The 59,010-nt window shown below is 44.7% G+C and overlaps 1 protein-coding gene across 1 annotated transcript; it reads left to right on the forward strand.

Annotated features, from left to right (window-relative positions):
- The first annotated feature begins 2,264 nt into the window (after window positions 1–2,264).
- LOC129813880 (GTP-binding protein REM 2-like) lies at window positions 2,265–47,372 on the forward strand. The gene is made up of 5 exons (XM_055866474.1): window positions 2,265–2,572; window positions 4,153–4,468; window positions 5,139–5,212; window positions 15,917–16,094; window positions 39,886–47,372. Exons 1-5 carry the CDS (start codon window positions 2,561–2,563, stop codon window positions 40,209–40,211), a joined length of 906 nt encoding a protein of 301 aa, XP_055722449.1. The 5' UTR covers window positions 2,265–2,560; the 3' UTR covers window positions 40,212–47,372.
- Window positions 47,373–59,010: the final 11,638 nt, after the last annotated feature.

Below are 59,010 nucleotides of genomic sequence, written 5' to 3' on the forward strand. Positions count from 1 at the left end.
GGTTTGACAAGCAGACTCTCTAAAGTAGGCTAATTGGATTTGAATGCGAGGTAATTCATATTTAGAGACAGCAAAAGTGGTATTTAAAATTCATTGGCATGGTGGGAATCACTTGAGCCCGAGATTGATTATATAATCAGTTGTTTAGCATCAGGCTGAGCGCGTATGTGTGTGCGTGTGTTTGTGTGTTTCAGTTGCACTCAAATTCAGTTTGAGAGAGCATGTTCAAAACCCAGTGTAATCTAACAACGCAATGACATGGAACACTTACTTCCAAATGTTCAATGACTAGTCTGAAAACGCACAAAAACAGAAATCTGTCCTATTTGCCACTTGACCCCTCTAACCTATTTCAGCCGGAAAGATCCTGCACACTATTGTTATTAAATTAATCAATCAACCTATTAACATGAGGAGCAGGAAGCAAGTTTTGTCAGGCTGAGCTTGCTGTTAATGAGTGCAGTTATCTCAGTGATCTGCCTGCACTGTGATTCACACGCACACACATACACAATGCTCGCTCTGATGTACTGATGAGACTTCAGCACTTCCTGCAGTCAAATGACCAAATCACCCTCTAGTGGCCTCATGGGTGGAATGTTATTTATATTTTTCATAATTTCGTAATTAATAAACATTTTTTTTAAAACTGCAGAAAATCCAATGTTTCTATTTCAAATGGTTTTGTTATATTTCAGTCCTCGTTCAGTCCCCATTCAGGCTGCATCAGTCTCACTCTGAACCATAACATGCTGCCCCGCTCTAGCTGCCACTGCTACTGAGGTTTGGGCCCAGACAGACAAAGCGATAGACAGACACAGGAGATTGCTTTATCAGACCCATAAGTGTGTAACAATGAACCACAGGGAGTAACTGGGGCTCTTGTTAATTGTCCCTGGGGTGTAGTGAGTGTGTTGGAGGTGGTTCAGTAAACAGTTGTTCATGTGATGAGTAAACTAACCTTGGCTGAGACCTGCAGACTCATGTTAGCTCCCAGAGGAAATGCCTGTCCAAAAAAGGTCCAGTCGCCAGGACCACAAATACAAATTCCATCTAGACACCGTAGCCCTAGAGCACACAAAACACTATACATACATCGGCCTAAACATCATCACCACAGGTAGCTTCCACAAAGTTGTCAACGATCTGAAAGACAAGGCAAGAAGGGCCTTCTATGCCATAAAAAGGAACATAAAATTTGACATACCAATTAGGATCTGGCTAAAAATACTTGAATCAGTTATAGAACCCATTGCTCTTTATGGTTGTGAGGTCTGGGGTCCGCTCACCAACCAAGAATTCACAAAATGGGGCAAACATCAAATTGAGACTCTGCATGCAGAATTCTGCAAAAATATCCTCTGTGTACAACGTAAAACACCGAATAATGCACGCAGATCAGAATTAGGCCGATACCCGCTAATTATCGAAATCCAGAAAAGAGACGTTAAATTCTACAACCAACTTAAAGGAAGCAATTCCCAAACCTTCCATAACAGAGCCATCACCTACAGAGAGATGAACCTGGAGAAGAGTCCCCTAAGCAAGGTGGTCCTGGGGCTCTGTTCACAAACACTGTGACTGACCGAAACTTAAGGAAAGCTTTTACTATGTAGACTCAGTGAGCATAGCCTTGCTATTGAGAAAGGCCACCGTAGGCAGATCTGGCTCTCAAGAGAAGACAGGCTATGTGCACACTGCCCACAAAATGAGGTGGAACCTGAGCTGCACTTTTTAACCTCCTGCCAAATGTATGACCATATTAGAAACACATATTTCCCTCAGATTATATAGATACACAAAGAATTCGAATTGATCAACTTTATCTACTGGGTGAAATACCACAGTGTGTGTAACCTGTTGCCACAAGAAAAGGGCAACCAGTGAAGAATGAACACCATTGTAAATACAACACATATTTCTGTTTATTTATTTTCCCTTTTTTACTTTTACTATTTGCACATCATTACAACACTGCATATAGACATATGACATTTAAAATGTCTTTATTATTTTTCAACTTCCGTGACCGTAATGTTTAACGTTCATTTTTATTGTTTAGTTCACTTTTGTTTATTATCTACTTCACTGTTTTGGCAATGTTAACATATGTTTCCCATGCCAATAAAGTCCTTGAATTTAATTGAATTGAAAGAGAGCGTGAGAGAAAGAGAGTGGGAGAGATGAGCTGTGTAGCTCAGGTATACACTAAGGGCAGTCTTGGGCGTTGGGACAAGAGGAGGGGATGAGAAGGGGGCGTGCTAACGTTTTTTTCTGTGCACAAGAAGGGCCGCTTATTCATAACACTCCCAGGCGCAGGTGTAGACCAGGCTACCTATTCATATGCTCTGCACTCATCTTCCATCAATACCTACACATCAAGACCAAGGGGCTTCGGGAGGAATTACCAGCCGGAGAATGGTTTCGCAATGTTAATTGATATTTGGTGCGGTTATTTTGTTCTCTCTCATCCATACTTCCCGAGCGCAAATGACTTGACATGGATTGTGGTCGCAGTTAGGGACTTTATTTGTGGAAAATAGAGGAAGAATTGAACACGATGACTGACCAGGTAAGGTGACACAAAAATGTCAGCACTGACCTCACTGTTTTTATGTGCCAAACGTTTTCTTTGAGTTCAGTAGACTATAACAAATTGCATCTTTAAGCTACATACCGGTGCGCTGTATGCTACACAACGTCTTTAGCAGAAAGACTACGGAGCTGGCTTGGGAGCTTCGCGATATGTGGAATTCTAGTAGCACGTGCACGCCGACAAAGCTGTCACTATGTTTACGCGCACAACTCACACTCTCGATCCGCGTTGTCTGTCATCTCCCGAAAGGTGCTGACACATCAATTAGTATTTGTTTCATAAGCAGGCTAATCTCTCTTCTATAATAAATTAGGATCATTATTATGATGTTTTTACAGTATAATTACTCGACATGTTAAATTCTAAACTAAAATGTGATCATCAGTGGGCGAAATAATAGCGGGTCTAATAATTCCACTATAGTGGCAACACCACCAACAGTAGCCTAGCAGCCAGAGCAATTTATGTTCTATAGTGGTAATAACATGAGCAAACAGAAGTATAGCAACAAAGCATTACCTGTAGGCCTACAGTATTGTACTGTAGTATTTTGTTATTGCCCAATGTTGTCTGTGTTACGGTTTGCCCTAGTTTCTCACCTGTCAGTCGATCCTTCTCTGTCTCTTTCTTTATTGCTCTCCTGCATCTCCTTGACAACAAAGACCATGATTAATTAATTACACCCTTTCAATTATTCTTATTGGTACTGTGCCTGAGTCCAGCAATACACTCTATCCCTGTGTGTCACTGAGTGGAGCTCAGCCACAGGCACACCTGCTCCTGGCTCTGTGCTGGCTGTTTGCTGGCTCCCAGGGTGAGTGCTCCAGCTAGATGAATTGCTGTACACACACAAAGGTTTAGGTAGGCCTATACGTAGGTGTATGTGTTTACGTTTTGCTTGCATAGAGCCTATAGATGGAGGTCATCTGACTGATCTGCTGCAGTACACACGCTGAATGCTCCCAGAAGCACAAACTGATGGCTTTGGTTGTTGTTTAAACCAGAGAACACTGAAGTCTCGATACTGTATGTATGTGTTGTGCGTGTTTGCATATGCACACACACACAAAGGTTTAGGGAGGCCTATACGTAGGTGTATGTGTTTACGTTTTGCTTGCATAGAGCCCATAGCTTACTGTAGACATGTCTATCTGCTTTTGTGTGTGACATGCAGGAGGAGGGCTCATGGACATTTATGTTCTGGACCTATTTTCTGCTAATGCATCCCAGAGTCCCATTGTAACAGTCTTGCTTCCATCAATGTTCTCGCCCCAACCTGGGCTTGAACCAGGGACCCTCTGAACACATCAACAACCGCTCCCCACGAAGCATCGTTACATTTCACTCCACGAAAGCCGTGGAGCTGATCTGATTGGTCAGAAGACCGATTAGTGTTTAAACGCAGCATTTGCTTCCATAGTAGTAGGCCTATTGTGTCAACTATTTGTGTCAAATGTAACTCTTCTTCTCCTGCATTAACATTCACTCAGCTCCATGCTCATAAGGGTCATGTCCTTTGGGGCGTGTACTCACGACCTACTTTTTGTCTCTCTCAGTACAGTATGTTTCTTACCACCGCTCCCCCTCTGAGAAGAGGAAGCACACCTCTACCAATCAAGCACCAGCTGAAGCGGGAGGAGGCCGTATCAGAGGACCGTGATTGGATACCAGGGATTGACAAACCATCCACACTGCCAATCAGTGACACTGTTTGCCAGGATGAATCATTTGGTCAGGCGGCGGAGGGGTATCATGGGAGTGCTATAAGGATCGTACTACTTGGGCAGAATGGGGTTGGAAAATCATCGCTGGCTCTGTCCCTGGCTGGACTGTCAGACAGATCTCTGTCGGTGGACTCTGAAACAGCCTGTGGTAAAGTTCTTCAATGTGTGTCTATATTTGTGTGTGGGGATTGTAGTGTGTGTGAAGTGTGCACGTGGTATCTACTTTATGTCAATCCCATTATGTCAGCCACCACAAAAGACCAACATCATTCTGATTCAGGAGGTTGAGAGTTACTTTTCCCATTTTCTGAGTGCACTCTAAAGGCAAAGAAATTACAAGATAAACCAAAAAAGCACTCTGTGTCACTAGGCTGTCTGAAAGGTCAGGGTGATAATAACAGCAGGCTTGGGCACTCAACCAATCAATGCTCCAGCAGAGTGATGGGCACACTGCTCTGTAAGAGGTGCTGCCAGAGACATGTCATGAAGAGTCAGACCACAAAGTATTCATTATGGTTCCTAGAATCCTGGAGAGTCAAGGTATTTGCAACATAGCTATTTCTGGAACCTTAATGCTCTATGTGGGCCACCGTACTGTAGGCTACCATAACCTTGTCCCATATCTGTATGTGCTTCCAACTCCTCAGCCTATCATTGTGTAATACCAGACATGGGCCTCAGTTAACTTTAATCAATAGGCTGAATGTTTTCTTGCATATCCACCTCAAACCATTTATGAGTGTGTGTTATCATGTGTTTGTGTATCACTTTATGTGGAAGCATTGTTGTGTATGTTCATGTGTCATGTTTGGTTACAGGAGAAGGCTACGAGCGCACAGTGTCCGTTGACGATGAGGAGAGTTCAGTGATCATTTATGACAACTGGAAACAGGTATTTAAGGCATTCTCTACACCACAGGTGTCAAAACTCATTCCACGGAGGGACAAGTGTCTGCGGGATTTCATTCCTCCCTTGTACTTGATTGATCAACTAAGGTCACTGATTAGTTACAAACTCCCCTCACCTGGTTGTCTAGGCCTTAATTGGACCCAAATTGAATGGAAATAACAAAAACCAACAAAAATCAGCCCTTCATGAAATGAGTTTGACACCACTGCTCTACACTGTCATTCTACTGCTGTCTATATGTTCATCTACTTCTCTCTGTACTCTCTGTCTTGTCTTGGTCTCTCTCTCTTTCTCTCTGAATCTATTTCACTTTGCCTTTATGACACTGATTGCATTCCTGTTCATGCCGCTACATTTTGAATAGATAAGCCACCCGGAGACAGTGGCAGTCACAGATTATTTGCCTTTTAGCCTTTTTTAGCTCTTACTTCGATAACTTGAAATTGCTTTCACATTCATGTGATTTGCTCCAGAGTACAGATATTTGGTGGGTGGTAATGCAGATGATTTGCTCCAGAGTACAGATATTTGGTGGGTGGTAATGCAGATGATTTACTCCAGAGTACAGATATTTGGTGGGTGGTAATGCAGATGATTTACTCCAGAGTACAGATATTTGGTGGGTGGTAATGCAGATGATTTACTCCAGAGTACAGATATTTGGTGGGTGGTAATGCAGATGATTTGCTTCATTACATGTTTTGATAAATAACCTGAATGCGTTCAGTCCTCTCTTTTCTGGCAGAATTTGAAAGGGGTGTTAAATGGTCTTAGAATGAGATTGTTTTGTTCTATTCAAATATTTGAGTTATAAAGAGGCTAGAGGAGCACAGCTGGTCTAAGGCGATGTTGTGTGTGTGTGTGTGTGTGTGTGTGTGTGTGTGTGTGTGTGTGTGTGTGTGTGTGTGTGTGTGTGTGTGTGTGTGTGTGTGTGTGTGTGTGTGTGTGTGTGTGTGTGTGTGTGTGTGTGTGTGTGTGTGTGTGTGTGTGTGTGTGTGTGTGTGTGTGTCGCCACCCTGAGGCAGTGGCAGCCAATCATTTACTAGCCCTTTTTATTTCCCTCACTTAGAAAACTTGAAATTGCTTTCAAAGCCCATTCAAAATCCCTTCCAAATTCTGACAGAAGAGAGAGGACTGTACGCATTCAGGATAATTATTTAAATATGTAATAAAGACATGAATCGGCATTACCACCCTCCAAATATCAGACAGAAAAATTGTTTTGTCGTATTCAAATATTTGAGTTCTAAAGAAGCTAGAGAAACACAGCTGTACTAAGGCTGATCTGTGTTAATACTGTGTGTGCGTGTGCGTGTGTGGGGCACTGAGGATTTCATTATGATAAAGTACACTTGGTAATAGTCTAATATTAACCAGGTAATAGCCTTCTATGATGATGGTACACTCAATGCTGTAGTGTGTACACATGGACTTTATACCAGATGTCCAGGAGTACTCCCTAGTTTACTAAGTGTGAATTATTTAAACCTACAGATGTGGATCTTAATTTTATCATCCTGTTGCAGGACAACTTTCCTAAAATACAGGACATTTAAAACGTGTAGTGTATTTGAGGTATAAAAAGGCTAGAAAAGTTTTTGTCATTTTCACTATGAAATGTCAGACTTGATTTTCCCTTACGAAAAATGTGTCAACCCATACAAAAATGTCCATGAATTATAATCCACATAATAATTCCCATTTCCTGTTGCAGAACGATTTTCCTGCTGTAACAAACTGGTTTAAATTAAGATCCTCCATCAAATAAAAGAAAAGTGTTTGTGACATGCTTCATGACAAAAACGGGTGTAGACGGACAGTCAAATGCTTACTTTCGGACCCTTCCCAACAATGCAGAGAGAGAAAAAAGAGAAATAATAGAAAAATAATAACGGGTGTAATAAATACATAATGAGTAACGGTAACATGGCTATGCACGGGGTACCAGTAACGAGCCAATGTTTAGGGGTATGAGGTAATTGAGGTAGATACAGCACAGTGCCTTCAGAAAGTATTCAGACCCCTTGACTTTTTCCACAATTTGTTACATTACAGCCTTATTCTAAAATTAATTAAATTACTGTTTTTCCTCATCCATCTACACACAATACCCCATAATGACAAATTTTAGCAAATGTACACTACTGTTCCAAAGTTTGGGGTCACTTAGATATTTCGTTGTTTTTGAAAGAAAATATAATTTTTTGTCCATTAAAATAACATCAAATTAATCAGAAATACAGAGTAGACATTGTTAATGTTGTAAATGACTATTGTAACTGGAAACGGCTGATTTTTTAAAACGGAATATCTACATAGGCGCACAGAGGCCCATTATCAGCAACCATCACTCCTGTGTTCCAATGGTACGTTGTGTTAGCTAATCTAAGTTTATTATTTTAAAAGGCTAATTGATCATAAGTGTCACGAATCCCGCCGAGGATGGTGCCTCTTCCTGTTCGGGCGGCGCTCGGCGGTCGTCGTCACCGGCCTACTAGCTGCCATCGATTCTTTTCTTTTTGTTTCTGTTAGTTTGGGCTGATTGGGTGCACCTGTTTTGAGTTTAGTTTGGTGGGTAGGCTATATAAGGTTAGGTAGCCCGCTGGCTGTTGTGCGGGCTTGTTTTCTGTTATGTTGGTGTTGGATTGTGAAGTGGATTTTGTTATTTTCTCGGAACAGTTTAGTCCGGTGTTTTTGGACTCATCTTTTCATGCGCCCGTGTGTTTTAGGGCATGATCGTTTTCCCTGTGCATTGGAAAATAAATCCACGTTCCTTAAACCTGCTCTCTGCGCTTGACTCCATCCACCCAGTACTCCTAGTAGCTCTGACAATAAGAAAACCCTTTTGCAATTATGTTAGCACAGCTGAAAACTGTTGTACTGATTAAAGAAGCAATAAAACTGGCCTTCTTTAGACTAGTTGAGTATCTGGAGTATCAGCATTTGTGGGTTCGATTACAGGCTCAAAATGTCCAGAAACAAATAACTTTCTTCTGAAACTCATCAGTCTATTCTTGTTCTGAGAAATGAAGGCTATTCCATGCAAGAAATTGCCAAGAAACTGAAGATCTCGTACACCGCTGTGTACTTCTCCCTTCACAGAACAGCACAAACTGTCTCTAACCAGAATAGAAAGAGGCGTGGGAGGCCCCGGTGCACAACTGAGCAAGAGGACAAGTACATGAGTGTCTAGTTTGAGAAACAGACGCCTCACAAGTCCTCAACTGGCAGCTTCATTAAATAGTACCCGCAAAACAGCAGTCTCAACATCAACAGTGAAGAGGCGACTCCGGGATACTGGCCTTCTAGGCAGAGTTGCAAAAAAAAAGCCATATCTCCGACTGGCCAATAAAATGAAAAGATTAAGATGGGAAAAATAACACACACTGGACAGAGGAACTCTGCCTAGAAGACCAGCATCCCGGAGTCTCCTCTTCAGTTTTCACAAAAACCGAGCCATGAGGTCGAAGGAATTGTCCGTAGAGCTCTGAGACAGGATTAAGTCGAGGCACAGATCTGGAGAAGGATACCAAAAAATGTCTGCAGCATTGAAAGTCTCAAAGAACACAGTGGCCTCCATCATTCTTAAATGGAAGAAGTTTGAAACCACCAAGACTCTTCCTAGAGCTGGCCGCCCGACCGAACTGAGCAATCGGGGGAAAAGGGCTTTGGTTAAGGGAGGTGATCAAGAACCTGATGGTCACTCTGACAGAGGTCCAGAGTTCCTCTGTGGAGATAGGATACACTTCCAGAAGGACAACCATCTCTGCAGCACTCCACCAATCAGGCCTTTATGGTAGAGTGGCCAGACGGAAGCCACTCCTCAGTAAAAGGCACATGACAGCCCACTTGGAGTTGCCAAAAGGCACCTAAAGGACTCTCAGACCATGAGAAACAAGATTCTCTGGTCTGATGAAATCAAGATGGAACTCTGGCCTGAATGCCAAGCATCACGCCTGGAGGAAACCTGGCACCATCCCTATGGTGAAGCATTGTGGTGGCAGCATCATACTGTGGGGATGTTTTTCAGTGGCAGGAACTGGGAGTCTATTCAGGATTGAGGGAAAGATGAACAGAGCAAAGTACAGAGAGATCTTTGATGAAAACTTGCTCCAGAGTGCTCAGGACCTAACCTTCCAACAGAACAACAACCCTAAGCACACAGCCAAGACAATGCAGGAGTGGCTTCGGGACAAGTCTCTGAATGTCCTTGAGTGGCCCAGCCAGAGCCCGGAATTGAACCCAATCGAACGTCTCTGGAGAGACTTGAAAATAGCTGTGCAGTGACACTCCCCATCCAACCTGACAGAGCTTGAGAGGATCTGCAGTGAAGAATGGGAGAAACTCCCCACAAACAGGTGTGCCAAGCAATTTGCAGAAATATCTAAAAACCTGTTTTTGCTTTGTCATTGTGGGGTATTGTGTGTAGATTGATGACGGGGGGAAACACAATTTAATCCATTTTAGAATAAGGCTGTAACGTTAAAAAAAATACACTGCTCAAAAAAATAAAGGGAACACTTAAACAACACAATGTAACTCCAAGTCAATCACACTTCTGTGAAATCAAACTGTCCACTTAGGAAGCAACACTGATTGACAATACATTTCACATGCTGTTGTGCAAATGGAATAGACAACAGGTGGAAATTATAGGCAATTAGCAAGACACCCCCAATAAAGGAGTGGTTCTGCAGGTGGTGACCACAGACCACTTCTCAGTTCCTATGCTTCCTGGTTGATGTTTTGGTCACTTTTGAATGCTGGCGGTGCTCTCACTCTAGTGGTAGCATGAGACGGAGTCTACAACCCACACAAGTGGCTCAGTTAGTGCAGCTCATCCAGGATGGCACATCAATGCGAGCTGTGGCAAGAAGGTTTGCTGTGTCTGTCAGCGTAGTGTCCAGAGCATGGAGGCGCTACCAGGAGACAGGCCAGTACATCAGGAGATGTGGAGGAGGCCGTAGGAGGGCACCAACCCAGAGCCCTCCTAATTTTGCATGACTCTGGAGCACTGCCAGAGCCCTGCAAAATGACCTCCAGCTGGCCACAAATGTGCATGTGTCTGCTCAAACGGTCAGAAACAGACTCCATGAGGGTGGTATGAGGGCCCGACGTCCACAGGTGGGAGTTGTGCTTACAGTCCAACACCGTGCAGGACGTTTGGCATTTGCCAGAGAACACCAAGATTGGCAAATTCGCCACTGGCGCCCTGTGCTCTTCACAGATGAAAGCAGGTTCACACAGAGCACATGTGACAGACGTAACAGAGTCTGGAGACGCCGTGGAGAACGTTCTGCTGCCTGCAACATCCTCCAGCATGACCGGTTTGGCGGTGGGTCAGTCATGGTGTGGGGTGGCATTTCTTTGGGGGGCCGCACAGCCCTCCATGTGCTCGCCAGAGGTAGCCTGACTGCCATTAAGTACCGAGATGAGATCCTCAGACCCCTTGTGAGACCATATGCTGGTGCGGTTGGCCCTGGGTTCCTCCTAATGCAAGACAATGCTAGACCTCATGTGGCTGGAGTGTGTCAGCAGTTCCTGCAAGAGGAAGGCATTGATGCTATGGACTGGCCCGCCCGTTCCCCAGACCTGAATCCAATTGAGCACATCTGGGACATCATGTCTCGCTCCATCCACCAACGCCACGTTGCACCACAGACTGTCCAGGAGTTGGCGGATGCTTTAGTCCAGGTCTGGGAGGAGATCCCTCAGGAGACCATCCGCCACCTCATCAGGAGCATGCCCAGGCGTTGTAGGGAGGTCATACAGGCACGTGGAGGCCACACACACTACTGAGCCTCATTTTGACTTTTAAGGACATTACATCAAAGTTGGATCAGCTTGTACTGTGGTTTTCCACTTTAATTTTGAGTGTGACTCCAAATCCAGACCTCCATGGGTTGATAAATTTGATTTCCATTGATAATTTTTGTGTGATTTTGTTGTCAGCACATTCAACTATGTAAAGAAAAAAGTATTTAATAAGAATATTTCATTCGTTCAAATCTTGGATGTGTTATTTAGTGTTCCCTTTATTTTCTTGAGCAGTGTATATATATTTTTTTTACATCGGTAGTGTCGTCGTGCTCAGGGGAACTCCATTTTAAGGCATTTCTCTAGAAGGGAATCAACTTTCAAGCTTTCTTTCACCTCTTTTTATCTCTGTGGTCCTGTTTTTTTCAGTAAAGCTGTCCATTTCTCCTCCCTCCATCTTTTCCCTGATTTACCTCCTTTCTACAAAAAATCTAATCAAATTGTATTTGTCACATGCGCCAAATACAACAGGTGTAGACGTTACAGTGAAATGCTTACCTACAAGCCCTTAACCAACAATGCCGTTTTCATCTTAAAATCCATCTCCTCTCTCTCTCCTTCTCTCTTGCCCCTCTCGTTCGTGTGCTTCCTTTCTTACTCAGAACTGACCCTTTCTTAGTGTAGTTAAATCTCTCTGAAAGTCAATTACATGTGTTATTCTCTGCATGTTTATACAAGTGCAGGTGTTACGCCATGACAACATGAGCAGGCCAGTGGGGTTTGGAGCGGCTAAAGCCCAGCAGCAGTAAGGAGAGAGAGTAGAGAGCAGAAGGAGAGAGAGCAGACTGGAACAGCTCCTGCTCGCCACAACACACACACACATACATACACACACACACACACACATACACACACACAGTCATTCAAACACACTCACCAACACCCTTCTTTCACTGCTGATGCCACGTTGACCCTGACAGCAGCAGCACTGCAACGAATTGTGGGTGTGTGTGCGTACTTGTATGCGTAGCATGCGTGCAGTGTGCACTGGCCCCAGAGGATTTTGCCTAACTCTAGCTAGGCCCCTATTCCATCTGTGTTCCACCCTCCCCAGGTTACCATGGTGACCAGTGGACTGAACAAATCCCCAACATGGATTACATCATGTAGTTGTAGAAGCAGTGGGCTACAAAGCTTCTGGCTTGCAGAGTCGGTGGGAACCACTGGTTTTACTGTAGCTGCATGTGCCTCATCATAACCCAACCAATTATTTGGAGTATTTTGTAGGATAAGAAAACATTTATAATAACTAGATTGTGATTTTAGAGTGGTTCCTTGGTTCCCAGCTGATTCACACCTGCTGCTAGTTGTACCTTCTTCTTCCATGTCAAAGCAACCGAGTCCTACACCATCAGCAGCCATACAGCCACATCATCACAGAGCATTTCACAGAGTACACACACACACACACACACACACACACACACACACACACACACACACACACACACACACACACACACACACACACACACACACACACACACACACACACACACACACACACATAGCGCTCAGAGAATCTACACCATCAGCGGCGCTCCGAGCTTCTCTTCAGCTAGCCCTGGGACTGGGAGTCTTGACGTCAGGCTTAAATAAGTCATACAGCTTCCTAAAATAGCCGGCACATGCTTGGCCGGGACCTGGATGTCCTCTACTGTACTATTTGCCATCTTCCGTGTAGATCACTCATGCAGACAATCAGACACCATCTTTCAGGGCCAATGGGATGTGTTTTGATGGTTGTGAGTTGGTTCTCTAGCACTTCCTCTCTCTATTAACAGGCTGACCACACCTGTCTGCACCACCAGGCTTTTTCGATGCTGGAGGTCTGAGCCAGCTGTGAGCAAATGGATCTCAGTGTAGAGCCATTCATTACTGCACCGGCAAGCCTATCGAAATACACTGTCTGCTGCAAGTGTCTATAATTATTTGACAACTGTAAAGTGCAACATTTATGGTAGAAAACCTTGGAAGCACTTCGGTGTAACGCTCATTCCTTCGACGATAAACGCGAATCTGACCATCACCCCTGGTGAGACAAAACCGCAACTCGTCAGTGAAGAGCACTTTTTGCCAGTCCTGTCTGGTCCAGCGACGGTGGGTTTGTGCCCATTGGCGACGTTGTTGCCGGTAATGTCTGTGAGGACCTGCCTTACAACAGGCCTACAAGCCCTCAGTCCAGCCTCTCTCAGCCTATTGCGGACAGTCTGAGCACTGATGGAGGGATTGTGCGTTCCTGGTGTAACTCGGGCAGTTGTTGTTGCCATCCTGTACCTGTCCTGCAGGTGTGATGTTCGGATGTACCGATCCTGTGCAGATGTTGTTACACGTGGTCTGCCACTGCGAGGGCGATCAGCTGTCCATCCATTCTCCCTGTATGGCTGTCTTAGGCGTCTCACAGTACGAACATTGCAATTTATTTCCCTGGCCACATCTGCAGTCCTCATGCCTCCTTGCAGCATGCCTAAGGCACGTTCACGCAGATGCGCAGGGACCCTGGGCATCTTTCATTTGGTGTTTTTCCAGAGTCAGTAGTAAGACCTCATTAGTGTCCTAAGTTTTCATAACTGTGACCTCAATTGCCTACCATCTGCAAGCTGTTAGTGTCTTAACGACCGTTCCACAGGTGCATGTTCATTAATTCTTGCGAAACAGTGTTTAAACCCTTTACAATGAAGATCTGTAAAGTTATTTGGATTTTTACTAATTATTTTTGAAAGACAGGGTCCTGAAAAAGGGACGTTTCTTTTTTTGATGAGTTTATATGTAGAGCAGTGTTGTGTGTGTCTGCATAGAGCGGTCAGTATCTAGAACAAATAGATTTGAGTGTTTTTTACAGAGTTCAGAGTTTAACATGGGACACAGTATTTGGTAGTTCATTCAGCTATTGCAGAAGAAGCAGCTACTCTTCCTGGGGTCCACATGAAACATGAACCATTACATCATACAGAACACTAATAGACAAGAACAGAACAACACACATTTAAAATAAGAACAATGGACCACAGGAGGAGAATGCAGACTGTCTTGGAGAGAATAATATACAGTAAGAGAATGAATTGTATTTTCTTTTGGAATCTTTCATCAGAGAGTCTAAGCATTCAAGTCAACTGTATGTCTAGAAATGCATTGGAAATCATTCAGCTTTCTTTGTAAAAAAAATAATATATATATATATATATATATATATATATACTTAACTTCAAAACATATTTGACAAAATGATGTCTAATGTCATGTATATTCACCGTTTTCCTGCATTGCATTTACACATTATCCTGAATGAGATTCATGGTGAAAACATCAGGTTTCAGTTGTTTCTGTTTATGGCTTTTACTCAGGAGGCCCTGGTGCATCAGTACTCTTTCTTTGGTGATTATATGGGGACATATGCTAAGTGACAAGTTACCGGACTCTCACAAGCTCACTTTGAGTGTGTGTGTATGTGCATTGCATGTGAGAGTGTAGTACACGTATGCAAGCTCTAAATAAATGTGTGTGTGTGTGTGTGGAGGGTAGTATACCATGACAGATGGTCTGAGTGGAACAGAACAGAGAGGAGCTTACTGACTAGAAGACAAACACAGTGCTGAGTTATCAAGCATCCCACTGATGGAAAGCCCTTTTATTTTGTCACAGTTACCCTGGAGAGCTCTCTGTCATGACACCGCCCATCCTTCTCCGATGTGGCCGTGTTTCTCTTGGCTGCTTACAAAGATTAGTGGCTGTCTCTCCCTGCTCCACAAAGCCTGCTAGTCCCACTCCACTACCCCATCTCCTCCCTCCTCTCATCCCCCTCCACTCCTCTCGTCTCTTATCCCTCCCCTCTCCTCCCCCTGCACCAAGCCCTGACGGTGACAGGTGGCCAGGCTCACTTCCGCGCCGCTAACTCCCCTCCCTCCTCCAGAGAGAGATGGAGTGGGTTCCGGAGACCATGGATTCCCTGCTGCGGGGTACAATCCTCTTTGGCTTGTAGGAGCTGGGAAATTTTCAGGTGGATGCTCTCCAGAGGGTTGAAATTTACGTTCAGATCCATGTGGATGTAGGGCACACAGACTGAAACAGACACAGTCAGACAGGGCTGGCAATGGTGGGTTAAGAAAGGGGGCTGGCAGCTCTTCTCCTTCTGTGTGCCTGAGTGAGTGAATCAGAGAGGCCTGTCCTCCAGAGCCACAGTTTACTACACAGGCCAGGACTAGATGGAGGGAGACATCATTTAAGCCCAGTGCTTCAGTGGGGAGTGGCCACCACTAAAAGGGTCAGAAGTCTCAAACTGAAGCAGGAAGTTCACAAGGGCACAATGTGTTGTGTTGGATTTAGGACAAAGCCCCTGCGAGTCCATTCAGCAGAGAACCTAAAGTAGGATTAAAATAAGCGTTATGCCAGGTGGTGAGGGATAAGAACTGGCACAATAGTACTGATGTACAATGATTCAAATTCAGAATTTCAGAGCTGGGTAATCATCTTAAATCCTCCCTCTGATATATGCGTTCATTATGTTACATGCATTACAACAAGGTAGGTTGTAGCCTGGGTGGTGTGGTGGTCAATATACATGTTTGTGTGGGTTTGAATCCAGCCCACTCTTTACCTTTCTTTCTCTCAGTCTCTACGCTATCCAACAAAACATAAAAAATGCTAAATATATTTATATAAACATAATGTAGGTTGTTGAGAAGAGAACAAGTGTGTATCAGTGTCATTAATGTGTGTGTGTGTGTGTGTGTGTGTGTGTGTGTGTGTGTGTGTGTGTGTGTGTGTGTGTGTGTGTGTGTGTGTGTGTGTGTGTGTGTGTGTGTGTGTGTGTGTGTGTGTGTGTGTGTGTGTGTGTGTGTGTGTGTGTGTGTGTGCGTGTGTGTGATGCAGGACCTGTCCACGCTGCAGTGTGAGGTGGTTGTCCTGGTGTTCTCGGTGACTGACAGGAGGAGTTTCCAGCGCACTGCACAGCTCCGCCTCATCCTCAGGGAGTCACTGCCCCACACTCCCATCATCCTCGTGGGCAACAAGAGTGACCTTGTCCGTTGTCGAGAGATCAGCACAGAGGGTAGGGAGGACATCCTCGCTATAATGTAACACACATACACACCGTTATCACATGAGTGCCCAAGGCATATATTTTTAACTTACCTCCTGTCAATCAATCTAAGGGTCTCTCCTTTCCACCTTGTGACACCATTCTCATGTAATCACCTACAGTGCAGTGTACAGATATAATACAGTATTGCATGCAAATGTATAAAATACTTACTTACAGTCGATACAATATAACCCCCACCCCTTTTCCCAACCATTCTCATCATAACACCTGCAATGTCTCAGTACAGTATGGTTGAGGTTGGCACAGGAGGGAAAATCCAATGTCTCAGTACAGTATGGTTGAGGTTGGCACAGGAGGGAAAATCCAATGTCTCAGTACAGTATGGTTGAGGTTGGCACAGGAGTGAAAATCCAATGTCTCAGTACAGTATGGTTGAGGTTGGCACAGGAAGGAAAATCCAATGTCTCAGTACAGTATGGTTGAGGTTGGCACAGGAGGGAAAATCCAATGTCTCAGTACAGTATGGTTGAGGTTGGCACAGGAGTGAAAATCCAATGTCTCAGTACAGTATGGTTGAGGTTGGCACAGGAGTGAAAATCCAATGTCTCAGTACAGTATGGTTGAGGTTGGCACAGGAGGGAAAATCCAATGTCTCAGTACAGTATGGTTGAGGTTGGCACAGGAGTGAAAATCCAATGTCTCAGTACAGTATGGTTGAGGTTGGCACAGGAGTGAAAATCCAATGTCTCAGTACAGTATGGTTGAGGTTGGCACAGGAGTGAAAATCCAATGTCTCAGTACAGTATGGTTGAGGTTGGCACAGGAGGGAAAATCCAATGTCTCAGTACAGTATGGTTGAGGTTGGCACAGGAGTGAAAATCCAATGTCTCAGTACAGTATGGTTGAGGTTGGCACAGGAGTGAAAATCCAATGTCTCAGTACAGTATGGAGGTTGGCACAGGAGTGAAAATCCAATGTCTCAGTACAGTATGGTTGAGGTTGGCACAGGAGTGAAAATCCAATGTCTCAGTACAGTATGGTTGAGGTTGGCACAGGAGTGAAAATCCAATGTCTCAGTACAGTATGGTTAAGGTTGGCACAGGAGTGAAAATCCAATGTCTCAGTACAGTATGGTTGAGGTTGGCACAGGAGGGAAAATCCAATGTCTCAGTACAGTATGGTTGAGGTTGGCACAGGAGGGAAAATCCAATGTCTCAGTACAGTATGGTTGAGGTTGGCACAGGAGTGAAAATCCAATGTCTCAGTACAGTATGGTTGAGGTTGGCACAGGAGTGAAAATCCAATGTCTCAGTACAGTATGGTTGAGGTTGGCACAGGAGGGAAAATCCAATGTCTCAGTACAGTATGGTTGAGGTTGGCACAGGAGGGAAAATCCAATGTCTCAGTACAGTATGGTTGAGGTTGGCACAGGAGTGAAAATCCAATGTCTCAGTACAGTATGGTTGAGGTTGGCACAGGAGTGAAAATCCAATGTCTCAGTACAGTATGGTTGAGGTTGGCACAGGAGGGAAAATCCAATGTCTCAGTACAGTATGGTTGAGGTTGGCACAGGAGGGAAAATCCATTCCTGTCCCTTCTTGTCCTGTCAATTTTTTTACCGTACCGTCTTGATCCTGCAACAGTTTTATAACTGCAAAACTTTCCTGTCCCGCCCAATAAAAAACACTCCTATTCCATCCCGTGCTAATTTTTACACTCAGAAATCAGCTCTGCAGATATCATCTCTGCATGTGAGTAGCCATAGCAACTGCTCCCTTTTGGCTGCCGCTTAGAGCTCACGAGACAGTTGCCTGCCATGCACACACAGCCGATAACAACCACATTATGAGATTTTTACGATGAAGGCAGCCTCACTACTTAGTCGGAATAACTCAATTTCTCTCTTAAAGGCTTCATCATTCACTGACATAGGTTGGCATCTGAGTTAAAGTAGTGAGTGCGCAGTAGCCATGGCTACAACTGAAGCGAAATGACAATACATTTTTTATCGGTTTTTATTAAGTAAACTACACTACCGTTCAAACGTTTGGGGTCACTTAGAAATGTCCTTGTTTTTGAAAAAGCACATTTTTTGTCCATTTAAAATAACATCACTTTGATCAGAAATAGAGTGTAGACATTGTTAATGTTGAAAATGACTATTGTAGCTGAAAACGGCAGATTTTTTATGGAATATCTACATAGGCGTACAGAGGCCCATTATCAGCAACCATCACTCCTGTGTTCCAATGGCACGTTGTGTTAGCTAATCCAAGTTTATAATTTTAAAAGCTAATTGATCATTAGAAAAATTATGTTAGCACAGCTGAAAACTGTTGTACTGATTAAAGAAGCAATAAAACTGGCCTTTAGACTAGTTGAGTATCTGTAGAATCAGCATTTGTGGGTTCAATTACAGGCTCAAAATGGCCAGAAACAAATAACTTTATTCTGAAACTCATCAGTCTATTCTTGTTCTGAGAAATGAAGGCTATTCCATGCGAGAAATTGTCAAGAAACTGACAATCTCGTACACCGCTGTGTACTTCTCCCTTCACAGAACAGCACAAACTGTCTCTAACCAGAATAGAAAGAGGAGTGGGAGGCCCCGGTGCACAACTGAGCAAGAGGACAAGTACATGAGTGTCTAGTTTGAGAAACAGACCCCTCACAAGTTCTCAACTGGCAGCTTCATTAAATAGTACCCGCAAAACAGCAGTCTCAACTTCAACAGTGAAGAGGTGACTCCGGGATGCTGGTCATCGTCATGGTTAATCTATTCTGGGCCTCTGTATTATGCCAATCATCTCTCATATCTGTATTTCACAGATAAACTGTTTCTGGCTGCTTTGAGGAGCAATATGGGAAGATGCATGTTTTCAATTGCAATCTCCTTATGGGAGAAAAAATGGAACTGTGTTATTGTTACCTCAAGAAAGCATAAGTATCATTTTGGCTTTGTGATGTTAGTTTCTATTCAATCCATATTATGGAAGTTCAGAGTGATTTAAATTTAAAGGCAATGTTCCTGCGTTAGTGGAGACTACATTTACGGTAAATCCTGAATATGTTGGCTCAATCTTAAATTACCTTTAAATGTATATTGCACAATCTGTAACATATACAGATTGAAAAGAGCCCTTACTGTGAAATGGCTTCCAGTGGGTTTAAGAGCAAACATTTATGGCCGGGAAATTATGTTGACTACCTTTGGATAATGGTGCCGGAGGGGATGGCTGCCGTTACGGGCTCCTAACCAACGGTGCTATTTTGTTCATTTTTTCTCATTGTTTGTAACTTATTTTGTACATAATGCTGCTGCTACCGTCTCTTATGACTGAAAAGAGTTTCTGGATATCAGAACAGCGACTACTCACCTCGAACTGGATAAAGATATTTTCTTTAATGAGTTCGATGCGAAGGATATACTGCTTCCCCGAGACCAGGCCCTACTCCCCGTCATTCGCGTGAAGGAAAGACGAAAATACAGGTGACGGAGATCGGGGTGCCTTGTGAGAATTCGTCGGAGAGTGGGTATCCCGCCTCTACCATGCGTTCTATTGGCCAAAATGCAATCACTCCGTTTGCGATTATCCTTCCAACGGGACATTCAAAACTGTAATATCTTATGTTTCACAAGTCGTGGCTGAACGACGACATGGATAATATAGAGCTGGCTGGGTTGTCCATGCATCGGAAGGACAGAACAGCTATGTCTGGTTAGAAGAGGGGTGGCGGTGTGTGTCTATTTGTAAATAACAGCTGGTGCGCAATGTCTAATATTAAAGAAGTCTAAAGGTATTGCTCGTCTGAGGAAGAGTACCTCATGGTAAGCTGTAGACCACACTATCTACCAAGAGAGTTTTCATGTATATTATTCGTAGCCGTCTATTTATCACCACAAACCGATGCTGGCACTAAGACGGCACTCAACGAGCTGTATAATGCCATAAACAAACAAGAGAATGCTCACCCAGAATCGCCGCTCCTTGTGGCCGGGGACTTTAATGCAGTAAAACTTACATACCTTTTACCTAATTTTTACCAGCATGTCACGTGCAACCAGAGGGAAAAAAACTCTAGACCAAATTTACTCCACACACAGAGACGCATACAAAGCTCTCCCTCGCCCTCCATTTGGCAAATCTGACCATAATTCTATTTTCCTGATTCCTGCTTACAAGCAAAAACTAAACTAAAGCAGGAAGTACCAGTGACTCGCTCAATGCCCTCAGACAAACCATCAGTACAGGACTAAGATTGAATCCTACTACACCGGCTCTGATGCTCGTCGGATGTGGCAGTGCTTGCAAACTATTCTGGACTTCAAAGGGAAACCCAGCCTCGAGCTGCCCAGTGACACGAGCCTATGAGACGAGCTAAATGCCTTTTATGTTCGCCTCAAGGCAAGCAACACTGAAGCATGCATGAGAGCACCAGCTGTTCTGGACAACTGTGTGATCACGCTCTCCGTAGCCGCTGTGAGCAAGACCTTTAAACAGGTCAACATTCACAAGAACGGGGGCCAGACGGAATACCAGGACGTGTACTCAGAATGCGCGCGAACCAACTGGCAAGTGTCTTCACTGACATTTTCAACCTCTCACTGACCGAGTCTGTTATACCTACATGTTTCAAGCAGACCACCATAGTCCCTGTTTCCAAGATAGTGAAGGTAACCTGCCTAAATGACTACCGCCCCATGGCACTCACATCAGTAGCAATGAAGTGCTTTGAAAGGCTGGTCATGACTCACATCAACACCATCATCCTGGAAACCCTACACCTATTCAATTCGCATACCGTCCCAAAAGACCACAGATGACACAATCTCATTCGCACTCCACACTGCCCTTTCCCATCTGGAAAAAGGAATACCTATGTGAGAATGCTGTTCGTTGACTACAGCTCAGCGTTCAACACCATAGTGCCCACAAAGCTCATCACTAAGGTAAGGACCCTGGGACTAAACACTTCCCTCTACTAGATCCTGGACTTCCTGACTGGCTGCCCCCAGGTGGTAAGGAGAAGCAACAACACATCTGCCGCGCTGATCCTTAACACTGGGGTCCCTCAGAGGTGCGTGCTTAGTCCCCTCCTGTACTCCCTGTTCACCCACGACTACATGGCCAAGAACGACTCCAACACCATCATTAAGTTTACTGACAACACAACAGTGGTAGGCCTATTCACAGACAATGAGACATTCTATAGGGAGGAGGTCAGAGACCTGGCAGTGTGGTGCCAGGACAACAACCTATCCCTCAATGTGAGCAAGACTAAGGAGCTGATCGTGGACTACAAGAAAAGGAGGGCCAAACAGGCCCCCATTAACATCGATGGGGCTGTAGTAGAGCGGGTCGAGAGTTTCAAGTTCCTTGGTGTCCACATCACAAACAAACTATCATGGTCCCAACACACCAAGACAGTTGTGAACAAGGCACGACACCATTTCCCCCACAGGAGACTGAAAAGATTTGTCATGGGTCCCCAGATCCTCAAAAAGATCTACAGCTGCACCATCGAGAGCATCCTGACCGGTTGCATCACCGCCTGGTATGGCAACTGCTATGGCAACTGTTTCTTGTTACGTTCCCCAATTTCTGTGTTCTGTTTTGTATTTGAGTGTGTGTTTCAGGAGATGACTTCCTGAAGTACTCCCCAACCAGCTGATTGGTCAACCCCAGGCTAATTGATGATTGGAGCTGACCCCGCCCCCTCGTCAAGAAGCAGCTGACTCTAATCACCATTGCCACCTGAAGATAAAAGCCAGTGTTCTGCCCAGGAGAGAGAGAGAGAGAGAGGAGATGAGATAAGGAGTAGAGATTTGGAGATTGAGAGAAAAATTAGATTGTGATATAGTGTTGGTTGTGTATCAGAAAGTGTGGTATGTACTGTTGTTGTTGGTAGCAGTTTTTCTATGTCCTGTGTTTGTGAAATCATTAATAATTACTCTGTTTCATTTGTTCCCAGGGGGGAAGGAGAAGGCACTTTGGGAGTGCTTAGGCAAGAGGCCCGCGGGCATACATATACCCGTAGTATATTTACTGTCTAGGCACACTAGGTAAGACCTGGGCGGACCACCCCCTGTATTTTGGTTAGGGCACCAGACGGTGCTAAGTTAGGTAAGTTAACCTGTTATGGCTGCACGCTGAATATTGAAAAAACTGGAAAATGTGTGCACATTTTCAAACGGCCTCCTAAGAAACTTTTTATTTTCCAATATGCATATATTTACTACTGTTGGATAGATAACAGTCTGTAGTTTCTAAAAAGGTTTGAATTGTTTCTCTAAGTCGAACAGAAATATTTTTACAGCCATTTTCCCAGCCGAATTGGGTTTTCCAAAATGCGATGTGTCTCTTTAAGACCTTCTCTATAAAAGGCCATTTGACTTGGGACAATAGAGACACGTCACAGGCGTTCTTCAGACTGTAATGCGGAAGTGAGAATTGAAAGGAGTCGAATATCTCGTCCCTGGACTGAATAACACAACTTCTTGTGAGACCTGCGCAGTTAAAAAAAAAATCCGGGCGCGAAGGATAATTTGGTCTCGGCTTCTGGAACAAGGTAGATAACGTTGAATATGATGCCTGACTACGATATTATTTGATACATGTCACAAAATCATCCTAAAGTATGTTTTTTCAATATACTTTAATTATATTATTGCAATTTATTCTGGACTTTAGATGTGAAACGACGGAAGAATTTTTTGAAGAAATGCTTTCTAGCGCAGCAATGCTATCGTGCTAGCTAACCAAAGAGGGAAATAATTCGTTCTGGAACCCAACTAAAGACTCTACTGGACATTGGACCCCGTTACAACATTCTGATGGAGTACCAAGAAAGATAAGACCCAATTTGGGATGCTTTTTCATATATATGTCGAACTGTTGAATGCTAACTCTGCTAACTGTGCTAGGCTAGCGCTTGACTAGAATCAATGCTGCCTTATGCTAGCTTATGATGTTAGCTAATATAACGATATATTGTGTTTTCGCTGTAAAACACTTCAAAAATCGGAAATGTTGGCTTTATTCACACGATATCTGTCTTTCATTAGTTATCCACCATATGTTTTTCTGAAATGTTTTATGAGGTGTAATTAGTAGCCGACGTTGGTGTATGTATTTTCTCTGGCTACTCCCGGCTGGATTCAGACTCAAGCTATGTATTAGCATTTTTGGGTAGCATCAATGTAAAACTGATTTATAGCTAAAATATGCACTTTTTATGAACAAAACATAGATTTATTGTGTAACATGTTATATGACTGTCATCTGAGGTCGTTTTTTCTGGGCTCTTTAGGTTGGTTTTAGTTTATTTCGGTTGGTTGTGCATGCTACTTCAATCATAATTCATACTTCATAATCATAATTCATACGTGTCTGTCCACTTTTGTATTTGGTGGTGAGCTAACATAAATATATGTGGTGTTTTCTCTGTAAAACATTTAAAAAATCGGACATGTTGGCTGGATTGACAAGATGTTTATCTTTCAAATGCTGTATTGGACTTGTTAATGTGTAAAAGTTAAATATTTTTAAAAAATAGATTTTGAATTTCGCGCCCTGCAGGGGTGTCATTTTCGGTCCGAGGTCGGGCTTGCACGCCAAACAGGTTAAGTGGGTAGGCAGGTTAGATAGGAGAGGGGGAACTTTGATATTTACTTTCTTTGCTTTGGTTCTGTCCAGCCCCTTTTCCCCATATTACCGTGTAAGAAAATAAATCCAAGTAAATGGTCAAATCTGCTTTTGTGTCATCCTTGCTCGCACCTACAGTCCATACCTCTTGCACTTCAGAGAGTTGAGTTATAGCAGGGAGTTGCGTTCCCTCTTCTCAGAGGCGTGCGTAACATAATGGGGGCTCATCCGGGATTCCATTAAACCCACCGGACCCTGCTGCACTAAGCTCTCTGTGGTTAGTGATTGAGGTGTGATGGTAGGTTGTGAGTTTGGATGACTTGTTTAGTTTGTGTTTTCAGTACATTGTTGTGTACAAGATGGCTGCCTCAGCCATCTCCAAGTTCATTGAAGCGCCCTCTATTGATTGTTTGGTGAGGTTTCGAAAAGTAGACCTTATAGCTATAGCTGACCATTATGGATTTGTTATCCCTGAGAAAGCCCTAAAGTCTGAGCTTTTGGTGCTAGTCAGGGAGGGTTTAGTGAGAGAAAGAATTCTCTCATTGCAAGGAGAGGAGACGGGTAGACCTTCTGATGCCAAGTCGGAGGACAGGGCGGAGGAAGGGGTTGCTCGTACCCCCTTTACATTGCCTCGATTCGATCCTTTATCTTCTGCTTCAGGTCGTTCAGACGGGACCGCTAGGCTAAAGGTGAGGCTGGCCCGGTTAGAAATGGAGCAAAAAGATAAAGAGAGACAAATGCATTTTGATCTTGAAATTAGGAAAATAGAAGCCGACAAGGAGGTGAGGATCCGACAGCTAGAGCTAGATGCTGGCTCCGGTACGACTCCAAAAGCTGCTCATCATCAAGCCCACTTTGATGTAAGTAAAAATATAGCTTTAGTCCCACCATTCCGAGAGTCGGAAGTTGATTCCTATTTCTCTGCGTTTGAGCGTGTGGCCGCTGCGCTGCATTGGCCACTCGAGGTTTGGCCTCTCCTGTTGCAATGTAAATTGTCTGGGAAAGCCCAGGAAGTAGTAGCTGCTCTCTTTCTGGAAGACAGTTTACACTATGATACAGTTAAAACTACCGTGTTGCGGGCTTATGAGTTGGTGCCTGAAGCTTATAGACAGCGCTTCAGGAACCACAAGAAACCCTCTCAAAGTACTTTTGTTGAGTTTGCTAGGGACAAAGAGTCTCTGTTTAATCGATGATGTTCAGCCAGCAAAGCTAACACCTTTACTGATATTCGGGAGTTGATGCTGTTGGAGGATTTTAAAAGCAACCTCCCTGATAGAATTGTAGTTCATTTAAATGAACAGAAAGTGGTAACATTGGCCCAGGCAGCAGTGTTGGCAGATGAGTACGCTTTGACACACAAGACTGTCTTTGGTGCACCTCGTTTTGAAGGTAGACTGATTACGTCATCAGTTCCTCATTCAGGTCGCTTTTCCTCTGACAAGCCTTTTCATGAAATCCGTGAATGTTTTTACTGTCACCAAAGGGTCACGTGATTGCGGACTGCCCAGTTTTGAAAAATAAACCGAAACAGTCCCAGTCACCTTCCCCAAAAATGAAAAGTTTGGGTTTAGTCAAGTCTTTGGCTCGTCCGTTGGTCCGAGGTATTGATTCAGCATTTGAGAAATCGGATCCTGTTTATCCGTTTATTTCTGCCGGTTGTGTTTCCTTAACTGGAGAACAAGCTGATCAAAAGCCAATTAAAATCTTACGAGACACCGGGGCGGCGCAGTCAGTAATTATTACTGATGCTTTACCCTGGTCTCCTGAAACGTATTGTGGCTCGCATGTTATATTACAGGGGATAGAGACAAAAACAGTACCTGTATCATTACACTGGGTCCACTTAGTGTCAGACTTGGTATCAGGACGTTTCCGTGTTGGTGTAGTGTCTACACTGCCAGTAAAAGGAGTCACATTGCTATTAGGGAATGATATTGCTGGTGGTAACGTTACTCCTGTGTTAGAGGTAGTAGACAACCCAGAAATCAAAATTGCAGATGAGAAATTGGTTCAAGCATTTCCACATGTTTTTCCTGCTTGTGTCTTAACGAGGGCACAATCTCGCAAGCTTGGAGATGTGGTGGATTTGGCTAGTTCCATTTTTGAGAATGTTGAAGTAGAAGACAATGCACCGATTATTCCTTCTGCAAGTCCGACAGTTTTTACTCCTGTAAAAACTAAGGAAGGGGACTGCGAAATCGCACCCCAATTACATGACATTCTTTTGTCTGTCACCCCTGAGAAGGTGATTGAATGTCAAAAAGGAGACACCAGTCTTCGCAAGTGTTTTGCTTCGGTAATTTCCATTGAAGAAGCTAAAACTAGAGAGACTGCCTACTTTATGGAAGCAGGAGTTTTGATGCGTAAATGGGCAGCTCATGACACCGTTAATGACTGGAGTGAAGTGTGTCAAGTGGTTGTTCCTACACCGTTCCGACAGCAGGTGCTGTCACTCGCCCATGACCAGGCGTGGTCTGGACATTTGGGGATCACAAAGACTTATAACCGGGTCCTTCGTCATTTTTTTCTGGCCAGGTTTGAAGTCTGACGTGGTCCAATTTTGTAAAACATGTCACGTATGTCAACTCACTGGGAAAGCGAATCAAACAGTTCCTAGAGCACCGCTCTACCCGATTCCTGTGGTGGGGGAACCGTTTGAAAGAGTGATAGTTGATTGTGTAGGGCCATTGCCGAAAACCAGGTCAGGTAACCAGTTCCTATTAACAATAATGTGCAGTGCTACTCGATACCCAGAGGCTATTCCTCTCCGTACTATTACGGCTAAGACTGTGGTGAAGGCACTGGTGAAGTTCTTCTCTACGTTTGGACTCCCTAAAGTAATCCAAACTGATCAGGGATCCAACTTCATGTCAAAGCTGTTTTCAAATGTGTTAAAGACATTGTGTATTTCCCATCAGGTCTCAAGTCCGTATCATCCAGAGAGTCAAGGGGCTCTCGAACGCTGGCATCAGACGCTGAAGGCAATGCTACGCAAGTATTGTATGGATACCAGTAACGATTGGGATGAGGGGGTGCCCTTTGTCCTATTTGTTATTAGGGAAACGATACAAGAGTCCTTAGGGTTTAGCCCTGCTGACCTTGTGTTTGGACATACCCCAAGGGGTCCGCTGAAAGTGTTGAAGGAGCATATCTTATCTCCTACACCCAGTAGCGCCCCTAAAAATGTGTTGGATTATGTCAGTAAGATGCGGGAGAGACTGCACGCCGCATGTGCGTTGGCCCAAAAGTCTCTTTCCTCTTCGCAAAAATGCATGAAGGTGCATTATGACAAAAAGGCTGTTGGCCGTTCTTTTGCACCAGGGGATCAAGTTGTAGTTTTGTTGCCAATTCCTGGCTCATCTCTGTCAGCACGTTTTTCTGGACCATATCTGGTGGAAAAGAAACTCAGTGACACCAACTATGTGATAAAGACCCCAGATCGAAGGCGTTCTTCCCGTGTGTGTCATGTTAACATGCTAAAAGAATATTATGTACGTGACTCTCCAGACAGCTCCTCAAGTAAGCCGGTCCAACTCGCCGTCTCCAGTGTGGCTGCGGTGGTGCTGAAGCCTGGCTGGGACCTAGAGGAGGATAAGGAGGATGGGTTGGAGTTACGCCATACGTTACAGCAGTGTGAACGCCTATGTAATTCAGAGATGCTGAAGAAGTTACCCTCTCAAATGGAACATTTGGATAACGATCAAACTAAGGACCTTATCCTATTGATAAACAGTTTTCTCAGTGTGTTTCAGGACGTTCCGAGTCGCACATCCATCTTGGAACATGACGTGGATGTAAGGAAAGCTGCTCCTATACGTCAGCATCCGTACCGGGTTAATGCAAAGAAAAGGGAGGTAATGAAAAGTGAGGTAGCTTATTTATTACAGAATGACATGGCAAAACCCAGTAACAGCTCCTGGCGTTCCCCATGTATTCTTGTTCCTAAGCCTGACGGTACGTCCCGCTTATGCACGGACTATCGTCGAGTAAATGCAGTTACAAAGTCTGATTATTTTCCTCTACCTCGATTAGATGACTGCATTGATAGAATTGGCTCTGCTGCTTACGTTAGTAAGTTAGATTTGTTAAAAGGTTATTGGCAGGTGCCTCTGACCTCTAGAGCTTCTGACATATCGGCTTTTGTTACGCCTGATAACTTTGTACAATACACTGTGATGCCCTTTGGCATGTGTAATGCACCTGCTACTTTTCAGCGTCTAGTTAACATTGTGTTTGCAGATGTGCCAAATTGTACTGCATACCTTGATGATGTGGTGATACATTCGTCTACTTGGTCTGATCATCTCTCCACTTTGAAAAGTGTGTTTCAGCGGTTGGAGAATGCTTCTTTAACCCTCAATTTGGCCAAGTGTGAGTTTGGGAAGGCTACGGTGACTTACTTAGGGAAACAAGTGGGACAAGGTCAAGTGCGCCCAGTATCTGGCAAGGTGGAGGCAATTGTTGCTTTTCCTGCTCCCACGACTCGACGCCAGTTGCGCAGATTCCTAGGGATGGTAGGGTACTATCGTACATTCTGTAAGAATTTCTCGACGGTAGTAGCTCCCCTTTCATCTCTGCTTAGTCCCAAGGTACCATTTAGGTGGTCCAAGGACTGTAACTATGCTTTTGAGTCCGCTAAAGCGCTACTTTGTAGTGCCCCAGTGCTTGCCGCCCCCAACTTTGACAAACCTTTTAAGTTGGAGGTTGACGCTAGTATAGTGGGGGTGGGTGCGGTTCTCTTACAGGAAGATGAAGACGGAGTGGATCGGCCCGTCAGTTTCTTCTCCCGTAAGTTCAACTCGTGTCAGTCAAGGTACTCCACAATTGAACAAGAGACGCTAGCTTTATTGCTAGCCTTACAGTTCTTTGAGGTATATGTGGGATCCAGTGCCTTGCCTGTAATGGTCTTCACGGACCATAATCCTTTAGTGTTCTTAAAGCAAATGTACAATCAGAACCGCCGCCTTATGCGGTGGGCTCTGATTGTACAAGGATATAATGTACAGATAACCTATATGAAGGGCTCAGCGAATGTGGTTGCTGACGCTCTATCACGGGTTTACTAACTGGGGAAGCGTTGGTTTTTGTTATTACAAACTGTATGTTTGCAATTTTTGTGGTGGGCGTGTTACGTTCCCCAGTTTCTGTGTTCTGTTTTGTATTTGAGTGTGTGTTTCAGGAGATGACTTCCTGAAGTACTCCCCAACCAGCTGATTGGTCAACCCCAGGCTAATTGATGATTGGAGCTGACCCCGCCCCCTCGTCAAGAAGCAGCTGACTCTAATCACCATTGCCACCTGAAGATAAAAGCCAGTGTTCTGCCCAGGAGAGAGAGAGGAGATGAGATAAGGAGTAGAGATTTGGAGATTGAGAGAAATTAGATTGTGAAATAGTGTTGGTTGTGTATCAGAAAGTGTGGTATGTACTGTTGTTGTTGGTAGCAGTTTTTCTATGTCCTGTGTTTGTGAAATCATTAATAATTACTCTGTTTCATTTGTTCCCAGGGGGGAAGGAGAAGGCACTTTGGGAGTGCTTAGGCAAGAGGCCCGCGGGCATACATATACCCGTAGTATATTTACTGTCTAGGCACACTAGGTAAGACCTGGGCGGACCACCCCCTGTATTTTGGTTAGGGCACCAGACGGTGCTAAGTTAGGTAAGTTAAGTGGGTAGGCAGGTTAGATAGGAGAGGGGGAACTTTGATATTTACTTTCTTTGCTTTGGTTCCGTCCAGACCCTTTTCCCCATATTACCGTGTAAGAAAATAAATCCAAGTAAACGGTAAAATCTGCTTTTGTGTCATCCTTGCTCGCACCTACAGTCCATACCTCTTGCACTTCAGAGTTGAGTTATAGCAGGGAGTTGCGTTCCCTCTTCTCAGAGGCGTGCGTAACATCTCTGTATACATTTCCGTGATTACAATGCAAAACTCATAGCAAAACTCATAGTCACATAGCCTACAGTAAGCAACAGAAAACCCTTTTATTATTATTCTATCAATGAAAGCAGTGACCTCTACGTACTTGTAGAGGTGTTTATGGACACGTAGCTCTCCCTCCTACCTTATCCCCCGCTGGGGGAATTCAGCTGTATGCCTCCTGTCTTCTGTTGTTATGTGGATTATCTCTCTAGCACAGAGGACGGGTGTCACTATCTTTACACTCATGCAAGCACCCACACACACTCACCCACACAAACTTACAAACACCAGCCGGCAATCACATGCACACACTCTCACACCTCTCTCTCCCCTCTCAGTGTGTGTGTGAGGGGGGGGGGGGGGGTTGACACTGCCTGTGCCATGTGTGGAAGGCTGTGATAAGGAGCGTCAGAGAAGAGAGAGGAGAAATGACTGGGGTGTCTATGCTACCAGGGGCTGTTGCAGGGGTGTGTGAATAAAAGTGATTGAATCGGGACAGTTGTGAGTTGGTATTTGTGTACAGTGTGGGTGTGAGACCTATTGTTTTGGGTGAAACATTTTTTGTTTAGTATAGGTTGTCCAGAAGAGAGAGAGAGTGAGTGTGTGTGTGAGACAGAGAGAACCACAGTAATGATGTGGTCATCGATGTGGAAATGCTACATCTGTCTTTTGTATCCATCGCTCTACGGTATTCTGAGCCCTGACTCCCTGTCCTATATTTGAGCCTGAATAAGGAAGAAAACTTGCCTGGCTGGTGGACTACTTCACATTGACTGTATTGTTTGGTGCCTGGGGTTGAGATATGGGTTTAGGTCATAGAATGTATTCATGGTATTGCTGTGGCACAGTTATTTCTCTCTCCCTTCTCTTTCTCTTACTATGTATATATACAGTGAATTCGGAAAGTATTCAGACCCCTTGACTTTTTGCACAGTTTGATACGTTACAGCCGTATTCTAAAAGGGATTAAATCGTTTTTTTCCCCTCATCAATCTACACACGATACCCCATAATGTCAAAGCAAAAATGGTTTTTTAGACATTTTTGCAAATGTATTAAAACCAATAAACGGAAATATCCCATTTACATAAGTATTCAGTACTTTGTTGAATCACCTTCGGCAGTCATTACAGCCTCGATTCTTCTTGGGTATGATGCTACAAGCTTGGCACATCTGTATTTGGGGAGTTTCTCCCATTCTTTTCTGCAGATCCTCTCAAACTCTGTCAGGTTGGATGGGGAGCATCACTGCACAGCTATTTTCAGATCTTTCCAGAGATGTTAGATCGGGTTCAAGTCCCAACTCTGGCTGGGCAACTAAAGGACATTCATAGACTTGTCCCAAAGAGTCATTGTCTTGTTGTAAGGTGAACCTTCACCCCAGTCTGAGGTCCTGAGTGCTCAGGAGCAGGTTTTCATCAAGGATTTCTCTGTACTTTGCTCCGTTCATTATTCCCTCAATCCTGATTAGTCTCCCAGTCCCTGCTGCTGAAAAACATCCCCTCAGCATGATGCTGCCACCGCCATGTTTCACTGTAAGGATGGTGCCAGGTTTCCTCCAGTCGCGACCCTTGGCATTCAGGCCAAAGAGTTCAATCAATCAAATATATTTAGAAAGCCCTTTTTACATCAGCAGATGTCACAAAAGTCTATACAGAAACCCAGCCTAAAACTACAAACAGCAAGCAAAGCATATGTAGAAGCACGGTGGCTAGGAAAAACTCCCTAGAAAGGCAGGACCCTAGCAAGAAACCTAGAGAGGAATCTTCTGGCTATGCCATGCCATATTTTTCCACCCGCACAGGTTTCATAAATTCACATATAGCGATTAAATATTCACTTACTCTTTGAAAATCTTCCTCTGATTTGTCATCCAAAGGGTCCCAGCTACAACATGTAGTGTCGTTTTGTTAGATAAAATCCTTCTTTATATCCCAAAAAGTCTGTTTAGTTGGCGCCATCGATTTGAGTAATCCACTCGTTCAACATGCAGAGAAAGGAATCCAAAAAGCTACCGCTAAACTTTGTTAAAACAAGTCAAAATATGTTTCTAACCAATCCTCAGTTACCCTAAAATGTAACTAAACTATAATATTTCATACGGAAAGAAGTATGTTCAATAGGAAAACGATATTAGCAGGTGCGTGCCCTCCTCGTCACGACGCATACATGAGTGTCCAAGTCTGTATCCCTGTTGTAAAACTCATAATTCTTCCTCGTTTTGGAAGAAACAAGCCAAAGACTACTGACACCCAGTGGAAGCCATAGGAATTGCATACTGGGAACTAGATTTCATTTTTTACCTATACATTCTATTGGAAGAGCATGGGCTCTCCAAAAAGATTATATGCTGGTTTTTCTTTGGATTTTCTCCTACCATATCTATTGTGTTATAGTCTCCTACATTATTTAAAAATTTCTACAAACTTCAAAAGTGTCTTCTTTCCAATGGTACCAATTATATGCATATCCTGGCTTCAGGGCCTGAGCAACAGGCAGTTTACTTTGGGCACGTCAGTCAGGCGGAAATTGAGAAAAAAGGACCCTTGTAACAGTCCTGACCTATTTATGTTAGTTTTTATGTGTTTTTGGTCAGGGCATGTGTTTTGGGTGGGCAGTCTATGTTACCTGTTTCTATGTTGGTTTCGGTTTGCCTGGTATGGCTCTTGATTAGAGGCAGGTGGTTTGCATTTTCCTCTAATCAAGAGTCATATTTAGGTAGGGCATTATCACTGTGTGTTTGTGGGTGATTGTCTCCTGTGATGTCTTCGTTATGTTAGATGTATTCACTTTTGGAGCTGTTTGACTGTTCGTTCGTTTCGATGTCCGTTCCTGTTCGTGAGTTTACGTTTGTTCCATGTAAGTTTATGTTCAGGTTGCGTGTACGTCGTTTTGTTATTTTGTAGTTTGTTAAAGTGTTTTGTTTCGTGACCATCGTGTTAATAAATAAAGATGGCATATTTCCCTAACTCCGCATTTTGGTCCGAAGATCCTTCTCTCCTCACCTCATCTGAGGATGAGGAGAGCGACAGCTATTACAGAATCACCCACCAAAATACAGAGACCAAGCGGTATGGGAAAAATGCTCGACGGAGCAACAAGGACTTTTGGACTTGGGAGGAGATCCTGTCTGGTAGAGGACCCTGGGCGCAAACTGGAGGAAATCGCTGCTCTCGTGAGAAGAGTGAGGCAGTCACAGCCCAGGAGCGCTGGTATGAGGAGGCAGCTAGGAGACGTGGATGGAAGCCGGAGATTCAAGCTCGTAACCGGAATTATGAGGGGACACGTCTTGCACGGAAGCCCGAAAAGCCCGTGAGTAACTCCCAAAAATTTCTTGGGGGGGGGCTAAGGGGTTGTGGGCCAAGGGCAGGTAGGAGACCTGCGCCCACTTCCCAGGCTAACCGTGGAGAGCGGGAGTACGGGCAGACACCGTGTTACGCAGTAGAGCGCACGGTGTCTCCTGTACGTGTGCATAGCCCAGTGCGGGTTATTCCACCTCCCCGCACTGGTAGGGCTAGATTGGGCATTGAGCCAGGTGTCATGAGGCCGGCTCAACGCGTCTGGTCTCCAGTGCGTCTCCTCGGGCCGGCATACATGGCACCTGCCTTACGCATTGTTTCCCCGGTTCGCCTGCATAGCCCAGTGCGGGCTATTCCACCTCGCCGCACTGGCAGGGCGACCGGGAGCATTCAACCAGGTAAGGTTGGGCAGGCTCAATGCTCAAGAGAGCCAGTACGCCTGCACGGTCCGGTATTTCCGGCGCCACCTCCCCGCCCCAGCCTAGTACCTACAGTGCCTATATTACGCACTAGGCTACCAGTGCATTTCCAGAGCCCTGTTCCTCCTCCACGCACTCTCCCTATAGTGCGTGTATCCAGTTCGGTGCCTCCAGTTCCGGCCCCACGCACTAAGCCACCTGTGCGTCTCCCAAGTCCTGTACACACTGTCACTTCTCCCCGTACTAGTCCTGAGGTGCGTGCCCTCAGCCAGGTGCCACCAGTGCCGGTACCACGCACCAGGTATAGAGTACGCTTTGAGAGTTCAGTGTGCCCTGTCTCTGCTCCCCGCACTAGTAGGAAGGTGTTTATCATTAGCACGGTGCCTCCAGTTCCGGCACCACGCACCAGGTCTACAGTGCGCCATATCCGGCCAGAGCCATCCGTCTCCCCAGCGCCATCTGAGCCATCCGTCTCCCCAGCGCCATCTGAGCCATCCGTCTCCCCAGCGCCATCTGAGCCATCCGTCTCCCCAGCGCCATCTGAGCCATCTGTCTTCCCAGCGCCATCTGAGCCATCCGTCTTCCCAGCGCCATCTGAGCCATCCGTCTGCCAGGAGCCTGCAAAGCCGCCCGTCTGCCATGAGCCTGCAAAGCCGCCCGTCTGCCATGAGCCTACAGAGCCGTCAGCCAGACAGGAGCCGCTAGAGCCATCAGCCAGACAGGAGCCGCTAGAGCCGTCAGCCAGACAGGATCTGCCAGAGCCGCCAACCAGACAGGATCTGCCAGAGCCGCCAACCAGACAGGATCTGCCAGAGCCGCCAACCAGACAGGATCTGCCAGAGCCGCCAACCAGACAGGATCTGCCAGAGCCGCCAACCAGACAGGATCTGCCAGAGCCGCCAACCAGACAGGATCTGCCAGAGCCGCTAACCAGACAGGATCTGCCAGAGCCGTCAGTGAGCCATGAGCAGCCAGAGCCGTCAGTGAGCCATGAGCAGCCAGAGCCGTCAGTGAGCCATGAGCAGCCAGAGCCGTCAAAGAGCCATGAGCAGCCAGAGCCGTCAGTGAGCCATGAGCAGCCAGAGCCGTCAGAGAGCCATGAGCAGCCAGAGCCGTCAGAGCGCCATGAGCGTCGTGAGCCGTCAGCCTGCCATGAGCGTCGAGAGCCGTCAGCCTGCCATGAGCGTCGAGAGCCGTCAGCCTGCCATGAGCGTCGAGAGCCGTCAGCCTGCCATGAGCGTCGAGAGCCGTCAGCCTGCCATGAGCGTCGAGAGCCGTCAGCCTGCCATGAGCGTAGAGAGCCGTCAGTCTGCCATGAGCGTCGAGAGCCGTCAGCCAGCATGGACCTGCCAGAGCCGTCCAAACAGGACCTGCCAGAGTCCTTCAGCCGGGATCTGCCCCTTGTCCCGGTGTTGCCCCTTGTCCCGGTGCTGCCCCTTGTCCCGGTGCTGCCCCTTGTCCCGGTGCTGCCCCTTGTCCCGGTGCTGCCCCTTGTCCCGGTGCTGCCCCTTGTCCCGGTGCTGCCCCTTGTCCCGGTGCTGCCCCTTGTCCCGGTGCTGCCCCTTGTCCCGGTGCTGCCCCTTGTCCCGGTGCTGCCCCTTGTCCCGGTGCTGCCCCTTGTCCCGGTGCTGCCCCTTGTCCCGGTGCTGCCCCTTGTCCCGGTGCTGCCCCTTGTCCCGGTGCTGCCCCTTGTCCCGGTGCTGCCCCTTATTCCAGTGATGGTCCTTATCCTGGTGCTGCCCCTTGTTTTTGTGCTGCCCCTTGTCCCGGTGCTACCCCTTGTCCCGGTGCTGCCCCTTGTTCCGGTGCTAGCTGATTATTTAGGGGAAGGTAATGTTTGGGTGGTCAGTGGTAGGGGTAGACAGAAGAGGGGAGTGACTATGGTGGTATGGGGACAGCGTCCGGAACCGGAACCACCACCGTGGTCAACTGCCCACCCGGACCCTCCCCTGGACTTTGTGCTGGTGCGCCCGGCGTTCGCACCTTGGGGGGGGGGTACTGTAACAGTCCTGACCTATTTATGTTAGTTTTTATGTGTTTTTGGTCAGGGCATGTGTTTTGGGTGGGCAGTCTATGTTACCTGTTTCTATGTTGGTTTCGGTTTGCCTGGTATGGCTCTTGATTAGAGGCAGGTGGTTTGCATTTTCCTCTAATCAAGAGTCATATTTAGGTAGGGCATTATCACTGTGTGTTTGTGGGTGATTGTCTCCTGTGATGTCTTCGTTATGTTAGATGTATTCACTTTTGGAGCTGTTTGACTGTTCGTTCGTTTCGATGTCCGTTCCTGTTCGTGAGTTTACGTTTGTTCCATGTAAGTTTATGTTCAGGTTGCGTGTACGTCGTTTTGTTATTTTGTAGTTTGTTAAAGTGTTTTGTTTCGTGACCATCGTGTTAATAAATAAAGATGGCATATTTCCCTAACTCCGCATTTTGGTCCGAAGATCCTTCTCTCCTCACCTCATCTGAGGATGAGGAGAGCGACAGCTATTACAACCCTAGCCCTAAACAAGTTTTAAATTAGCCCTAGCCTTAACAGGAAGCCAATGTAGAGAGGCTAGCATTGGAGTACTATGATAAAAAAAATGTGGGTTCTAGTCAGGATTCTAGCAGCCATGTTTAGCAATAACAGAAGTTTATTTAATGCTTTTTCTGGGTAGCCAGAGAGTAGAGCATTGCAGTAGTCTAATCTACAAGTGACAAAAGCATGGATTTGCTTTTCTGCATCCTTTTTGGACAAAAAGCTTCAGATTTTTGCAATGTTACGAATATGGAAAAACGCTGTCCTTGAGATATTCTTGATATGTTCGTCAAAAGAGAGATCAGTGTCCAGAGTAACGCCGAGGTCCTTCAGTTTTATTTGAGACGACTGTACAACTATCAAGTGGTGCAGCGGTCTAAGGCACTGCATCGCAGTGCCTGAGGTGTCACTACAGATACCCTGGTTTGAATCCAGGCTGTATCACAACTGGCCGTAATTCGGAGTCCCATAAGAGCGGTGCACAATTGGCCCAGCATTGTCCGGGTTTGGCTGGTGTAGGCTGTCATTGTAAATAAGAATTTGTTATTAAATGACTTGCCTATTTAAATAAAAGGTTAAAAAAAATCTAAATAAAGATGAATTGTCAGATCCAACAGCAGATGTCTTTGTTTCTTGGGACCTAGAACTAGCATCTCTGTTTTGTCCGAGTTTAAAAGTAAAACATTTGCCGACATCCACTTCCTTATGTCTGGAACACAGACTTCCAGGGAGGGCAATTTTGGGGCTTCGAAATGTACAGTCAAGTGTTGTCCGCATAGCAGTGAAAGTTGACATTGTGTATACGAACGACATCACCAAGAGGTAGAATATATAGTGAAAATAATAGTGGTCCTAAAACAGAACCTTGAGAGAACTTACAATTGATTTGTCAGGGGGGATTTGTACTACTATCTGTACTTACTGTTGGCACAGACGTTGTTTCATCCTTTCCTACACTGAAATGACCCTTGCCTAACGATTGCGTCTGTAGCCGGGCTTGCAGCATGGCTATCTTCACCAGAAGGCGATAGTTCTCCTGTATATTATGAGTACAGCGACTGCTGTTGGTAAATGTATTAAAAGTAAAAAACAAAAAACAAATAGTCAAGTAGCAACAAACAGCACAACAGCACTGAGACAAGTCCGGAAGTTGAGGGCGCAGCAACAAGGTGGGGGCTAAGCAACTAATCAATCTCTGATCAATCTCAGACCTAGAGAATCTTGTTTTCCACCATAATTTGCAATTAAATTCATTACAAATCCTACAATGTGATTTTCTGGATTTTTGTCTTCTCATTTTGTCTGTCATAGTTGAAGTGTACCTATGATGAAAATTACAGGCCTCATCATTTTAAGTGGGAGAACTTGCACAATTGGTGGCTGACTAAATACTTTTTTGCCCCACTGTGTATATATATATATATATACATATATATATATAATGTTATAATTATATATAATGTTATTCATTCATTAGCTAATTGCGGGTCGATGCGCTACCACCTTAATTGGGAAGGACAGGCTCTTGGTAATGGCTGGAGTGGAATAGGTGGAATGGTATCAAATACATCCAACACATAGTTTGATGCCATTCCATTCGCTTTGTTCCAGCCATTATTATGAGCCGTCCTCCCCTCAGCAGCTTTCACTGAGCTCTAACCATCGTTAGTAACACAATACTGTTGTTTAATATCTACTTCTCTCTCTAATGCTTAGTCTGCCTTCTCCCCACACCTCCTCGCTCTGTCACCCCTCCTCACTCTGACACCCCCTCCTCCCTCTGACACCCCTCCTCCCTCTGTCACCCCCTCCTCCCTCTGTCACCTCCTCCTCCCTCTGACACCCCCTCCTCCCTCTGTCACCCCCTCCTCCCTCTGTCACCTCCTCCTCCCTCTGTCACCCCCTCCTCCCTCTGTCACCCCCTCCTCCCTCTGTCACCTCCTCCTCCCTCTGTCACCCCCTCCTCCCTCTGTCACCTCCTCCTCCCTCTGTCACCCCCTCCTCCCTCTGTCACCTCCTCCTCCCTCTGACACCCCCTCCTCCCTCTGTCACCTCCTCCTCCCTCTGACACCCCCTCCTCCCTCTGTCACCTCCTCCTCCCTCTGACACCCTCCTCCCTCTTTCCCCCCTCCTCCCTCTGTCACCCCCTCCTCCCTCTGTCACCTCCTCCTCCCTCTGTCACCTCCTCCTCCCTCTGACACCCTCCTCCCTCTTTCCCCCCTCCTCCCTCTGTCACCCCCTCCTCCCTCTGTCCCCCCCTCCTCCCTCTGTCACCTCCTCCTCCCTCTGTCACCTCCTCCTCCATCTGTCACCTCCTCCTCCCTCTGTCCCCCCCTCCTCCCTCTGTCCCCCCCTCCTCCATCTGTCACCCCCTCCTCCCTCTGTCCCCCCCTCCTCCCTCTGTCCCCCCCTCCTCCCTCTGTCACCCCCTCCTCCATCTGTCACCCCCTCCTCCCTCTGTCACCCCCTCCTCCCTCTGTCCCCCCCTCCTCCCTCTGTCACCCCCTCCTCCATCTGTCACCTCCTCCTCCCTCTGTCACCCCCTCCTCCATCTGTCCCCCCCTCCTCCATCTGTCACCCCCTCCTCCCTCTGTCACCTCCTCCTCCCTCTGTCACCCCCTCCTCCCTCTGTCACCCCCTCCTCCCTCTGTCACCTCCTCCTCCATCTGTCACCTCCTCCTCCCTCTGTCACCCCCTCCTCCATCTGTCACCCCCTCCTCTCTCTGTCACCCCCTCCTCCCTCTGATACCCCCTCCTCCCTCTGTCACCTCCTCCTCCCTCTGACACCCTCCTCCCTCTTTCCCCCCTCCTCCCTCTGTCACCTCCTCCTCCCTCTGTCACCCCCTCCTCCCTCTGTCACCTCCTCCTCCCTCTGACACCCCCTCCTCCCTCTGTCCCCCCTCCTCCCTCTTTCCCCCCTCCTCCATCTGTCACCTCCTCCTCCCTCTGTCACCCCCTCCTCCATCTGTCACCCTCTCCTCCCTCTGACACCCCTCCTCCCTCTGACACTCCTCCTCCCTCTGATACCCCCTCCTCCCTCTGTCACCTCCTCCTCCCTCTGACACCCTCCTCCCTCTTTCCCCCCTCCTCCCTCTGTCACCTCCTCCTCCCTCTGACACCCCCTCCTCCATCTGTCACCTCCTCCTCCCTCTTTCCCCCCTCCTCCCTCTTTCCCCCCTCCTCCCTCTGTCACCTCCTCCTCCCTCTGTCACCCCCTCCTCCCTCTGTCACCCCCTCCTCCCTCTGTCACCCCCTCCTCCCTCTTTCCCCCCTCCTCCATCTGTCACCCCCTCCTCCCTCTGTCACCCCCTCCTCCCTCTGTCACCTCCTCCTCCCTCTGACACCCTCCTCCCTCTTTCCCCCCTTCTCCCTCTTTCCCCCCTCCTCCCTCTGACACCTCCTCCTCCCTCTGTCACCCCCTCCTCCATCTGTCACCCCCTCCTCCCTCTGTCACCTCCTCCTCCCTCTGTCACCTCCTCCTCCCTCTTTCCCCCCTCCTCCCTCTTTCCCCCCTCCTCCCTCTGTCACCCCTCCTCCCTCTGACACCTCCTCCTCCCTCTTTCACCCCCTCCTCTCCTCCCTCTGTCACCCCCTCTTCCCTCTCTCCTCGCCTCCTCCCTCTCTCCTTCTTTGTCCCTGCTCTCTCTCTCCCTCTTGCTCTCTCTCTCTCTCTCTCGCTCGCTCTCCTCTCTACTCCCTTCCTCTATCCTCTTCCCACCTCAGCCACTGCCACCACAACACTATGATCTCACGGTGGTCTCATCTTATTGTGGCTCATCCCTGCAGCTCATCCCCTTTAATGGAGCGGCTCAGCTCCATTCAAATTTTCATTCCGCTCTTAACAGGTTAAGACTCCATTCAATCAGCTGTTATATGTAGTAGATATTAGGATAAGCCCAACTGATCTGATTGGGGATTTTTTTCCTTTCCACTAAACATGGCTGTCATGGTATCTCTCTATTGCCACATCCCTCGCCCCTCTCTCTGTGTTACAGAGGCCCACTCCAGTGCCATGATATATGACTGCCAATATCTGGAGCTGTCTGCCTCCCTGGACCACGGTACCACCGAGCTGCTGGAGGGGGCAGTGAAGGCTGCCAGGGGTGACTGCGTGGGGCCAGGCTGGACGGAGGGGGACCCCGGGGCGGGGCGCAGGGAGAGCCTGACCAGCAAGGCCAAGCGCTTCCTGACTGGCCTGGTGCCACGCTCCTACGGCCGAGGAGACAGGGACCGAGGCCAATACAGGGAGATGAGCAGGCACCGGGGGAGCAAGATCCTCCGACAGAAATCACGCTCCTGCCATGACCTCAGTGCAATGTGACACACCAGACAGACAGAGAGAGGGGATGGGAGGTGTGTGAAAAGGGGAAAGAATGAAGGAGGACAACGGGGGATGGGAGATAAGTAATGGAAGGGGAAAGGAAGATGAGGATGGTGAGAAGTGTAGAGGAAGAAAGACTAGTGGAAGATACACAAAGGAGAGCGAGAGAGAGAGAGAGAGCAGAGGACAACCTGGTTAGAAATGAGGCAGTACCTGAGGGGGAGAGAATGAAAGAGAGGTGAAGTCATCAGAATTGCACGATGAGATGGATATGAGACGACTCATAACGCAATGAGAGAGAAAAAAACTATGAAGAGTGATATTGGAGAAAGATTAATGAATCAAGTAGGAAAACGGTGATTGGAAAATGTGCAAGATGGAAAAGAATTGGTCACAAATTAATACACCCAAGAGGCATGTAGTGTCTGATTATGTAGAGACTGATAGAGATCTAATGTAGACCTAATGATTATGTAGAGACTGATAGAGATCTAATGTAGACCTAATGATTATATAGAGACTGATAGAGATCTAATGTAGACCTAATGATTATGTAGAGACTGATAGGTATCTAATGTAGACCTAATGATTATGTAGAGACTGATAGAGATCTAATGTAGACCTAATGATTATGTAGAGACTGATAGAGATCTAATGTAGACCTAATGATTATGTAGAGACTGATAGAGATCTAATGTAGACCTAATGATTATGTAGAGACTGATAGAGATCTAATGTAGACCTAATGATTATGTAGAGACTGATAGAGATCTAATGTAGACCTAATGATTATGTAGAGACTGATAGAGATCTAATGTAGACCTAATGATTATGTAGAGACTGATAGAGATCTAATGTAGACCTAAGTCCCTGTTTTTAAAATCATGATATTACACAGTGAATAGATTTGCAGAGATAAGACTTGCCCAGTAGGCTCATGTAATTATAGTAACAACGTCATGGATTATACTTCTTATTGGCCGGAAGCTATGGTATACTATCCCTCCCCTGTGATCTCCAATGCAATGCCCTTTACAAAAGACTCATCTTGCACTTTTTATACCGATCAGATTTATTGTCGCTGCTGCATAATCCCTTTATATCAGGTATTGCTTTTGGAGATTATTCTTTTCTCTAGAGCAGGTAGTGCTCAATAATCCCATAGATGAGAGAATTTGGTTGGAGCAGGTCATATATTACAGGAGCTATTTTGAAAGTGAATGTAAACTCAAGTCTTGCGGTTATATGGAATCTGGCCACTTATCCCACTACACTCTCCTTTACACTGACTCAATGCTAAACATCGCTGCACTCAATCATGATCCTATTTAATAGGGCAAGGAGATTTTCCTCACCAGGAAAAACTACAGGCTCTACCTATATACAGTCGTATGAAAAAGTTTGGGCACCCCTCTGAGGCTGCATAATAATTTACTCTGTCGTCACAGAAAATGATCACAGTGGCATGCCATTCATTTTCTAATAAAAGCTGAGTACTGGGGTATTGTCCAGACAAAGATTTTTAGTGTAGTAATATTAAGTTGTATGAAATTAAATCAGATGTGAAAAATAGGCTGTGCAAAAATGTGGGCACCCTTGTCATTCTGTTGATTTGAATACCTGTAACCACTTAGCACTGATTAATTGGAACACACAATTGGTTTGGTGAGCTCATTAAGCCTTGAACTTCATAGACAAGTGCATCCAATCATGAGAAAAGGTATTTAAGGTGGCCAATTGCAAGTTGTTGTTCTCTTTGACTCTCCTCTGAAGAGTGGCAACATGGGGGCCTCAAAACAACTCTCAAATGACCTGAAAACAAAGATTGTTCAACATTATGGTTTAGAGGAAGGCTACAATAAGCTGTCGCAGAGATTTAAGCTGTCAGTGTCCACTGTGAGGAACATAGTGAGGAAATGGAAGACCACAGGCACAGTTCTTGTTAAGGCCAGAAGTGGCAGGCCAAGTAAAATATCGGAGAGGCAAAGGCGAAGGATGGTGAGAACGGTCAAAAACAGCCCACAGACCACCTCCAAAAACCTACAACATCATCTTGCTGCAGATGGTGTCGCTGTGCATCGTTCAACAATTCAGCGCACTTTGCACAAGGAGAAGCTGTATGGGAGAGTGATGCGGAAGAAGCCTTTTTTGCATACACGCCACAAACAGAGTCGCTTGAGGTATGCAAACGCACATTTGGACAAGCCAGCTTCATTTTGGAATAAGGTGCTGTGGAATGATGAAACAAAGATTGAGTTATTTGGTCATAACAAGGGACGTTATGCATGGCGGCAAAAGAACACAGCGTTCCAAGAAAAACACTTGCTACCCACAGTAAAATGTGGTGGGGGTTCCATCATGCTGTGGGGCTGTGTGTCCAGTGCCGGTACTGGGAATCTTGTTAAAGTTGAGGGTCGCATGGATTCCACTGAATATCAGCAGATTCTTGGGAATAAGTTTGAAGAATCAGTCACAAAGTTGAAGTTACGCCGGCGCTGGATATTTCAACAAGACAACGAGCCAAAACACTGCTCAAAATCTACCCGGGCATTTATGCAGAGGAACAAGTACAATGTTCTGGAATGGCCATCCCAGTCCCCAGACCTGAATACCATTGAGAATCTGTGGGATGATTTGAAGCGGGCTGTCCATGCTCGGCAACCATCAAACCTAACTGAACTGGAGATGTTTTGTAAGGAGGAATGGTCCAAAATACCTTCATCCAGAATCCAGACACTCATTAGAGGCTATGGCAAGCGTCTAGAGGCTGTTATTTTAGCAAAATGAGGCTCTACTAAATATTGATGTGATTTTTCTATTGGGGTGCCCAAATTTATGCACCTGTCTAATTTTGTTTTGATGCATATTGCACGTTTTCTGTTAATCCAATGAACCTAATTTCACTACTGAAATATTACTGTGGCCATCAGTTATTTGATAGATCAAAATGAAATTGCTGATCCAAACACCCAATTATTTATAAATGGAAATCATGGAAATTGTCAGGGGTGCCCAAACTTTTTCATACGACTGTATATATGCAGCTACTGCAGAGCCTAGCAATAAGAAAATCGCTCTAAATGAATAGAAATAAGGAATACTTGTAACTAGGGCCCAGACCTGACAGGGAAAACTCTCACAGAACCCACAGACTGACAGAACCCACAGACTGGCAGAGCCCACAGACTGACAGAACCCACAGACTGACAGAACCCACAGACTGGCAGAGCCCACAGACTGACAGACCCCACAGACTGACAGAACCCACAGACTGACAGAACCCACAGACTGGCAGAGCCCACAGACTGACAGAACCCACAGACTGACAGAACCCACAGACAGACAGAACCCACAGACTGGCAGAACCCACAGACTGACAGAACCCACAGACTGGCGGAACCCACAGACTGACAGAAGCCACAGACTGGCAAGAACCCCAGACTGGCAGAATCCACCGACTGGCAGAACCCACAGACTGGTAGTACTCACTCCACTAACTGCTGACTGAGTCTGAGTTAGAGCACATTGGATTGCTAGAGGAACACAGGAATATAGATTATACAGGGCCTTCGGAAAGTATTATTACATTTTCTTACGTTACAGCCTTATTCTAAAATTGATTCAATCTTTTTTTCCCCTCTTAAATCTACACACAATACCCCATAATGAAGAAGCTAAAACAGTATTTTAATTTGTTTTACAAATGTGTTCAAAATAAAAAACGGAAATATTCCATTTACATAAGTATTTAGACCATTTACTCAGTAATTTGTTGAAGCACCTTGTCACGCCCTGACCTTAGAGAGCCTTTTTATTTCTCTATTTGGTTAGGTCAGGGTGTGATTTGGGTGGGCATTCTAGTTTTTCTATTTCTTTGTTGGCCGGGTATGGTTCCCAATCAGAGGCAGCTGTCTATCGTTGTCTCTGATTGGGTATCATACTTAGGTAGCCTTTTTTCCACCTTTAGTTTGTGGGATCTTGATTTTGTTTAGTTGCTGTGTAGCCTGCAGTACTTTACGTTCGTTTTGTCTTTTTTCGGTGTTCATTTTAAATAAAGTAAGACGTTCGCCTACCACGCTGCACCTTGCTCTCCTCATTCCATCAACAAACATGACACACCTTTGGCAGCGATTACAGCATCAAGTCTTCTTTTGTATGACGCTACACGCTTGGCACACCTGTATTTAGGGAGTTTCTCCCATTCTTCTCAGTAGGTCCTCTCAAGCTCTGTCAGGTTGGATGGAGAGTGTTGCTGCACAGCCATTTTCAGGTCTCTCCAGAGAAGTCAGATCGATAAGATGAATACTGGACAAGAGGAATACCTATGTAAGAATGCTGTTCATCGACTACAGCTCAGCATTTAACACCATAGTACCATCCAAACTCCTCATTAAGCTTAAGACCCTGGATCTCGACCCCGCCCTGTGCAACTGGGTCCTGGACTTTCTGATGGGCCGCCCCCAGGTGGTGAGGCTAGGAAACATCTCCACCCCGCTGATCCTCAACACTGGGGCCCCACAAGAGTGCTTTCTCAGCCCTCTCCTGTACTCGCTGTTCACACATGACTGCGTGGCCATGCACGCCTCCAACTCAATCATCAAGTTTGCAGACGACACTAGAGTGGTAGGCTTGATTGCCAACAACCACGAGACTGCCTACAGGGAGGAGGTGAGGGCCCCCGGAGTGTGGTGTCAGGAAAATAACCTCACTCTCAACGTCAACAAAACAAAGGAGATGATCGTGGACTTCAGGAAACAGCAGAGGGAGCACCCCCCTATCCAAATCGACGGGACAGTAGTGGAGAAGGTGGAAAGTTTTAAGTTCCTCGGCATACACATCACAGACAAACAGAAATGGTCCACCCACACAGACAGCGTGGTGAAGAAGGCGCAACAGCGTCTCTTCAACCTCAGGAGGCTGATGAAATTTGGCTTGTCACCAAAAACACTTACAAACCTTTACAGATGCACAATCGAGAGCATCCTGTCGGGCTGTATCACAGCCTGGTACGGCAACTGCTCCGCCCACAACCGCAAGGCTCTCCAGAGGGTTGTGAGGTCTGCACAACGCATCACTGGGGGCAAACTACCTGCCCTCCAGGACATCTACACCACCCGATGTAACAGGAAGGCCCAAAGGATAATCAAGGACAACAACCACCCGAGCCACGAGGTCAGGTACAGGTGCATCAAAGCTGGGACCGAGAGACTGAAAAACAGCTTCTATCTCAAGGCCATCAGACTTAAACAGCAATCGCTAACATTGAGTGGCTGCTGCCAACATACTGACTGACTCAAATCTCTAGCCACTTTAATAATAAAAAATTGGATGTAATAAATGTATCACTAGTCACTTTAAACAATGCCACTTTACATAATGTTTACATACCCTACATTACTCATCTCATATGTATATACTGTACTCTATACCATCTACTGCATCTTGCCTATGCCGTTCGGCGATCGCTCATCCATATATTTATATGTGCATATTCTTATTCATTCCTTTACACTTGTGTGTGTATAAGGTAGTTGTTGTGAAATTGTTAGATTACTTGTTAGATATTACTGCATGGTCGGAACTAGAAGCACAAGCATTTCGCTATACTCGCATTAACATCTGCTAACCATGTGTATGTGACCAATAACATTTGATTTGATCTGGTTTAAGTCTGGGCTCTGGCTGGGCCACTAAAGGACATTCAGAGACTTGTCTCGAAGCCACTCCTACATTGTCTTGGCTGTGTGCTTAGGGTCGTTGTCCTGTTGGAAGGTGACTCTTCGCCCCCAGTCTGAGGTTCTGAGTGCTCTGGAGCAGGTTTACATCAAGGATCTCTCTGTACTTTGCTCCGTTCATGTTTGCCTCGATCCTGACTAGTCTCTCAGTCCCTGCCGCTGAAAAACATCCCCAAAGCATGATGCTGCCACCACCATGCTTCACCGTAGGGATGGTGCCAGGTTTCCTCCATACGTGACGCTTGGCATTCAGGCCAAAGAGTTCAATCTTGGTTTCGTCAGACCAGAGAATCTTGTTTCTCATGGTCTGAGAGTCTTTAGGTGCCTTTTGGCAAACTACAAGTGGGCTGTCATATGCCGTTTACTGAGGAGTGGCTTCCGTCTGGTCACTCTACCATACAGGCCTGATTGGTGGACTGCTGCAGAGATGTTTGTCCTTCTGGAAGTTTCTCCCATCTTCACAGAGGAACTCTAGAGCTCTGTCAGAGTGACCATCGGGTTCTTGGTCACCTCCTGACCAATTCCCTTCTCCCCTTATTGCTCAGTTTGGCTGGTTGGCCAGCTCTAGGAAGAGTCAATTTAAGAATGATGGAGGCCACTGTGTTCTTGGGAAACGTCAATGCTGCAGACATTGTTTGGTACCCTTCCCCAGATCTATGCCGAGACATAATCTTGTCTCAGAGCTCTACGGACAATTCCTTTGACCTCATGGCTTGGTTTTTGCTCTGACATGCACTGTCAACTGTGGGACGTTATATAGACAGGTGTGTGCCTTTCCAAATCACGTCCAATGAATTGAATATAACACATGTGGACTCCAATCAAGTTGTAGAAATATCTCAAGGGGGATCAATGAAAACAGGATGCACCTGAGCTCATTTTCGAGTCTCATAGCAAACGGTCTGAATACTTATGTGAATAAGGTATTTTTATGTTTTTTATTTTTAATACATTTGCAAATATTTCTAAAAACTTGTTTTCATTTTGTCATTATGGGGTATTGTGTGTAGATTGCTGAGGAATTGTTTTTATTTAATCCATTTTAGAACAAGGCTGTAACCTAACAAAATGTGGAAAAAGTCAAGGGGTTTGAATACTTTCCGAAGGCACTGTATGAGAGGAGATGGCGAGAAAGACTCAACTAGCCTACCTGTGGTTGTTTCATGTTAGATTGTGTACATACAGTACGTACATACGGAACATGTACATAAACATTCACTACCATAGAACAGAGCACTGTGAGGGCTGGCCACACAGGCAAACACAATAACAAGCGTTCTGGAAACGTTGCTTGGATGTGTTGACAGCGTGTGGCAACATCATTGATATACATTTAGCTACACATGCTCACTTATATGTCACTGTCTATTATTTTGCGCTCTTGTCTTTCGAAAGAGAATAAATACATTTTGTTTGACGTCCTTGATGAGTGTTATGCTCTTGTCTCATTTGTGTGAACATGACAATAGCGTACAAGCGTTATACGGTAGCCTAGCAGTTAGAGAGGCAAGCCAGCAGTCAGAAGTTTGGCAGGTCGAGTCCCGGGACCAACGGGAAAAATCTGTCGGGAAGTGAGTTGGCAACCGGAGGGTTGCTGGCATCAAATCCTAGATGTCATTGGCTCCTGTTGTGCCCTTGAGCAAGACACATACCACCCCCACAAAATAACAGCTCCCTGGGCACCCAAGATGGCAGCCCCCCGCACCTCTCTAAAACCTGTGTATGTATGTGTGTCTTTCGGAAGTGCTAAAAGTGGAAGCAAATTTCAGTTAGACCTGGTGTATAATTGACCAATACAATGATCTTGTTCTTAAAATAAAGGGCTCTATACAATGTGTATTTCTGATTGAGCCGAGCCGTCATGCTCATAGATTTGTTTTTTGGGTTGTTTCTCTTTTCTTTTTTTTTTAACACCAGTCACCCTGGAGCCAACAAATGCAGTGTTTACCGTGAATGCAGTCTTCGCTAACTCGAAACATTGCCTTTACATTTCAATCACGCTAAACTTCCGTGATATTGAGGTGGCATATTTCTGCTTTACCAAATGAGGAGAGTTACAAACTACACACCAGTCAGAGTTATACTTAAACTACATCTTTAATAATAATAAGCTTTGCAATAGCATTTGACTTTCAACAATTCACTATTTCTAATGAACCGTTGAGAAGTACCAACAGAAAAGTACAAAGATCTTTTATAGCCAAGATACACCCCTCTCAACTTACACTGACGAACCACAGATCTTAGGAACAGTTCACAAAGGTTAAGATTTGTATGAAAGATATCTATAAAACATAGCAGACAGTTACTGCTGTGTCAACAATTTTCATTGTAAAGACCAGTGTCTGGCCCTCCTACTCCAAACTAGAACCGTCTCTCCCTGGTACGGCATAGAACAGAACCATTAGCTCATGTTCTCTGGAATGCTCTTTAGGTTTTATCACCCAAAGACATCGTAAATCTCCTCTGTCAGTGCTATCTCATAGAGGCCCATCCTCAGTGGAACACACACACACAATACTCTATTCTGTCGAATAAAACAACCATTATAATGCAATACAAGCATTATAACATAATCTTGCAATTTTCCACAACAATATGAATTGAATAGAGCCCAAAGTCATCCTAAAGGGCTTACTACAAAAATTATACAAAGGCTATTGAGGGCAGGTATATGTGCTCTAGTTTAAATTTCTGCTGTGTCAGTTCTTCAAGTAAAAGTACAACCTCAACACTTCGGGGGATAAAAAAATAATTCTGCTGTGTCAGTTCTTCAAGTAAAAGTACAACAGCAACACTTCGGGGGATAAAAAAATGACTTCAATGTCAACATGTTATTGTACTCCTCCAGAATGAAAACATTAGAAATCTTCATCAAGGACAAGTCTTCTGGCATTTACCACCGTGCAAGTATTGTGTCCCAGAATTGCACAGTTCTTTCTACTTTCCCCTAGTTTGTGAGCAAAAATAACATCACACACTCTGTTCCCTTTCAGAGGGGAATACACAGCCAAAGCTACAGACTCAGAACTACTGATGTTCATGGGGGCTGGCTGAAGTGAATCCAGGTGAACTCTTGAGATGGAGAGGGAAGATAGGGGAAGGGACAGACAGAGGAGTAGGGGGAGATGGGGGTTGAAGAGTGATGGTTGCTTGGAGACTGTTGTCAAGGAGACACAGAGTCCCAGAGTCCTTTGGCATCTGTCTTTTCATCTTTTTTTCCAATCTTTTGGAGTAGGTTGTTTTGGGGTTTTTTCCAGAAGAGAGAGGGACAGAAATAAGCAGTGAGGTGCTGTCTGTGTTCAAGAGAAAGTAGAGGAAAAGGATATTATATTCAGCCTAGGACTAGTCAGAGCTATTTAATACACGCCTCTCTCTCACACAGGCCTGCACAAATTGACAAATATACTGTACACTTGAAGGACACCACATATGCATTAACATATTATCAAAATCACAGTAACACACTCAAAAATAGCTGTAGACTCACTGTCACACTGAAATCACATTTGAACACGCACCACATAATGAGAAGCTCAAATTGGAGAGTACAGGGGTAAAGCAAAGTGTAAAATTATAGAAAATGAGACATGATTCTTCACTGAAACCTGATCAGTCTCTCAAATCGTGACAGATGCCAGATGCCTTCTATCACTCCTATGCTGACTCATTCTCTGGGCAAAGACAGAGACAGACTGGGTAGATGAAGAGGAGGGATGGGGAGAGAGAGGTAAAGAGGTGAAAGAGGTGTACTAATATCTATGCCAGATAGCATTTATATCCTGACTAATCTTTAAAACATCACCTAAAAACAAGTAAACTAATTCTTAGTAAATTGGAGTATAGGCTACATCTCTAAACACACAATGATATTAATATGCATATCTTTGTTTCTGTGTATGTGTGTGTGAGTGCGTACGTGTGGCGGTATGTTATGAAAGAGGCAATTTAGCAGGAGGGGGATGGAGCAGAATGCAGATGAAGGCAGCTGTGCTCATGGACTGATAGCTGCCATGTACTGAAGTAACTAAGATGTCGAATGGCATTGAGGGATGCTGCTCTGAATCCCAGGGGAATGGTTGTGATTTATTTTCATGGAGCACTGCCTCATTGTACCCTAAAGGTCAGTGTTCTGCCGGCTTCCCCTGTGCATATACATCAGATTATACACGCACACTAATAAACAACCACAGAGTTTCCAAGGAGTACAGTGTGGCTTCTTATTCATGCAGATTTTGTTGCATAAGAATCGTGCCCCACAGAATACAGTAGAGACAACGCATCATGCTAAGTGATTGCATTGTCAGAGGAAAAGTGGCAAATCAACACCAATATGGTCTGAAAGCCCACTAAACCCCCCTAATGTGGATTAATAGCAGGTCGAGGGGGAAAAGGAAAATGACATGTGGTTCTTAAGCTCTTTTTGGCTAGAGTACGACATAATGGGTTTATGGCATTAGTATCAATTTGAATGTTTGGACATAGGCCTATTGTTGAAAACAATTATACACAATAGATTACATGAAGAAGATTAACTGAATTTATTACTCAATAACATATCATTTATTTTACCTCCAATGCTATCAGCCTATAAGCTCTCTGTATGGATACAGTAGTATCCATACAGACATGTGCTTTAAGAGCTGATTAATGGTGAAGTTGCAGTGCATTATCATCATGTGATTCTTTGCAATCACACTGCCATCTAGTGGGGAGTATAGAGCATTGCGTGGCCCTATGGGTTTATTCTTCATGCTGAGCTGGAAAGAAGAGGCCTTTTTAACCAGACTTTCATTAAACAAATCAGGTAAGTGCTTCCAGTTCCAGTTGCAATACCATTAAGACACGTGCTTTCAGTTGCAATACCATTATGACACGTGCTTCCAATTGCAATACTATTATGACACGTGCTTCCAGTTGCAATACCATTATGACACGTGCTTCCAGTTGCAATACCATTATGACACGTGCTTCCAGTTGCAATACCATTATGACAAGTGCTTCCAGTTGCAATACCATTATGACAAGTGCTTTCAGTTGCAATACCATTATGACAAGTGCTTTCAGTTGCAATACCATTATGACAAGTGCTTTCAGTTGCAATACCATTATGACAAGTGCTTTCAGTTGCAATACCATTATGACACGTGCTTCCAGTTGCAATACCATTATGACACGTGCTTTCAGTTGCAATACCGTTATGACACGTGCTTCCAGTTGCAAAACCGTTATGACACGTTCTTCACGTAGCCCAGAGTGGGAGAAGCATCCAGACGCTTCCTGGTACCTCCTTCTTCACCTCCTATTCCACCCAATCCTCTCTTTCTCGCTCCATCTTCTCCTCATTCACCTGCTTCTCCTATCCTTCTCTCTTCATCCCTTCTTTCTTCCGCTCCTCTTCCACCGCATCTCTTTATCTCCTCCTCCTTCATCTCTCTCTAGGAAGCTACGAGTTAACTGACAAGCCAAGATCATTTTTCTGTCAAGTGAAACATCTAATTTTGACCACTTTCGTTTAAGGAGCGGTCAACAAATGAAGAATATTGTAACGACCCTGGGTTTATAAGCGCGGAAATCGACAATGCCGCACGAGCATGCTTTTGTGGCACAGTCGATAGCGCGCCGGACCTCGGGCTAGAAGGTCGAGGGTTCGAGACCTGCTCCCTGCTGTTTCATTACAATATGTATGATCTGAATCTGCTTCTGGTGAAACTAGCTAACGTTATAGTAGCTAACAAAGAAACCATGGTCGTGGAAGCCAGCTACAACCCTCTATTCAAATCGCCTACATTGTTGATCTTTATTAATATCTTATAAGTTTACCATATGAGTCAAATCAGTAACAATACATATTACAATATAAATGTTACAAAATACAGTCAGCAAGCTAGCTAATAGTATAACTCACATGTGAAGCGATGGCAAAAATATTTATAACTAACCCAAGATAGTTCATCTGTGTCGTTTACAGTGGGAGCAAATGAACCATAGTGGACAGAAGAAGCAAGTAGGTCGGCAAAGCCAAGCACGAGCTAGCGAGATCCTATTGGCGCGTTGTAGCGCTCATTTGCATATTTCCGTTAGGGAACGCCTCCTTTGATGTTCGTGTGTGCACAAATTCAATTCGACTTTGCTCTGTTTCTAAACAAAGCAATTTTTTTTAACTTTGGCAAAGCGTCAAGTCTATAAAACTTTGTGAACTGTGTCCATAACAGATTGTAGTTTTATGAACATAAACATTTATTGAGATCATATGTTTCGTCGATAAGACAATTAGCAGAAAATCGGCCCTAGTTCCATACTATCCCACTACACGCGACTACCTCTCACTACCATATTTGGTGGTGAGAAAACGTAAACGGATGCTTCAGCGTTGTAGCTCCTGTGACTTGTCTGGCAATGCTGTGTTTTTGGGGCGTGATGATGACGTCAATGTGCAAAAGTCGTGTTTTTTTTAAATAAACTGTCAGGGGGCTCTTGGCTTTGTGTCATTGTTTTATCCCCAGAGCAATTTAGTGAATCATGAATAGTGGTTAATGGTTGGCAAATACAGTATGTGTGTTTTATGAATGGGTTGATAAAAAGAAAAAAGAATCATCGTCATCACATTGTCTCACATCCCTTGACTCACACACAAATGCATACACATTTCATCACATTAATGTAAGCCTCACAGTGAGGACATCACCCGTATGATGTCACCAGGGCAGTAGCTAGAACTCTTGATTAGAAGATCCCTCCACTCCCCTGACGTAAACCCTTAGACACAGTAAAGACATGACCAATAAAGCACGATAAAACATGTCAAATGTACTGTATATGCAAAACATGCACATAGATCATCTGTTTTATTAATTTATTTAATAATTCCCTCACTCCCTTCCTGACCTTAATAATGTTGCTGAGTTCTCTTCATCTATAGGTTCTCTCTCTCTGTGTAATCTACAACATATGAAACATTTCCCTAATTTAAATGTCCAAAATTTGGTTACCTTAATCTACAATATATTTATATTCCATACATGTCCAATGTGGCCCTCTCCTCTTGGTTGTCTGTCAAAATTATCCCCAAAGCCATCACCTCCTATTGAATGTTCTTCATTGTGTTGGTTTGCCTTCTTAAAACCCAGCCCCGCAAACCATAAGTCACTATATTAAACAATTAATTGTTTGCCTATTTCCGTTTAATGAATTTCAGGCTCCAAAGATACAAAGTCAAATCAAAATCAAATCATATTGTATTTGTCACATGCACAGAATACAACAAGTGTATATCGTACTGTGAAATGCTTTACCCTTCAAGTCCTTAACCAACAATGCAGTTTTAAGAAAGTAGAGTTCATATTTTCTAAATAAAGTAAAGTAAAAAATGAAAAAATGTACTAAAAAAGTAACATAATAAAATAATAATCATGAGGCTATATACAGGGGTTACCGGTACCGAGTCAATGTGCAGGGGTACAGGTTAGTCGAGGTAAATACCCATGCTCTTCAATATGCTCTATTCAAATATTTCAGCTCTTTCAGACTGTCATGGGCTACGGGCCAATGTTTTACAGTACAGTGGCTTGCAAAAGTATACACCCCACTTGGCATTTTTCCTATTTTGTTGCCTTACAACCTAGAATTAAAATAGATTTTTGGGGGGGTTTGTATAATTTGATTTACACAACATGCCTACCACTTTGAAGATGCAAAATATTTTTTATTGTGAAACAAACAAGAAATAAGACAAAAAAACAGAATACTTGAGCATGCATAACTATACCAAGCAGCCGTCATACCGCTCAGGAAGAAGATGCGTTCTGTCTCCTAGAGATGAACGTACTTTGGTGCGAAAAGTGCAAATCAATCTCAGAACAACAGCAAAGGACCTTGTGAAGATGCTGGAGGAAACAGGTACAAAAGTATCTATATCCATAGTAAAACGAGTCCTATATCGACATTACCTGAAAGGCCGTTCAGCAAGGAAGAAGCCACTGCTCCAAAACCGCCATGAAAAAGCCAGACTACGGTTTGCAACTGCACATGGGGACAAAGATTGTACTTTTTGGAGAAATGTTCTCTGGTCTGATGAAACAAAAATAGAACTGTTTGGCCATAATGACCATCGTTATGTTTGGAGGAAAAAGGGGGAGGCCTGCAAGCCGAAGAACACAATCCCAACCGTGAAGCACGGGGGTGGCAGCATCATGTTGTGGGGGTGCTTTGCTGCAGGAGGGACTGGTGCACTTCACTAAATAGATAGCGTCATGCGTAACAAAAATGATGTGGATATATTGAAGCAACATCTCAAGACATCAGTCAGGAGGTTAAAGCTTGGTCGCAAATGGGTCTTCCAAATGGACAATGACCCCAAGCATACTTCCAAAGTTGTGGCAAAATGGTTTAAGGACAACAAAGTCAAGGTATTGGAGTGGCCATCACAAAGCCCTGACCTCGATCCTATAGAAAATGTGTGGGCAGAACTGAAAAAGCGTGTGCAAGCAAGGAGACCTACAAAACCTGACTCAGTTACCCCAGCTCTGTCAGGAGGAATGGGCCAAAATTCACCCAACTTATTGTGGGAAGCTTGTGGAAGGCTACCCGAAACGTTTGACCCAAGTTAAACAATTTAAAGGCAACGCTACCAAATACTAATTGAGTGTATGTAAACTGCTGACCCACTGGGAATGTGATGAAAGAAATAAAACCTGAAATAATTCATTCTCTCTGCTGTTATTCTGACATTTCACATTCTTAAAATAAAGTGGTGATCCTAACTGACCTAAGACAGGGAATTTTTACGAGGATTAAATAGCAGGAATTGTGAAACACTGAGTTTAAATGTATTTGGCTAAGGTGTATGTAAACTTCAGACTTCAACTGTATGCACCAGCCCCTTTTCAATTATTCAGTTTTTTAAAAATGTTGTTAAATAAGTAATTTTTTCATGTCACTTCACCAATTTGGACTATTTTGTGTATGTCCATTACATGAAATCCAAATAAAAATCCATTTAAATTACAGGTTGTAATGCAACAAAATAGGAAAAACTCTAAGTGGGTGAATACTTTTGCAAGGCACTGTAATTACCAGCCCTGACCCAACCCATATCCTGTTAGAGAAACATTGATAGTATGATAGTCCAGTGGTGATATAGAATCAATTCGTGAAATACCTGCTCTGACCCTGGCTTGGCATTTCCCCAATGCTTGTTTTATTTAACCTTTATTTAAACAGGTTTGTCTCATTGAGATACAAATCCATTTTTCAATAGAGACCTGGACCAAGGCAGCAGCATCAACACATCCGTTTCAGACAAACAGACACATAACATCAACCAGACGAAGATACATCAGTATAAAAAGCAATACGCCAGTAAAGAACATTTAGACGACACAAGTCAAAAAATATTACAGTGCAATACGTGAAATTACAGGGCCATTACAGTATCAAACAACATGTTTCCTTACATAAGGCAACGCTGACTAGTGATATTGGGTGACAACCAGAAACAGCTACATGACTCACCAACCTGTTCATCTATTCGACCTTTGAACTCCTCTAGGGACACCAGGTCCTGTGGCTTTAGGTTGGCTTGGAGGGAATTCCAAGACCCGGGGGCTGAATAATGAAAATACTTTTTTTTAATGTTTGGAACTGTCAGCATAAAACAAGATTAGGATCTGAGCTTGTACATGTATGTGTTTTCGTTTCAAGCTAGAAGAGATGATAGATAAAATGGCAGTTTTCCTAATATGGCCTTATAAATAAGAATGTACCAGTGTTTGAGTCAGCGTGTTGCTAGCGATGTCCACCCGGCATTGTAAAGTTTACAAAGGTGAGTTAGACATCTCTGGTTAGTGACAAAACGAAGGATGCCTGATAGACAGTCAAGAGCCTTCAGTGTAGAGCTTGAGGCTTGCACATAAATATTATCACCATAGTCCAACACAGAAAAAAAAGTACAATGAATCAACCCCCTTTGTCGGCAAAGAAAAATAAAGCCTTGTGCCGTTAATAAAACCCAATACGCAACTTGAGTTTCCTGACAAGGTTCTACATGGGTAGTGAAGCTCAATTTGTAACCTTTTCCAAACTCTATGGAATGTCCTTCCAAGGTAGTAATGACAGTGTTCACTTTTGGAAAATACCATGCATTTTGATTTTGAGGAATTTAGAACAAGCTCCAACTCGTACAGATTATGTTAAACGGTGTTAAAAACTGTTTGAGCTTTTGCTTAAAAAGCTCAAAGATCTTTTAACACCATTCAACAGAATCTGTACGAGTAGGAGCTGTTTGAGCCTTTTCAAAAGTCGAACTGCTGCCACTAGAGTAGAGAATAACGGTTTCAGCATAAAAATGTACAACAGCTGACTCAATATGTCAGCAGCATATCACTCTGCATCCCACTGCTGGCTTGCCTCTGAAGCTAAGCAGTGTTGGTCTGGCTGTTTTGTGGATGGGAGACCAGATGCTGCTGTAAGTGGGGCTGGAGAGCCAGTAGGACGCACTCTTTCCTCTGGTCAAAAAAATGATAATCCCAAATCTGTCTTTCAGATGGAATGTTAAACTGGTGTTCTGACTCTCTGTGGTCACTAAAGATCTAAGAGTAGGGGTGTTATTTTTGTATTCTTTATTTAACTAGGCAAGTCTGTTTAAGAACAAATTCTTATTTACAAGGACGGCCTAACCCTGGTGTCCTGGCTAAATTCCCAATCTGGCTCTCATACCATCATAGCCACCTAATCATCCCCAGCTTCCAATTGGCTCATTCCTTTCCCATGTAACTATTCCCTAGGTTGTTGTTGAGAATGTGTTCTTATTCAACTTACCTGGTAAAAAAAAAATGGATAGATAATAAACAATAGGAGGCCTCAAATGTATCGTTCAGGCACACCTGAGCGCAGATCTATGGTACAACCATCTACCTTAACACACTGGGTTCGATTTGACAGGTAGTTCACAAACCACTCCATAGCATGACCAGTAATCCCGATAGACTTCAAACTCTGCACAAAGACAGTATGGTCGACAATGTCAAAAGCTTTCGAAAAGTCTATGAACACAAGATACACAATGCAACTTGTCATCCAGGGCACAGTGGTTGTCATCCAGGGCACAGTGGTTGTCATCCAGGGCACAGTGGTTGTCATCCAGGGCACAGTGGTTGTCATCCAGGGCACAGTGGTTGTCATCCAGGGCACAGTGGTTGTCATCCAGGGCACAGTGGTTGTCATCCAGGGCACAGTGGATATCATTCAAAACATTCAAGGTTGCTGTCGCAGTGCTGTGGCTTGACCTGAAACCTGATTGCATGCCACTCAGAATGTTTTCCTGAAGGTAGATCATAAACTGTTTATTGACTAGGGACTACTTTTGCTAAAACAGACAATTTAGATATGGGCCGATAGTTGTTCAGTTGAGTGGGATCTCCTCCTTCCAAAAAAGGTAGGACAAATATGCTGATTTCCATAGTTTGGGGATTTCATTCCTTTCTAAAGTGAGGTTGCAGATGCATGTTAAAGGCATAGCAATGATGTCGGCAGCCAATTGTAGAAGGCGGGGGAAGAGATCATCAGGGGCAGTGGATGATTTTGACATCAATTTGCCTTCAGGTCTCTACGCACCTCTGAGAAAGAGAAGGGTGAGAAGGAGAACCTGGAGAAGGAATAGACAGGGGTATCAGGTCATTTCACAGGGTGCTCATTTTGACATTTAACACTTTCAAATAATTTGCTTGCGTCAAGGAAATGCTGATTAAAAGAGTTCAAAATAGAGGTTCTCTCACTTACCGCTTATGTGTCTACCAGCAGTTGTTTAGGAAGTTGTACATTTCTTTTGCACTCCAAACCTTTCACTACTTGCCAATATTTGCAGGGATTATTCAGATTCTATGCAGTAGATTTGAGGTAGCAGTCAGCTTTCATCTTTCGGGTCATAGTCACACCCTGATTCCAAAGATGTTTGAGCTGCCGTTGACCACTGACTTTAAAAAAATACTTTCCTTACACATTCAGCTGTAGTAGTAATGGGAGTGGTGACTCCGTTAATTTTTAACAAAGTGTCAATATGGCATATACCAATCGTGACTCTTGACCCTCAGCCTCAATCACAAGAACTCTAATTCTAGACTGTGTTAGGTGTACTGTAGTAAGACAAGCATTCATTTTCTTTTTACATGTGAGTATAAACCTGAGATTTAAAGAGTGGGTGGTTTTGTGAGATTTTGTAGGACAAAGGTTTTGTAAGAGAATCTGTTCAGTGCATCCTGATTATTACCTTCTTCATCACATTCAATCACGTCAACATGATGTTAAAGGTATTATTTATCACTCTGCAAGGCAAGTTTAGACAGGACAGGGCAGGGTAGGGCAGTTTGTGATGATAAAGTAAACCACAGACCTGCCAAGTCATACTTTCCCCTCCACTGCTACATGACAGGTCTCTGTGAGGACATACTGGGCACAAATGTCAAATCAATGTCTATTCCACGTTGGTTAAACTTCATTTAATTGAAATGACATGGAAGCAATGTTGATTCAACCAGTGTATGCCTAGTGGGTGGGAACATCACCGTGAGACTTGGAACTCAGGTGTTGGTGACAGGTGTTTTCATTCACCTGATGAGTTGAACGTGGGAAGAGGTTTCTGAGAGCACAGTACAGACTAATAAATGATATGTGCTCATGTCATCATGTGTCATTGTTTCTGACTGAATGTAATCCTGAAAGACCAACATTTTTTTTCTTCTCTTCTTTATTTTTATTCTGCTGAAACTCTCCATCTGCCTCAGCTTGTCATTTCAGCCCCATGACCAAAAAGGATATTGATCCAGGATATGACCTTCTGAGAGGATCACAGTAGGAATTCAGAGGAACTCTTGTCACAGATGGGGTCCAGCTTGTGAGGTCATGAGTTATAAAAAAGTGAGGCGGGGGTGTAAAGTAAAACAGAACCGAAAATCATTAAGGGAAGTTGACAAGGAATGAGACCATACTAACCTTTTTAGGGATGTGTGTGTGTGTGTTGTGTGTAGGCCTACTGTTTAGCTCACTCACTGTCTTTACATGCATTAGGA

Source organism: Salvelinus fontinalis, chromosome 17, assembly GCF_029448725.1.
Source record: "Salvelinus fontinalis isolate EN_2023a chromosome 17, ASM2944872v1, whole genome shotgun sequence".
In the NCBI taxonomy this organism is placed as follows: domain Eukaryota; kingdom Metazoa; phylum Chordata; class Actinopteri; order Salmoniformes; family Salmonidae; genus Salvelinus; species Salvelinus fontinalis.

Bases quoted from the DNA above. Each gene is read 5' to 3' on its own strand.
- LOC129813880 (XM_055866474.1), top strand. The intron at 4,469-5,138 runs GTAAAGTTCTTC...GTTTGGTTACAG, and splicing joins GGACTCTGAAACAGCCTGTG to GAGAAGGCTACGAGCGCACA. The intron at 16,095-39,885 runs GTAGGGAGGACA...TCTGTGTTACAG, and splicing joins TCGAGAGATCAGCACAGAGG to AGGCCCACTCCAGTGCCATG.